The following is a 72,089-nucleotide window of genomic DNA, read 5'->3' on the forward strand; positions in this document are numbered from 1 at the left end:
GGCCATCAATGTAATAGGGGATTACACTGACCACTAAATGTAATAGAAGCATTTACAGTAACCCCCAATGTAAGGAGGGGGACCTTCACACTGGCCACTAGTGTGAATGAGACTAAAACTTCAAGGGACAAGGGAATATAACCTGGGATAGTTGGCAAGTATGAGGTAGCTGCTTTGGGCCCCACAACAATGACAGGGCCCAGGGCAGCTTCCCATTTTGCCCCTGCCTAAAAAAACGACCCTGAGCATAATACCCAACGGCAGAAGCATGATGGGACTTGTAGTTTCACAACAGCTGGAGGGCCACAGATTGAGCACTCATATCCTACAGAGTAAAAAAAAAAAAGAAACCTTTCCAGCCACCGTTTAATACTACGTCCTCCATGTTACCTGCGCTGCGCTTTTATGTACTGCCACTTATTGCTGCGATCTCCGGAAGCCGACGGCCCGGTCGTTGCTACCGGCAACGGTTTCTCAGTCCCAACAAAAATAATCTGCACAGACCATATAATTTATTCCCTTCTGTCCTTAACATGAAACAAAAGCGCACCGCCAGGCAAGAAAACCGCAGCACCCAATCAAGTGTCGGATTTTTAGCACTTCAGTGTTGTCAGTGGCGATTGGTCACTGTGGCTTTTTTTTTTTTTACGCTTCAAAAGTATACATAATTTTTTTTCTTTTTTTTTTTTATTATTAATTTTATTCTGATACACAGATTGCACTACAGTGACCTCTGCTCTCCATTGCGGTGCAATTAGTGTATCAACAAAAATAAAAATTTAATGAGGCCAACGTCATCGAAATCTGAGAAAAAAAAAAAAAAACGCAGAGTGTAATAAAAAAACAAAAAAAATAACATTTACAGAAAATACATCTGATAAAACATCAAAAAAGACCTGATTAAGTTAACCCCTTCACTGCAGGGCTGGGGGAGGGTAGGGAATGGAGGAGGGGGGGGCTGTCACCACTGCAGAACAGATCCACCATTCTTTTTTTCTTATTATACATCGGACAACAACATTTTGTAAAAGCGTCACCAACTGCGCACAGGTATCCGCATCGGACGCGCCCGTTTCCGAGTGTTCTACGTGAATCCATATTAGAAAAGAAAAAAAAATTAATAAAACTCCAATGTTTATCCCCCCCCCTTTCCCGAGATATAAAAAAAAAAACACCCAGGGCAGATCTTAGAAGTCAGGCGCAGGCGTTTTGGCGTTCACCAGTCTTAAGAGGATAACGCTGCCCCTGTGAGGGGTTCCCGCCGCCGCAGCGTTGTGTGCTCTTGCAGGAAGGAAAAATCGCAATTTCCGACACTTGGAGAAGGGTGCCGCCGTCGCCAAGATGCCTTCCAATCCAACGAGGAGGTCAACGTCCAACATGACATTCAATTTCGACAGCAAGGTGTTGGGGGCGGGGGGAGGAGAAAAAAAAATAAGTGTATTTTGGAGGTTCAAAAGCAGACGGCGTCTTTTCTTACAGAGGATCCAGGGGAGGAAGTAGATCCGAAATCGCCCCCCCCCCCCCCTCCATATGTTGTCCTCCCCCCTAAGTGGAATGACACAATGATGAAAAAAAAAAATATTGAGCTGGTTTTCCTGTGCTTGTTGGTCCAGCACCTTCTCGAAACGCATCAGAGGGTTGCAGATTTTTACCCGACAACTTTCTGGCACAGGTGACAACCAGTGCTGCTGCTTAAGGGGGTGGGGGGGGGAAGGTATATATAGTTTTTTTTCAAAAAGGCCTTCTCCTAACTGAAGTCCAAAGGTCACGATTTCATCACTTCCCCATCACCTCCACCACGTCGTCATCGTCTCTCCCGTCGTCCTCGTCGCTCGATCCCGCTTCAGCTTCCCCCGAGGGGAGCGAGTGGGAGGTGGACCCGCCGTTGGGGGACTGGTAGCTGGACTGGGAGGAGAGGTAGCCTGGGAAGTTTGACGCGGCGTTGTTGCTCGACAGTCCCCGGTTGAGCACAGAAGAAGAAGGGAACGGGGCGTACATCCGGGTTTGAGGGACCAACGGTGGTGTATACTGGAGAGGGAAATTAGAGGGCAACATGTAAGGGGGCATATTGGACGAAGGGGCAGAAGAGGAACCCGAACTGGGCGTCATGAGGGATTCCGGGGCAAGAGGGAGGCCTAGTTGTGGGTCTGAGAGTAAAGACGGCAGCTGAAAGGGGGAGGACCCGCTGCCGGCCCCCATGTACAAAGAGTTTGCGGCTCTCGCCAAGCCGTGGTTCATCGAAGAAGGTGGCAAACCGAAATTTCCCAAGCCGGGGTAACCATACTGTGAATAGGGGTGTCTCTTGGAGGAAGAAGAGGAGGAGGAGGACCAAAGGCCTAGCTGGTCAGGTGGCTCTTTGCGTTTTCTGGGCAGCGTTCTGGGAGCTTGGTTCATACTTTGAGGTTGGATAATGGAGTTGGGAAGCTGGGGTGCGCTGTTGGAGCCTCGGGAACCCCCCGAATCTCTGTACTGCTGCAACTCGCCCAGAATCTGTGGACTGTCTGGAGAGGTCGGTCGCTGCGGCTCGTCCTTCTCTTGGGTGGGGGGGCTTGAAGCGTGGCGGCCATTGCTCATGTACGAACCTGGCTGAGGCTGGGAACCTAGGAGCAAATAGAACACAACTGTTAATTAACAAAACGCTTCCACCTAAAAAGGTAGACAGTTGAGAACCACTTGGAGACCAGGCCTTCTCTGGCATTTTTGGTTTAACAATCAATATTTTTTGCTAGAAAATTTCTTACAACCACAAAATATTATATATATTTTTTTAAAGCAGAGGCCCTAGAGAATAAATTGGCGGGTGTTGCAATTTTATTTTTTACATCCCCTGTAATAGCAATAGGCAATGGCGTGGACAAGGTTATCTAAAGCCTAGGGCAACATGCCAAAAACGCATGCTTACCCCCCTAAGGATAAATTTCCCCTCCTCCCAGTACAAATCCGTCCACCTGCTGAAATGCCCCCTCCCAGAACAAATCTTTGCACCCCCAAAAAAATAAAAAAAATAAAAAATCACCCTTCCTAGCGCAAATCCTCTACCCCTCAAATTTATCCTCCAACTACACATCCTTCCCCACACCTCGAATCCAAATCCCCCCTCCCCAGCACTAATTCCACCCTCCCCTCCCCGAATTACCCTCTTAGCACAAATACCCCCCAATCATCCCTATTCCCTCATCTATTAGACCCCCAGATCCCTCCTCTGCCCCGGCAATGTCCTCTCCCACTGCTTGCAAAAGCAATCCAGCGGCTACTTAGCCGCTAGGATTGCCTTTACAAGAGAGCCGATTGCTGAACGCTGGCTCTAAAAAACAATACCGGGATGATGATTATCATCATCATCCCGGTATAACCACTTGAAGTCAAGCGAGGTAACGGTATGTCGCTGGTCAAGTGGTTACTAAAGCGCAAGGTATTGTGGTACCTTTAAATATCGGAAACGAAAGTCATAGAAAGAGATATGCAGCCAGATAAGACTACACAGACCTTTTATAGTCTTTCCTTTACTTCCTGTTACAGGAGTTGTGTCAGGTGTCTAAATATAACTGGTAGTGCTAGAAAAGTAGTGCTAGAGTAAAGTAGAGTAGTGCTAAAGTAGAGTAGCGCTAGAGTAGAAGTAGAGTAGCGTAGCGCTAGAGTAGAGTAGCGCTAGAGTAGAGTAGTGCTAGAGTAGAGTAGAGCAGCGCTAGAGTAGAAGTAGAGTAGTGCTAGAGTAAAGTAGTGCTAGAGTAGAGTAGAGTAGAGCTAGAGTAGCGCTAGAGTAGAGTAGCGCTAGAGTAGAGTAGCGCTAGAGTAGAGTAGCGCTAGAGTAGAAGTAGAGTAGAGTAGTGCTCGAGTAGAGTAGTGCTCGAGTAGAGTAGTGCTCGAGTAGAGTAGTGCTCGAGTAGAGTAGTGCTAGAGTAGAGTAGTGCTAGAGTAGTGCTAGAGTAGTGCTAGAGTAGAGTAGAGTAGAGTAGTGCTAGGAGTAGAGTAGAGTAGTGCTAGAGTAGAGTAGTGCTAGAGTAGAGTAGTGCTAGAGTAGAGTAGAGTAGTGCTAGGAGTAGAGTAGAGTAGTGCTAGGAGTAGAGTAGAGTAGTGCTAGAGTAGAGTAGTGCTAGAGTAGAGTAGTGCTAGAGTAGAGTAGTGCTAGAGTAGAGTAGAGTAGAGCTAGAGTAGAGTAGCGCTAGAGTAGAAGTAGAGTAGTGCTAGAGTAGAGTAGAGCTAGAGTAAAGTAGTGCTACAGTAGAGTAGAGTAGAGTAGTGCTAGAGTAGAGTAGTGCTAGAGTAGAGTAGTGCTAGAGTAGAGTAGTGCTAGAGTAGAGTAGGAGGTAGAGTAGAGCTAGAGTAGAGTAGAGCTAGAGTAGAGTAGCGCTAGAGTAGAGTAGCGCTAGAGTAGAGTAGAGCTAGAGTAAAGTAGTTCAATAGGCACCAAAGTTTGGCCTAGTCCCATCAGCATTCAGTAATACACCTAGACAGACATACTCCCCTTCCTCATAATAGAGCACAAAAGTACATTCTGCTATGAAAAGCAAACACAAAATGAACATGCTGCATGTAGCTGGATTTTTAACCCAGGCCACAATCCCTGCGCCCTCCATTAGATTCAATTAAACCCACAAACTCCAGTGTCTTTCTAATGCATCCTCCTGGTCAGTCACACACACAGCGATCGGTAATCTAGAAGTAGCAGCTTACTTAGAGGTGGAGGACGCCGAGATTCTGAGCTCTTCTTAGTGCTGGACCGAATGGCAAATATCCTCCCATCACTGGTGCGAATGTACGTTCCTGTGCATAGAAATAAAATAAAAAAAATGATGAGTACAGTAAATTAAGAATATGGGGAATTTGTGGCAAGTGCACTAGGCTTGTGGACACAGCAGGAGCCAATCACAGCGGGCCCCGCCAATTGTTTTCAGAGGAGAGGCAGAACGGTGGCCTGCCTATGTAAACAAGGCAGATCGCCGGGGAAATTGGAGATCTTGGGCCAGATTCAGAGACACGAGCGGATCTTTGTGCGGGCGTAACGTATATTATTTACGCTACGCCGCCGCAACTTAGAGAGGCAAGTGCAGTATTCACAAAGCACTTGCGTCCTAAGATACGGCGGCGCAGCGTAAATTGGCCGGCGTAAGCCCGCCTAATTCAAATGTGGAAGAGGTGGGCGTGTTTTATGGTAATTACTCGTGACCCCACGTAAATGACGCTTATTACGAACGGCGCATGCGCCGTCTGTGGACGTCTCCCAGTGCGCATGCTCAAAATTACGCCGCAAATACTCATTGGTTTCGACGTGAACGTAACTTACGCCCAAGCCCCATTCACGGACGACTTACGCAAACGACATAAAACGTGAAAAAAAAAAATCGACGCTGTTCCGAAGTCCATACCCAACATTGGTTACGCCTCATAGAGCAGGGGTAACTTTACGCCGGAAAACAGCCTTACGTAAACAACGTAAAAAAAAATGCGCCGGGAGCACGTACATTTCTGAATCGGCGTATCTAGGTCATTTGCATATTGGACGCGGAAAATCTAAGGAAGCGCCCAGCGTAAAATTGCACACAATTATACGCCGGCGTATGCAAGTTACGTCGGCGGAGGAAGCCTATTTTTTTTCAACGTCTCTGACTTTGAGAAACGGCCTAAAGATACGACGGCGCAGATTTGAAATTACGGCGGCGTATCTGGAGATACGCCGCCCCCCCAGGATCACTTACCCTTTGTGCCGCGGATGACATGAATGCTCTCTCCGGCGCTGATCCGGGCCTGCACATCTGTAGAGGTCGTCATTCCGGGAATAACAATATCTAAACGAGACAGAAAAGTAAAAACAATCCTAAGCGGATAAACCAAAAGATTTATGATGCACACATACAGATACTGATTCTCTGAATGCCGAAGTGATCTGGCAGGATGGCGGGTGCAGAGACTTGCTTTTTGCACCAAAAATAGAATATGGGGAATTTCTAACACAATGTACATAATGTTGAGGTGAAAGGGACGGTTCTGCTCACCTGTGGTGGTGACCACCTTCTGTACAAGGACACCCGCCCTTTGTAGATAGTTGACTGGGAAGTTAAAGGGATGGATAGAACCAGAAGCGGATCCGGCGGGCATGTGCCTTGGCATCATAGGGATTGGGGTGGACTGCAGGGGTCGGACGCTGGCCACGGGCCTGTCATCGCCCTTCATCAGAGCGCGCCTGGATGGTAGAGATACATTTATCATCCTACCATTACCATAAGTTCGACCGCCACCCATCACCAAAACTCACCACTGAAATCTACCCTCCCACTCAAACCACCGCCCACCTCCGCTGCCCATCCTCACTATTATTAATCGCCACTGTTGCCAACCCTGCCAATTACTCACCATTTCTGCCCCTCCCCTCCCACCACTCATCACCATTGCTATCCTTTTCTGCCACTGCCTCCCACTCTCCCTGCCACTTCCACCACTGCCTCCAACTCTCCCTGAGACTGCCGCCCACTCCCACCACTGCCTCCCACTCTCCCTGCCACTTCCACCACTGCTGCCCATTCTACCTGCCAACTCCCACCACTGCCTCCCACTCTCCCTGCCACTACTGCAGCCCACTCTCCCTGCCACCCATTCTCCCTGCCACTCCTTCCACTGCCGCCTATTCTCTTTGCCACTGCCGCCCACTCTCCCTGCCATCACTGCCACCCATTCTCCCTGCCACTCCCACCACTCCCGCCTACTCTCTTTGCCACTGCCGCCCACTCTCCCTATCCCGTCCTCTCTTCCTGTTAATCCCACCAATTCTCACAGTTACTTGTCACTATTACCCATCTCCTCCCTGCCTGTCATCACTGCTGCCACCCACTAAAGCCGCCTACACTCATTCCCAGTCACTCAAAGCTGCCGCCCACCCTCCCTCCCTACCAATCACTCACCGCCGCTGTCGCCCACCCACCCTCCCAGTCACTCGCCACTGAAACACCCACCCTCCCAGTCACTCGCCACTGCCGAGTGCCCACCCACCCTCCCAGTCACTCACCACTGCGGCCCACCCTCCCAGTCACTCACCGCTGCCACCCACTCATCAACTGCCGCCCACCCACCCTTCCAGTCACTCACCACTGCTGCCCAGCCACCTTTCTAGTCACTCACCACTTCCACACACCCTCCCTCCCAGTCACTCACCACTGACGAGCATCCACCCGCCCTTCCAGTCATTTACCGCTACCGCCCACCCACCTACCCTTCCAGTCACTCACAACTGCCGCCTACCCTCCCCTCCCAGTCCACCCTCCTAGTCACTCACCACCGCTGCCGTTTCCACTCCCTCCCTTCCCTACTACTCACCAATTCCTCTGGCTGAACGCCGGCATATTGCCCAAGCTGTGGTCTGGGGCAGGGTAATATTGTGTGTAGGACGGTCGCGAGTACGGCACAGTGGCCCTCTTCTCTTCCTCGTAACTGCGCTTTGCTGCTTTCTTTTCTGCCAGTGTCAGTTTCTGTTCTTTGCGGTCCAGGAGAAGGGACTCGTGCTGGAACGGATGCTGCAAACAGGAAGTTCAACATTTCTGTAATATGATAATATATTTTTTTCCCCCCCCAACACAATGGTGAAATGCAGACAAACCATAGATCTACCTAGCACCAGAAAAATGTACTATGAGCTATTAGGCTCCAGGTAAAGAAAAGGCAAAAAATAGGGGTATGAACCCTAATCGGACTTTCCTCGGCACAGCAAACAATAAAGATGTATAAAAAATATATAAAATGTTTAATAGAAAAAGAAAACCACATATATAAAACATAGGATACAAGGACAATACAAGAATTAAAAGTCATACATATGAGTACATATAAATGATGAGAACCCAAATGTATCAACGCGTTTCGCCTTGAGGGCTTCTTCAGGATGCAAATTTAGGAAAAAACAGTAATTGTAGAGGCAAGAAAGGGATCTCACTCTTACAAATTTGTTTCTTGGTTAGCATGTGGCCAAACCAGACATCCAATAGAGAAGAAAACGAGCCACGCAAAGAAGGTGCAAAAATGCTGGGCGAAGCAAAAACAGGGCGACCAACTGTAATTTCCAAATAGCCGGTGTATATGACTACGAAAGTCACAAATGGAGAAAATGGATATTAGAAGAATGTCTTCCTTTTCAGCCGACAAGCCCAAATATAGGACGTCAAAGTGATAATTCAAAATATCAATAGGCTGGGATCCATGGCTCACGAGGGATATACAATACAGATCCCCCCCCCCCCCCCCCCCCCAAGTAGTGACCATTATTAGACTGGACAGGTTCAAGGTAATCCCCAAGGGAGAGCACAAAGAGAGGGCTCTACGGGTTTGTTCACACTAGCGGGCTGGGGGGGGGGGGGGGGGTACCGATAAAACCCAGCAGTTCAGATGTGCTTTTACGACCCCCCTCAACATCTACCCCCCCCTTTAGCTGCAGTGGCCTAGGGCGCACACATGCTGCACCTCCAATGCCTTGCTTCACGGCTGTGGCAAAAACGATACCCCCTGTCGCTTTTGGTAGGCACCCGCAGAATGCAACCTGGGATCAAGGGGGCGCTCTGACACCGGATTGGTTGATAAACTCTTATTGCTTTCACCTGACCATAAATAATATAAAAAGTAAATCATCCCTAAATATATTATTGTATGAAAAACATGGAATAGGCCTTTGTATAGGTACCAAACATATAAAAGATTCTTAATATAAAACCATTAATTAGTTACCAATTAATTTTTTTAATTGCGATTAAGGGGTTTGATATGACACCCGATTGGTTGATACTTATCCTGTTATGGGGGTGGTGATTAATTTCTATACCCACTATAATTTTTATTATTGGTTGATTTACAGCCTGTTACCTGCTAATATTATTTGTCTTTTGTGGAAATTGTGGGTATTAATTCATGTTTGTATTCCAGAATATACCTTTTTACCTCCTGATGAAGACTCTGTATGAGTTGAAACGCACTGAGGTGTTGGTACAGACTGATACTGAAGATCTCTATATGTGATGGAATGTAAACATGCTATACAAAAACCCTTGATGCAATTGATTGCAATCTTTTAAACTGCCTCACGATTTAAATTTTTATATCAAAAATCTTAAATATGTTTGTTTGGTACTTTTCAATTCAATATTTGCATACGATAAACCAATTGGTTGCCATATGTCGCTGGCCCCGGCATGACCTCTTTGCTTTCCCCCAAAAAAAAAAAAAAAAGGCGGCTGCCGGTGACGAACCTTGGTGATCAGATGGGGGTACTTATCACAGGCCTTCTGTAAGACTGTTTCCGAAAACCTGTCAGCGTCCAATTGTTGTTTGGTGAGATCCGGCTCCTCCTCCACAAAATGCAGAAGGTTTTCAACCTCACGGCGGGTGAAATTCATCTCGGGGTTCAGATCATCAACCACGCGGTCTAGAGACAAAGAATATGGAGTCAGAGACATTTCCAGCATGGTCCTCCCCCGTGTACAGCCAGGTACAGCCTTCCCCCTCCCACCTGACACCCCCCCCCCCCCCAACACCATGTACAGCCTTCCACTCCCACCTGAAATCCCCTGCCCACCCCAACACCATGTACAGCCTTCCCCTTTCACCTGAAACTCCCTGCCCACCCCCCCCCCCACACCATCATGTGCAGCCTTCCCCTCTCACCTGACAACCCCACCCCCCACCTCAACACAATAAACAGCCTTCTCCCCTCTCACCTGACATCCCCCCTCCCCAACACAATGAACAGCCTTTCCCCCCTCACCTGACATCCCCCCTCCCCAACACAATGAACAGCCTTCCCCCCTCACCTGACATCCCCCCCTCCCCAACACAATGAACAGCCTTCCCCTCTCACCTGACATCCCCCCTCCCCAACACAGTGAACAGCCTTCCCCTCTCACCTGACATCCCCCCTCCCCAACACAATGAACAGCCTTCCCCTCTCACCTGACATCCCCCCTCCCCAACACAATGAACAGCCTTCCCCTCTCACCTGACATCCCCCCTCCTCAACACAATGAACAGCCTTCCCCTCTCACCTGACATCCCCCCTCCCCAATACAATGAACAGCCTTCCCCTCTCACCTAACATCCCCCCTCCCCAACACAATGAACAGCCTTCCCCTCTCACCTGACATCCCCCCTCCTCAACACCATAAACAGCCTTCCCCTCTCACCTGACATCCCCCCTCCCCAACACAGTGAACAGCCTTCCCCCCTCACCTGACATCCCCCCTCCCCAACACAATGAACAGCCTTCCCCTCTCACCTGACATCCCCCCTCCTCAACACAATGAACAGCCTTCCCCTCTCACCTGACATCCCCCCTCCCCAACACAATGAACAGCCTTCCCCTCTCACCTGACATCCCCCCTCCCCAACACAATGAACAGCCTTCCACTCTCACCTGACATCCCCTGCCCCCCCACAACGCCACGTTCAGCCTTCCCCCTCCCACTTACACCCCCTCCCCCAACATGTACAGCCTTCCCCTGTCACCCCCCCTCGCAACACCATGTACAGCCTACCCCTCTCACCTGAAAACCCGTGCCCCCCCAACACAATGTACAGCCTCCCCCTCTCACCTGACATCCCCCTCCCCAACACCATGTTCAGCCTTCCACGCTCACATGACATTCCCCACCCCCCACCACCATCATAAACAGCCTTCCCCTGCTCACCTGACATCCCCTGCTTGGTGATCTGGCGATCGTAGATCTTCCGCTCCAGGGTGTAGTCGGACACCAGACGGTATATGTGACACGGCTTTCTCTGCCCATATCGGTATACGCGGCATACGGCCTGAGCGTCGTGACACGGGTTCCAGGAAGCATCGAACACCACCACTCTGTTCGCCCCGATCAGATTGACACCGAGGCAACCCGCACTGGAAGACAAGTAATGATGTCAGCAATTGAGGATACAGTGAGGGCCGGGAGGCCGCAATTCACGGCACGGGCGCACGTTTAGGAGATACTTCCACTACCTATAGGTAAGCCTTATTCTAGGGCATACCTAGAGGTAGAAGTCCAACTAGTGGACACTGAATTTATTGTTTGGGGGACATTTCTGAAATACCATGATAGGAACAAAGTGCAAATATGAAAAATCGGAGACGCTTCTGAAGAAGTCACTCACCGGGTGGAGAGCAAAAACAGCCACACATTCTCGTTACTGGGGTCATTAAACTGGTTTATTAATCTTTCCCTTTCTGACGCTGAAGTGCTCCCATCCAGACCTAAAAGAAATACAAGAAACATGATTGGGTAATGCATAAAATACACATCTAGAGGGCACTCTGCTGATAGACCACGGCTATCTACCCAATGAGAACACACATTACCGCAGCAAAAAGTTAGACTGGACAGAGGAGGCTTTTACTTCTTCCCATCTGCACCATCCAACAAGCTTCTGGTTATGTTAGTTTGTATAATGTATTTGTAAGATGTTTGATGGTATGATTATGCCATTAATGTAAAAAATAAAAATAGTACCGTATATATTCGAGTATAAGCCGAGTTTTTCAGCACTTTTTTTGTGCTGAAAATGCCCCCCTCGGCTTATACCCGAGTCACCTTTTTGCGACTGATCTCCCGGAATTTGGGGACCCGGTACTGGCCGGCCGTAGGTCCCCTGGACCCCAAACTTGGCACACGAGTAGCCTCTCTTCCTCTACAAGTGTGCAAAGTTTGTTGTCCGGGGGACCTACGGCCAGGGGGCACCGATTTTTCAAAGCTGGAACCCCTTCCATAGACTCCCATGTAAAACAGTCATTTCTCCGGTGACTTTGGGGACCCGGTTCTGGCCAGTCGTAGGTCTCCTGGACCTAGAGCTTGGCACACATGTAGCTCCATTTCTCCTCTACAAGTGTGCAAAGTTTGTTGTCTGGAGGACCTACGGCTGGGAAGCACCGATGGGAAGACTCCCATGCAAAACGGTCATTTCTCCGGTGACTTTGGGGACCCGGTACCAGCCAGTCGTAGGTCCCCTGCTCCCTGGAAACTTGGCACACATATAGCCCCACTCTTCCTCTACAAGTGTGCAAAGTTTGTTGTCAGGGGGACCTACGGCCGGGAAGTACCGATTTTTCAAAGCTGGACACCCCTTCCACAGACTCCCATGTAAAACGGTAATTTCTCCGGTGACTTTGGGGACCCGGTCCCGGCCGGTCGTAGGTCTCCTGGACCCGGAGCTTGACACACATGTAGCCCCATTTCTCCTCTACAAGTGTGCAAAGTTTGTTGTCTGGGGGACCTACGGCTGGGAAGCACCGATTTTTTAAATCCGGGCACCCCTTCCATAGACTCCCATGTTAAATGTCAGTCTAGGCATGGACACAGTGAGGCATGGACACAGTGCGGCATGGACACAGTGCGGCATGGACACAGTGCGGCATGGACACAGTGCGGCATGGACACAGTGCGGCAACTGTGTGATGTTATCAGGTCACTATGGAGGGAAATCTCTGAGGAACGTTTACAACACCTTGTTGTATCTATTCCACCAAGAATGAAGGCAAAAGAGGGGTCCAACCCGCTACTAGCAAGGTGTACCTAATAAAGTGGCCGGCGAGTGTACAGACCAGGTAAGGTGTAAAAGGCGCACACAAAAACAGTGACAAGCCCATAGTAGCGGTCCAGTCATATATAGGTCAGGTAAGGTATAAAGACCCCCCAATAAGAGACCCAGCACACGCCCCCCATATGTGAGAGAGAAGATCACTTACGGTAATAGTTGAGATTTCGGACCCAGGTCTGACTCTCCTGACCCTCCGTTCCAGGCCGTGCCGGCATTGGTCGATTCACTAAAAACTCCTCCATGATGGAGAGTGTAGACAGGCTCTGACTGCGGAAGGAGAAGATTCTGTTACTCTAGACTGCCCAGGATATTTATACACACCCCCCACCACCCTCTGGGACAGGTCAGGTCACTCACCTGAAGACAAGGATCTTATCCCCCAGTTTCATGCTCTCCTCGATCAGGTGAAAAAGCAGCACCATCTTCGGGGAGTTCTGCAGCTGGCCCGGCAGGTAGTCAAACATAATTTCTTTGGCCTGCAGGAGAGGAAATGTGTGAACGGAAGGGCTGAATACTGGAAGCCTAGAGAAGACTAAATCTTCAGGTTCTAAATTTGCAAATGGTAATGGAAATGTAGTTTGTAGGTGTTTATTATGGATAGAACTAAAAAAAAGATAAAAAGTTGACAGAACTCAATAGCTCAAGCTGCAATAGACACACAAAATGTGAATGAGTAACAGTAGTGACTTATGCTTTCTAGTCAGAAAAACAATCATATCAGTTTAACCACGTGCCTACCGGGCACTTTCACCCCCTTACTGCCCAGGCCAATTTTCAGCACTGTCGCACTTTGAATGACAATTACGTGGTCTAAGGTCTATATGACAGAGGTCTAAGGTCTAAGACAGAGGCCTGTGTGCTTCTTTGTACTCACCCACTCATAGGTAACTACTTGATTGGCTCTCTCTTGGGTTGGGTTCAGAGGAAGGCCCTGCATTAGCCTGCTATTGGCTGCTTCTCCCATAACCGCGGCCAGGGTTCCAGGCTCTGTCTTGACCTTCGATTGGCATCGGGTATTGGTAGCTAGATCGTCTACATCCAAATCCTGCTCGTTGGCTAGATTTTCCTTCTGGAGAGCCTCGTACAGAACGTCTGGATGGTTCCAGATCTGAAATGGAAGTAGAAAAAATAAAAGTGTTACTAAAGCATAATGTGCTAGTATGCTAATATTCGCTATTGTTTTCTGATTCTCCTCTCGGCCAATCAGGAAGCAGGACCTGAGATCTGATTGGCAAGGAGGAGAATCAGGAAGACGATAGCGAATATTAATTTGCTATTGTCACACAACTGGGTGGGCTCAGGACGCAGTGCTCTGCGCCCCAAGCCCACCCTTTTTTTAAGCCAATTAGATTCTCAGGTTTTAATCATGTGCTTAAAATAAATAAAAAAAGACCCCATTGGAATCCATGCGTCCGGTGCCCTGCATGTAGATTAGGGGCCGGGCGAATGGATTAGGGGCCGGCGCACCTTACAGATTGGAAGCAAGAAGAATTCTGGTAGAATTCCTTAGCTATTTTAGTGTAACATAGGATGACCTGTATGACAGTGGGAGGGCCGGCTCACCTTACAGCACACACAGAACGCCTTCAGCGGATTCAGCCCCAGCCAGCCGCTATTCCCGGCGTCCCGGAATCGGTTCATGAACTCAGTGTACAGGTCCCGCTGGATGGGGGACAGACGCACCAGGATGACGTGTTCCTCTTTGGATGGTAGCTGGGTCCTCAGAACTGTATGTCCTCGTCTACACACCAAGGGCAAAAAAAAAAAGGGACAAATTGAACAAATGTGTGTTTTTCAGAGGCAGAAAACAAATTCAGATATATACAGAAGCTATTCTGTTGAGTTAATAAACCATTTAAGCTGAGTAGCCCCACACAAGCTGAGAACTTAAAGAACACCTGTCATGAGATAAACATGGAGGCTGCCACTGCCGACTATTCCCGATAGTGCCCACCTGGGAGATCTGGGTGCCCATTGATCACCTGGTAGATCTGGGTGCCCTCCTGGGAGATCCGGGTGCCTCTGCCCACCTGGGAGATCCGGGTGCCTCTGCCCACCTGGGAGATCCGGGTGCCTCTGCCCACCTGGGAGATCCGGGTGCCACCCCACTCACCTGGGAGATCTGGGAGTTCCCTGCCCACCAGCGAGTTCTGTGAGCCCATTGATCACCTGGGAGTTTCTAAGTGCCCACCTGGGAGATCTTGGGACACCCGCCCCCCACCGGAAAGATCTGGGTGCCACCACCCAGGGCAGTTAGGCTGATGAAGAAGCGTGTATGCCTCGAAAATGCTTTTCCCCCGATTGCGCACGTGCAAGAAATTACGTCACGGGGAGGAGGCTCCTAGGTCTACAGCTGAATTTCCGGGTATAATAATAATAATAATAATATTGCACATGGGATCTCACATAGGCATCGGTGTCCAGCTCCACTCCTCAAGCCTGTGGCCAGGACTAGAGTGGTCCCAACTAAGGGCATTAGCTTCCTGTCCACATCGTAGCAATGCTCCCCCCCCCCCCCCCCCGCTCGTTTTTATCTTAGTGAGTGCATTTCTGTATTGTATATTCATAATAAATACTGTTTACAGTTTACATTGTGTAGGATAATGTGATCAAGCCCTTACCTGATTTTTTGTGGTATATATTCTGTGTGAATTTACAATAAAGTCAGTTCCAGTTTGCACCTAAGCTAGTGTCTAGATGGGTGCATTCTCAGCTATGATACAAGGTTCCAGAGTGAATGATGCTGTATCTTGACGGAAGCACCCAGGGTTGGTGCCAGGTGGTCTGTCACAGTACCACTTTAAAGAACGCCTGTCATCAGATAAGCATGGAGGCTGCCACTGCTGACTACTCCTGATAGTGCCCACTTGTGAGATTTGGGCGCCAAGGCCCACCATGGAGATCTGGGTGCCCCCTGTACTTACTACACCATGAGTGCTAGAGCTGTGCCCCCTTTTCATGTTAGGTCTCTCCGGCCACCCGGGGCATGTCCTGGGTACCCCGGGAGATATGGGCATCGTCCCCTTGCCCAACTGGGAGTTCTGGGTGTATTCCCTTGCCCAACCGGGAGATCTGGGTGTATCCCCTTGCCCAACCGGGAGATCTGGGTGTTCCCACCCATCTGGGTCTCAGAGTGGTACCCACCTTGTAATGGTAGGACAGGTATCCTCATTCCACAACCTAAACCGAAAAAAATCAATATGGACCTTACCTTTGCACAAAGCCCTCCAGCAGGCTGTGAAGAACGTGGCTGCGGTATCTCATCAGTCGCTTGTCCTGGGGGGTGCTGTCCATACACTGTCCGTTCAGGATTGGCCGTTCGAACATGTTACTGAATTCTTGCCGCGTACCCAGAAAATCAGGCCGCACAAAGTCTACCATGCACCAGTACTCGATAAGATTGTTCTGCAGCGGATAACCCGTTAGCACCACCCGCCGCCGTGAGCGAATGTTCTTCAAGGTCTGAGAGGTGCTGGCATGACAGTTCTTTATCCGGTGACCTTCATCACAGATGACGACATCCGGGCCTGGCCTGGACAAAGCCTTTTCTATTCCTACAGCAGAGCAGAAATTATGGGATTAGGGATATAGAAAGTGAATCTTCCATTTATTACAGTTTACCAACTCTACCCAACTTTACTTATAGGGAACATTTAGAACTGGTAATTGCCCCCAAGTCTCTACCCTTTGTTTTGACTTCCTAATGAAAACCAACAGTGCACCACCTGTGCCTAGGCCCTCCTGTTCTGTGTCCTCATAGCTAAATATTTATAGTGCGAGACCATCTAAGGCACTGCTCTCTCTGACCGCTAGTTTCACCAGATAGCACCTGAAAAAGCGCAGCTGCCGAAGCGCTATTAACCATTTCATCGGCCGCTAGCGGAGGTTAAAAGCGCCCCGCTAGTGGCCGAATAGCGCCCCTGTAACAACGGTAAAGTGCGGTTAAATCTAGCCAACGCTCTGGTGTGAAAGGGGTCTAAGAGTACCGTTTATACTTGAGTATAAGCCAAGTTTTTCAGCACATTGTTTTGTGCTGAAAATGCCCCCCATCGGCTTATACTCAAGTCAGCTTTTTGCGCCCGATCTCCCGGATTTTGGGGACCCGTTACCAGCGGGCCCTATGTCCCCTGGACCCTCTACAAGTGTGCAAAGTTTATTGTCCGGGAGACCGACGGCCGGGGAGCAGCGATATTTTAAAGCCAGGCACCCCTTCCATAGACTCCCATGTTAAACGGTAATTTCTCCGGTGAATTTGGGAATCTGGGACCGGCCGGTCGTAGGTCCCCTGGACCCGGAACTTGGCACACATTTGTTGTCTGGGGGACCTACGGCTGGAGAGCACCAATTTTTCAAAGCTGGGCACCCCTTCCATAGTCTCCCATGTTAAACATCAGTCTAGTCATGGACACAGTGAGGCATGCAGATGGACACCCTAGGCTTATATGCAAGTCAATACGTTTTCCCATTTTTTGGTGGTAAAATTAGGTGCCTCGGCTTATCTTCGTGTCGGCTTATACTCAAGTATATACGGTATATTGATTGGTTTGCATAAAAGTTTTAAAGCCCACAGACTATGGGATATTTCCATCTATTTATTTACTCGCAATTGCAGCGATCGGCGGCTTATAGCAGGACTGTGATATTGCGGCGGTCAATCGGACACTGGCACTTTTTGGGGAACCAGTTACACCAATACAGTGATCAGTGCTAAAAATATAAACCACTGTATATGTGATCTGGTGCCAAGGTGCCACCCTGGCCCTTAAAGGGGGGGTTCCACCCACAATCTTTTTTTTTTTTTTAAGTCAGCAGCTACAAACACTGTAGCTGCTGACTTTTAATAAGGACACTTACCTGTCCTAGGCGCCCACGATGTCAGCTGCCCGAGGCCGATCCCTCCATCCTAGCAGCTCCCGGCGCTGCCATCCTCAGTAAGGGAAACAGGCAGTGAAGCCTTGCGGCTTCACTGCCCGTTTCCTACTGCGCATACGCGAGCTGCGCGGCTCTTTGTGAATGGGCCGGCTGCTCTCTGGGATACACACAGTTCCCAGAAGGCAGCACGCCCCATTCACCAGAAGATACCGCGACTAGGACGAAGGAAGAAGACCCATTGCGGACGATGAAGGGGCAGATTATGGACTTCCGCATAGCAACCGCTATTTCTGGCAAGTCTAAAACATTTTTTTTCAATTTTTTAGGGGGGGGTTTGAAAAAAAAAAAAAAAAAAAAAAAAAAAAAAATTCAGGGGGGAACTCCACTTTTTACAAAAGCAAAGATTTCAAAGGGTGCGATCAGAAGCCATACTTCAGTAAAACAAATAACTGCAGCAGACTCACCCTGCAGCATCTCTTGCTGACGATCTTCCTCATCCAAGTCAATGATCACGGGGCCCGCGGCCTTCTTGCTTTTCTTCTTCCTTCCCACGGTGAAAGATTTCTTCAGGGACAGCAAACGGTACATCTCATAACCCATCAGCAGGACGCCGCCATCCGTTGACCAGGAATTTACCACCTTGGCTCGGGCAGCTGTGGTTCTAAAGAAAAAGAAAAAGAAAAAAAGAAGACACACCCCCTACATTATCATCACAGGATACAGAGCGGTAATCAGACTCCAGCACTGGTCTGGTTGGTGGGTACAGTGAGGGCACCTACTTGTGCTCATCGTTTAGGGTGTGAACCTTGAAGGAACGAGGCTGGAGCAGCTCCACATCATGGTCAGGCGGCAGCACCTCCGGTGCCGGGAGCCACATGTTGAATTCGGCAAGCCAGTTCTGTAGAGTGTTGACCTGTGAAGAAGGATATATGTTCCGTTAGGAAGAGCAGCTGCAGCAGCGATTCAGGGAGCAGAGAGAATGAACTCTCAGGAGAATACCCCTTCATAGAAAATACCCCAACACCAGCAAACGAGGTATGGCATGTCCACTTAGAAGGAATTTATTATTGCTTAGTGCTGTCACTCCAACATTTTTCAGGCACGGTTAGCTGAAGGAATACACCCCCAGGCGGACCCCCAACCTCACGGCCGCCACCCAGAATGCGGGGAAGGAGGGAGAGAGGAAAGCAGGGCGGACCCTCGATCGACCTCCCTGGGAATGCACCAGCCGAACCACCATGCCAAGGCAAGGGGAAACTACTTACCCATCCTGCGACCACCGGCTGGAGGCATTCCAGACAGACCCAACGTCCGCAGTAGTTACGGCATGGCTGTTGGCCCGGCACACTGTGACTCGGCCATAGAGACCGGTCATATGTGTGCCCTGGAGCGTATAGCTCACCGGCCACCCCTGGAGCAACGGGGCATGTCGTGGACGGCCCAGCGCGTAGCTAAAGGCCGGCACACACTCGATGGCCGAACATGGGGGTGACTACAAGGATCGAAGATCCAGCCCGTCACCCAGTCTGCAGTTGATTGAAGATCCCAGGATCCAAAAGTGCAGGAAAAAAATCAAATACAAGCGAAAAAAAAAAAAAAAATCGCAAGAAAATCTCCAGAGCACATGGGCCCAGAGGAGCCATATCTTCTCCTTATGCTAGGCAGAAAAAAACTGGGGCTGCATGATGCAGAGAGAGGGATGTACCCGGGGGACCCGCCCCCTGGGAGGTGCTATACTGAGAGAAGTGTTTTAACACTTGAAGTGCTGTTTTTTCTGCCTAGTCATCTCCTGAAAGGAAGGATAATAACCCTAAGGTCAATTGCTGCTGTGTCCGTCCATGAACGGAAGAGAAAAATAAACTATGGTTGTGGTTATAGAGAAGATGGAAGAAATCGAATCAAATCTAAAAAATGTAACCCACTTCAATACCGGCACTTTCACCCCCTTCCTGCCCAGGCCAATTTTCAGCTGAATAACAATTGCACATTCATGCAACGCTGCACACAAATTAAATTTTTATTATTTTAAATTTTTTTAATTATAATTTATTATTGTTTGAGACATATAGAGCTTTATAAATAAAAAACAAATACAAGAGCTTTCTTTTGGTGTTTTATAAACACCAATGGGGTTTTTATTTTTTGCTAAAACAACAATTTTAAAATTGTTTCTGTTGTAAAATTTTCAAGGAAGGCGGCAACGATGGGGCTGCACTGATCATCAGGAGAACCGACGATCAGTGTAAATGCCCCTGTCACCACAGGAAAGCTGTTTCATCACTTTCCTTTCCTCAGTCACTGACAGCGCTGAGGAAAGGAAATGCAGATAACCGGCATTTGTTTACACGTGATCAGACACAGGTGATCATGTGGTAAAGAGCCTACGTCCTCAGGATCTTTACTGCGATAGGCTGTGCACGAGGGACACAGTGCAACTTTGGACATCGCGAGCACGCATGTGCTGCAAGAACGGGGGAGGGACATCATATGACGACCTCCCAGAACAGGAGACTATATGGCGGGCGAGAGTGCCCAATATAGTTCCCCTCTTATACCCAGAGTTCAGCCTTTCCATGGGAGCCCAGCAGAGCTCCCTTAGCTTTAAGGGTGCAAAAGCGGCATGGCAGAAGTCGGGGAGCTAAGCTAATCTAGACAGGAAAAGCCCGGCCCTACTGGGAGGGGTAACTAGGGGACGGTTTTAGCGAATGTGCCTTTAGTTTTGGAGATTTCTGCTCTAAGGGACCTCCATCTGTCCTTGTCCAGCCTCAGCTTATATTATATATGAATGGCAATAAACACCAATCATTCAGTGCAGTAAAAATCTGAACCGCGCCTTGAAGCTCCAACCAGGAAAATGAGGGACAAAATGACAGTCAGAATAGAATGCCAAGGAGGAAGGGGGGGGGGGGTGTAGGAGACCTGTAGGATCACCAAGTATTTTTACAGCAACAGAATAGATAAAAGCATTACAGGCTAGAGTTACAAAGAACTACATGCATACACAAACACATGTATAGGATCTTTTTGGGGTATACACCAATAAGCTGTTACTTACCGGAACAATGGCTAGCACCGTCTTGGCCGATGTATGCTGGAAGAGAACATCCAGGAAGGAGATGACCTGCAGCGTCTTTCCCAAACCCATACTGTGTGCGAGGATACAGCCAAAGCCGCTGCTGGAGGAGAAGCGATCGAGAGACTCCACCAGGTTATCATAGAGAAAGCGGATCCCTCCAATCTGATGGCGGAGAAAGTACACAGAGTGTGGATCAGCATACAGGAGAAGAGAAATGTGTTCTCTGTACAGCACTGCGGTATATGTCAGAGCTATATAAATGTATAATTATTATTAATAATAATAATAATAATAATAATAATAATGTGAGACTGTTGGGTGGACATTAGAGTGCAAGCTCTTCTGGTACAGAGACTGATGTGACTGGCCCAGTGTTCTCTGTACAGCACTGCAGTATATGATAGAGCTATATAAAATGTATAATAATAATATTATTATTATTATTATTATTATTATTATTAATAATAGTGTGGGACTGTGGGGGGGGGGGGATATTAGAGTGCAAGCTCTTCTCATGCGGAGACTGGTTTGACTGGCTCAGTGTTCTCTGTACAACACTGCTGTATATGTCAGTGTTATATGAATGGATAATATTGTGTACATCACTATGGTATATGTCAGAGATCAGTATAATAGTGTGTGACTGTGGGGGGACATTAGATTGCAAGCTCTTCTCATGCAGATACTGATGGTACAGAGACTGATGTGACTGGCTCAGTGATCTCCGTATAGCACTGCGGTATGTGTCAGAGCTTTATAAATGTAGTACAATAATAATAATAATAATAGTGTGCGACTGTGGGGGGACAATAGCGTGTAAGCTCTTCTGGTGCAGAGACTGATGTGACTATCTCAGTGTCCTCTGTACAGCGCTGCGGCATATGTCAGAGTTAAATAAATGTATAATAATAATATTACTATTGTCATTAATAGTGTGCAACTGTGGGGGGGGACATTAGAGTGTAAGCTCCTCTGGTACAGAGACTGGTGTGACCATCTCACTGTCCTCTGTACAGAGCTGCGGTATATGTCAGAGCTATATAAATGTATAATAATTATAATAATAATAGTGTGCAACTGTGGGGGGGGACATTAGAGTGTAAGCTCTTCTGGTACAGAGACTGGTGTGACTATCTCAGTGTCCTCTGTACAGCGCTGCAGAATATGTCAGAGCTATATAAATGTATAATAATAATAGCGTGCAACGGTGGGGGGGACATTAGAGTGTAAGCTCCTCTGGTACAGAACCATCTCAGTGTCCTCTGTATAGTGCTGCGGTATATGTCAGAGTTAAACAAATGTATAATAATATAGTGTACATCACTGCAGTATATGTCAGAGCTATACAAATGTATAATAGTGTGTGACTGTGGGGGGACATTAGAGTGTAAGCTCTTCTCACGCAGAGAATGGTGTGACTGGCTTATTGTTCTCTGTACAGCACTGCGGTATATGTCAGAGCTATATAAATGTATAATAGTAGTGTGTGACTGTGGGGGGACATTAGAGTGTAAGCTCTTCTAGTTTAGAGACTGGTGTGACTGGCTCAGTGATCTCTGTACAGTGCTGTGGAATATGTCAGAGCTATAACAGAACATATACACATACATAAAAAAATAAAATAAAAATAACAATGTGCTCACCTGATGAGGTTTGACGGCTCGGGCAAGCTGCGGGGCCAGGAATATGTCCTTCTCCATGGGCGGGTGGTTGATGTTGACAAGCACTTGCCCGAAAGCATCAGGCTGGTTCAAGTTATCGTTGACATGAGAGCCGCTATTCTCATGGTCCAGTTCATGGCCGGTGTCACTGAGGCCATCCCCGCTGTCTGCAACCGACAGGGACTCGTCCTCTCCAGAGCTCAGCTCAATCACTTCTGTAAAGGGAGGAAAGGGAGAGGAGATGAAGGAATGAGGGTGGTGAGCCAGAAAATGAGAGGGATAGGATAAAGCAGGGATATTCAATTAGGGGACCTCCAGCTGTTACAAAACTACAAGTCCCATCATGCCTCTGCCTCTGGGTGTCATGCTTGTGGCTGTCAGAGTCTTGCTATGCCTCATGGGACTTGTAGTTCTGCAACAGCTGGAGGTACGCTAATTGCATATACCTGGTATAGAGCATGGGTGCTCAACCTGTGGTACTCCAACTGTTGCAAAACTACAAGTCCCATTAGGCATGGCAAGGCTGTTAGTTATAAGCACGGCTCCCAAAGGCAGAGGCATGATGGGACTTGTAGTACCGCAACAGCTAGAGAGCCACAGGTTGAGAACCCATGGGATAGAGGATATGGGATGGCCAGAAAATAAAATGGTCACTGATATATTCCAGCAGTATCCCCACCACTCTATTCCCAACACTCCAACTAACAGAACTACTCAGACATCCAGCAGCGTCTCACCATCTGTCACGCTGTCAATTTTCCTCTGTGAATCTTCATCGCTTTCGCCGCTACTGCTGTCCAAACAGATGATCTCCTGGTTCCCCACAATTTGGGAGACTTCTGCAGGCCGCAGCTCGATCTCTTCTGTTGGAGACGAGGAAAATGTTTAAAAAACAAACAAAAAAAAAAAAAGACTTTTTATTCTACATGTGAGCGTGTCATTACAGGGCAACACTGAGGCTAGGTTCACACCTATGCGAATTGAGTGCGGTTTAAACCGCATCTAATTCGCAGGACATTTCAAAATACATTGTTTTCAATGAGGCTGGTTCACATATGTGCGATGCATTCGCACTGCGTATTGCCTCCAAACCGCATGCGGTTTTTATGTCTTGCGGTGCGGCTCAGGTGCGAATTCAGTCCCATTATCTTCTATGGGTACGCATCTAATTCGCACATGTGTTCAGTTCTCTGCAGGAGTTTCTCTCATTCAGCTCAATACACTTCTCCCCCACTCTCCTCTCACCCGGAAGTTCTCCCAGGTCTCCAAATTCGCACCTGATCTGCAGCTAAACCGCAGTTGATCTGCAGAACACCCTCTAGAGAAATCTGCAACGACAACGCAGCTCAAAAAAGCAACGCACTAGTGTGATTCCGGCCTAAAAGTTTGGATTGTGACAGAAAAGCATGGCAAAGTAGTAGATACCGAAAAAAAGTAAATAAAAAAAAACATATAAAAGACTTTCAGAATCTCAAATTCCCCTTTTAGGGTCTGAAATGTTTATAAGAATCTGCTCCAAATTTTCAGCGTTCGGGGTAATCGTGGTTACCCTGCGAGGTTGAGAACTTAGTAAAACCTTCATAGTGCATGATCTGTTTTACCAGTGAATTACAGTTTGATTCTTAAAAGAGAAGCATTAGAAAAATTTAACAATCATACTTACCTAGGTGGATGCAGCATCGGTCCAATGCTGCATCTGTCCCCCATCGGCTCTAACACTGAGAACTGAGCGATCAAACACCACAAAATCGCTCAGTTGTCAGAGCTCCCTGAGCAGAGAGCTGGTGACTGTCAGTCACTAGCTCTATTCTCTGCCCCCCCGACGCTAACTGGAGATCTGGGCTGTGGAGGCGGCTGGCTCAGGCTCCCAGCAGCTTGCAGATTTCGGCAGTCCAGGCATGTGGGTGGATCCCGACTCCATTGTCGCGACCTTGCCCCGAGCCTGGACCGGCTCTGTGACGTCAGCCGACAGCAGGCTTCTGATAAAAACAGGTCCCAGGAGTGCAGAATTAAATGCTGCACTTCTGTGATCTATAGGAGGGAGTACAGCCAAACAAGCTTCCCACCGTACTTCTCCTTTATATCAGTGGTCATTAACCGCTTAAGGACCGCCTCCTGCACATATACGTCGGCAGAATGGCACGGCTGGGCACAAGCATGTACAGGTACGTCCTCTTTAAGTGCCCAGCCGTGGGTCGCAGGCGCGCTCCTGATAGGTTTTATTCCCCACACCTTTCACCATTTTTGTTCCTCGTCTCTGGACTTGTGCTATCCCATCATTTACAAAACTTTTTGTAAGTGAGGTCTTCAGAACTGTACACAGTATTCAAAATGAGGTCTCACTAAAGATCTATATAGAGGAATCAGGACCTCCTATTGGTGACCCCTCTAGTGATATAAAGATTTACGGTATATTGAGGCATCAGGACCTCCTTCCTCCTGCTGGTGATCCCTCTAGTGATATAAAGATCTATATAGAGGAATCAGGACCTCCTTCCTCCTGCTGGTGACCCCTCTAGTGATATAACGATCTATATAGAGGAATCAGGACCTCCTTCCTCCTGATGAAGACCCCTCTAGTGATATAAAGACCTATATAGAGGAATCAGGACCTCCTTCCTCCTGCTGGTGACCCCTCTAGTGATATAAAGATCTATATAGAGGAATCAGGACCTCCTTCCTCCTGGTAAAGACCCCTCTAGTGATATAAAGATCTATATAGAGGAATCAGGACCTCCTTCCTCCTGCTGGTGACCCCTCTAGTGATATAAAGATCTATATAGAGGAATCAGGACCTCCTTCCTCCTGATGGTGACCCCTCTAGTGATATAAAGATCTATATAGAGGAATCAGGACCTCCTTCCTCCTGCTGGTGACCCCTCTAGTGATATAAAGATCTATATAGAGGAATCAGGATCTCCTTCCTCCTGATAGTGACCCCTTGACGTTCTTTATAAATCACGTCTCTGAATAGAGAGTTTGTTTAAATTCTTTCAAGGGTATCCAGATAGGGGTGTTATGGGGTGTATACAGTGTGTGTAGATATATATATATATATATATATATATATATATCTACACACTGCAAGGGTTACTGATGATCCCAAGAGAACGTACCATTAAGGAAATCTAGAGAGTCTGCCGGTATAGTAGGAATCATAGACAGTGGATAGTCTTTCCGTTGCTGCTCCAGACGTTTCCGTCTTTCCAACTCCTCCTGCTGTGCGGTTTTGGTCTGAGCCTCCAACTGATCTTCACGGAGAACTTTTCTGCAATGCAAAGAAGTAATGAATTAAAAGAAGCAAGAAGCTAGTACTGAAAAGTAGTACTGGACCCTATAAAAAACATTACATCTCTATTTCAATACATTTATGCTCTACCATAAATTCAACTATTTTGCTTCTGCATCCCTTATACAGGTTTAGTTTACAGAAATACCCCTCCCCCCATGTGCTGTGTTTCTGTAGCCCAGAACTTAGGCCCCTTTCACACTGGGGCAGGAGGTGCAGTGGCGGTAAAGCGCCGATATTTTTTAAGCTGTGCTTTACCGTCAGAATTGCGGCGGTATTCGGCCGCTAGTGGTTTTACCCCCCACTAGCGGCAGAAAAAAAAAAAAAGTGTTAATACCGCCCGCAATGCGCCCCTGTAGAGGCGCATTGCCGGCGATATAGCCGCGGTTTCCCATTGCTTTCAATGGGAAGGAGCGGTAAACACACCGCTACTTCACCGCTCCCAAGATGCTGCTAGCAGGACTTTTGGAGCGGTCCTGTAGCGCACCGCTCCAGTGTGAATGCCCTCAGCAGCCGCTGTTTCAGGTCGGTTTGCAGGCGCTATTTTTAGCGCAATAGCGCCTGCAAACCGCCCCAGTGTGAAAGGGGTCTTTACTGTAAGGGAGCGCGCATACAATCTCAATTTGAAGCCCTGATGCCGGAACGACGTGTTTTGGTGTGTTGCTGAACCTTTAGGGTTAATACACTTCCCTACCGCACGCTGTCATATGACGTCCTTGACTTTGTGCGGGGATATCTGAATGATGGGTGCAGCTACAGGCATCCTTCAGATATCCTTGGCAGCCGGCGATTCTCTGCACGATAAGAATGATCATAGTGGCAGTTCCCCTGCTTGATTGTTCTTATAGGCAACGGGAGGAGACAACCCCGCCCCCCCCCTCCCGCGGCCATCCAGTGCTTCTCCGGGCTCTCCCGCGCCATCAGGGGGGGGGGGGGCCCGGAGAAAGAATCGTCCGGCCCCGGATGACGACGATAGAGATTTCCGGTGAACAGATGGTCATCAGTAAGGATGAGCTCCAGCGTGTTTGCATAGTACATGTGCAGAGCCCACCAGGAAGTCTGCACGGCGCTGCGCTAATCACAGCCAGGGAGACATTTCCCGATCTCTGCAGCCAAGCATCGGGAAATGTCTCCCTGGCTGTGATTAGCTCAGCGTCGTGCAGACTTCCTGGCGGGCTCTGCACGTGTACTATGCGAACACGCTAGAGCTCATCCTTAGTCATCAGTCATCTCTATGACCGGCGGAGGCCCGGGCGCGACGTGATGACCCATGTGACCCGACGAAGGGGGGGTCCTGCGTGACTCCGAAACGTTGCACTCTCCTCGTGTTGTTGGTGTCTCCGTTTGGACGCCATTTATGTTGTTCCATGGTGTGCTGGCAAATCTCTTCATTGTGACTTGAAGCGGTATCCAGCTGGCTGTCGCTGAAGCACCCAAAATTTGAGAGCTCATCCAGGAATGTGTGTGACTGGAATATGATGCACGCCACAACCTATCAATAATTATTCTGATAAAAAAAAAAAAGAGAACAGAAAGCACCAGCAAACAGCTGGATTGATTTATTATTCAGTGTTGGGACCAGAACTATAAGATGTGTTGGGACGGATGACGCAGGGATACGTGAAAAGGTAAGATGAAATCTTTCTATAGATTTCCAGAATGGATCCATTCATTCATTCTTTGATTTTTTTTTTTTTTGGCCGCTGTCAGCATCCTCTGCGTTATAGGAATCTGCATCCTCCAGATACAAAACTTTACAAGTGATGCCGGTACTGGGGTTGTCATGGTAACTAATGATTAACGAGCAGTCACGATGGCGTTAGAGTAGGAAGGTCTTACTGAATGCTACAGTACATACTACAATGGGGGGGGAGGTGTGTAAGGCAATCAGCTTCTATGTTTCATTTTCAAACTTAAAGGCCAAGTCCACCTTTAAAATAAAAATGATAAATGCAGGAAAAAAAAAAAAACATGCATTTATTAGGGCTGCGGAAATTAACGATTAATTGCTCGATTAATCGTTAATTTCTTTGATCGATTAAAATAATTTTGATCGATCATGATCCGCGGAGTGAGCTCCGTGGTCTTGCCCATAGGAAAGGCCGCGGCTTCGGCCTAGCTCCGAAACCGCGGCCATCTTGGTCCACCCGGCAGCAGCCGAGTAGCGGCGCGCTGACGTCATCATCACCCGCCAGCCTGCTTGTATCATCTACTCAGCAGACGGGTCTGCCTGCCTAATATATAGTCCGGTAAGAGTGGTTACAGTAACAGTATGATGGCACATGTATATATCCCGGCAGGTATGGGGGCACATGTATATATCCCGGCAGTATGGGGGCACATATATATATCCCGGCAGTATGGGGGCACATGTATATATCCCGGCAGTATGGGAGCACATGTATATATCCCGGCAGTATGGGGGCACATGTATATATCCCGGCAGTATGGGGGCACATGTATATATCCCGGCAGTATGGGGGCACATGTATATATCCCGGCAGTATGGGGGCACATGTATATATCCCGGCAGTATGGGGGCACATGTATATATCCCGGCAGTATGGGGGCACATGTATATATCCCGGCAGTATGATGGCACATGTATATATCCCGGCAGTATGATGGCACATGTATATATCCCGGCAGTATGGGGGCACATGTATATATCCCGGCAGTATGGGGGCACATGTATATATCCCGGCAGTATGGGGGCACATGTATATATCCCGGCAGTATGGGGGCACATGTATATATCCCGGCAGTATGGGGGCACATGTATATATCCCGGCAGTATGGGGGCACATGTATATATCCCGGCAGTATGGGGGCACATGTATATATCCCGGCAGTATGGGGGCACATGTATATATCCCGGCAGTATGGGGGCACATGTATATATCCCGGCAGTATGGGGGCACATGTATATATCCCGGCAGTATGGGGGCACATGTATATATCCCGGCAGTATGGGGGCACATGTATATATCCCGGCAGTATGGGGGCACATGTATATATCCCGGCAGTATGGGGGCACATGTATATATCCCGGCAGTATGGGGGCACATGTATATATCCCGGCAGTATGGGGGCACATGTATATATCCCGGCAGTATGGGGGCACATGTATATATCCCGGCAGTATGGGGGCACATGTATATATCCCGGCAGTATGATGGCACATGTATATATCCCGGCAGTATGGGGGCACATGTATATATCCCGGCAGTATGATGGCACATGTATATATCCCGGCAGTATGATGGCACATGTATATATCCCGGCAGTAAGGGGGCACATGTATATATCCCGGCAGTATGGGGGCACATGTATATATCCCGGCAGTATGGGGGCACATGTATATATCCCGGCAGTATGGGGGCACATGTATATATCCCGGCAGTATGGGGGCACATGTATATATCCCGGCAGTATGGGGGCACATGTATATATCCCGGCAGTATGGGGGCACATGTATATATCCCGGCAGTATGGGGGCACATGTATATATCCCGGCAGTATGGGGGCACATGTATATATCCCGGCAGTATGGGGGCACATGTATATATCCCGGCAGTATGGGGGCACATGTATATATCCCGGCAGTATGGGGGCACATGTATATATCCCGGCAGTATGGGGGCACATGTATATATCCCGGCAGTATGGGGGCACATGTATATATCCCGGCAGTATGGGGGCACATGTATATATCCCGGCAGTATGAGGGCACATGTATATATCCCGGCAGTATGGGGGCACATGTATATATCCTGGCAGTATGGGGGCACATTTATATATCCCGGCAGTATGATGGCACATGTATATATCCTGGCAGTATGGGGGCACATGTATATATCCCGGCAGTATGATGGCACATGTATATATCCCGGCAGTATGGGGGCACATGTATATATCCGGGCAGTATGATGGCACATGTATATATCCTGGCAGTATGGGGGCACATGTATATATCCCGGCAGTATGGGGGCACATGTATATATCCTGGCAGTATGGGGGCACATGTATATATCCTGGCAGTATGGGGGCACATGTATATATCCCGGCAGTATGGGGGCACATGTATATATCCCGGCAGTATGATGGCACATGTATATATCCCGGCAGTATGGGGGCACATTTATATATCCCGGCAGTATGATGGCACATGTATATATCCTGGCAGTATGGGGGCACATTTATATATCCCGGCAGTATGGGGGCACATTTATATATCCCGGCAGTATGGGGGCACATTTATATATCCCGGCAGTATGGTGGCAAGGAGATCAGCTAAAAGTAGTTGTATCTGTATGTGCGTTAATTAATCGAAATTAGTCGATTAATCGATAAAAAAAAAAACGATTAATCGAACACAAAAATTTTAATCAGTAACAGCCCTAGCATTTATTATTATTTTTTTTTTTTTTGCATAGGAGCCTGCAAAGCATTGCACTCACAACCAGCGGTTTTCTTGCCAACACGTTACCCGTCACACCCTAAATGTGGCTGCAACACCTGTAACATTGTTGCAAAAGGTGGAATTTACCCGGATTGGTTGCCATGCACAACGGCTCTAGTTTTGTCAAATCCCCCCCCCCCCCCCCCCAACATCTTCCCCTCCATCTCACCGGATGTTGCGTCTCAAGCTTGTCGAATTTAAAATCCTCATCTGCGCCGCCTTGTCGTTGGCTGCCTTCTCCTCCGGTCCGCCCTGGCCTGAGGTAGCCGACTGTTTAACCTCGTCTTCTCCTCCATGATCGGAGCCGTCGGCGCCCAACGCAGCGCTCTGAGACTTTTCTAAAAAAAAAAAAAGAAAAAAAAAAGAAGATGAAATAAGATTATGAGAACCTCCCGTATGGTGCTTACCAGAGATAGAGAGCAGTACATTATACAGAAGGAAATCCTGAGTATTCTATTCCACAGTCACACACTATTATTTTATACATTTATATATCTCTGACATATACCGCAGTGCTGTACAGAGATCACTGAGCCAGTCACATCAGTCTCTGTACCAGAGGAGCTTACACTCTAATGTCACCTCCCCCACAGTCACACACTATTATTATACATATATATGGCTCCGACATATACCAAAGTGTTGTAAAGAGAATACTGAGCCAGTCACTAGTGTTTGTTTTGCTTCCTTTGGATGAAAGGAGTATACCTTATTTTATACATTTATATAGCTCATACATATACCGCAGCGCTGTACAGAGAATATTGAGCCAGTCACATCAGTCTCTGGAGCAGAGGAGCTTACACTCTAATGTCCCCTCCCCCACAGTCACACACAATTATTAAACATTTATATATCTCTGACGTATACCGCAGCGCTGTACAGAGAACACTGAGCCAATCACATCATTCTCTGTACCAGAGGAGCTTACACTCTAATGTCCCCTCCCACTTTCACATGCGATTATTATACATTTATATAGCTCTGACATATACCACAGTGCTGTACAGAGAACGCTGAGCCAGTCACATCAGTCTCTGTACCAGAGGAGCTTACACTCCAATGCCCCCCCCCCCCCCCCACTATTATTATTATACATACCGTATTTATCGGCGTATACCGCGCACTTTTTTTCCATTTAAAATAAGGGGAAAATCGTGGGTGCGCGATATACGCCGATACCCGCGCTCAGTTTGAATGCCTCCGCCGACGTATACCGAGTGCAGTACACTCGGCTACATTCGGCCAGACTCGGCTTCGCTCGTGCTCACGCATAAACCTCAGAGTGTGAGCACGAGCGAAGCCGAGCCTGGCCGAATGTAGCCGAGTGTACTGCACTCGGTATACGTCGGCGGAGGCGTTCAAACTGAGCGTGGGAAGCGGCGATCAACGGGGAGACAGCGCGGGAGAAGCCGGGAGGACACCACCGAAGCCGCAGACGGACGCCGGACCCGACGAGGCCGCCGATGGACGCCGCACAAGACACCAAAACTGTAAGTACTAAAAAAAAAAAAATTCCAGGAATTGCGGGTCCACATTAGGGGTGCGCGCTATACGCCGGAGCGCGCAATACCCCGATAAATACGGTATATATGGCTCTGACATATACCGCAGTGCTGTACAGATAATACTGAGCCAGTCACTAGTGTTTTGCATCCTTTGGATTGTCCACATTTCTTTATTGCACTCAAGTTGACAGAAGGAGGAGTGTACCTTATAGAAGGGGATGGGGGTGGGGGTGGGGGATTTAGGGGTCATTAATGAAGACATCTGGCAGAGAGTCTCCGAAGCAATAATCTCATTGTCCTCGTCACCATCACAGGAGAGAATACAATTATTCACAGTACATTGCCCTCAGCTGGACTGGACCCTCTGCCACTTGTCTTTCAACAGCTCTTCTCATAATAATAGAAATAATAACTATTATAGAATACAATGTCATGCACCCCCCCCCCATCTTTATCTAATTGAGGAAATCCCTCCAAAGTGATGAAATCTCTGGTTGTCACCAAAACTAGCGCCCCGCCCCCCCATTGGAAGATTTCCCCTCTATTCCTTTTCTGGCGACAACCCAAAATTTGGTATTTTCTTCTTTTACTTTCACTTAAAGTGAAGTTCCACCCCGATTTTTTATTTTTTTAACCAAAAAAAAAAATTTTTTGCCTTCAGTTATACTTTAACAAAATGTTTTAACCACTTCCCGCCCAAGGACGTCATATGACGTCCTGGACTTTCAGTGGGGATATCTGAATGATTCCTGCAGCTACAGGCATCATTCAGATATCCATCTCTTCAGCCGGCGAATCCCTGCACCATAAGAATGATCATATCAGCAGTTCCGCCGCTTAATCGTTCTTATAGGCGGCGGGAGGGGACGTCCCCCCCCCTCCCGCCGCCATCCGGTGCTTCTCCAGGCTCTCCTTTGCCATCGGAGACCCGGAGAAACGATCCGCCGGCGTCCGATGGAAACCATAGAGTAGACTGGTGACCAGATGGTCACCAGTCATCTCTATGATCGTCGGAAGGCCCGGGCGCGATGTTATGACGTCACGCCCGGGTCCCGGAATGTAAACACAGCCGCAATCGCGGCTGAAAGCATTAGATCTGTGAATTTTTTTTCACGATCTAATGCTTTCCAGCCTGGAGGAGAGATGTGGGATCTTATTGACCCCTCCCCCCACATCTCTCCATAAAGAGGACCTGTCACGAACCATTCATATTACAAGGGATGTTTACATTCCTTGTAATAGGAATAAAAGTGATCAAAAAAAAAACAATGTCAAAAAAAGTTTAAAAATAAAATGAGTAAAATAAAGAATATACATTTTTTTTTAAAACGCCCCTATCCCCAGTAGCTTGCGTTAAGAAGCGAACACACACGTAAGTCCCCCCCCACACATGTAAACGCCGTTCAAACCATACATGTGAGGTATCACCTCGTGCGTTAGAGCGCCAGCAACAATTCTAGCACCAGACCTCCTCTGTAACTCTAAATTTGTAACTTGTAAAAACAAAAATAAGCAACGCCTATGGAGATTTTTAAGTACTGACGTTTGGCGCCATTCCATGAGTGTGCGCAATTTTAAAGCGTGACATGTTAGGTATCTATTTACTCGGCGTAACTTCATCTTTCACATTATACGAAAAAATTGGGCTAACTTTACTGTTTTGTTATTTTTATTATTTAATTCATGAAACCGTTTTTTTCCTTAAAAAAAGGCGTTTGAAAAATGATTGCGCAAATACCGTGCGAGATAAAAAGGTTGCAATGACCGGCATTTTATTCCCTAGGGTGTCTGCTAAAAACACACTACATTATATATATATATATTATATATATATATATATATATATATATATATATATATATATATATATATATATATATATATATATATATGTTTGGGGGTTCTGAGTAATTTTCTAACAAAAAAATTATGACTTTTGCATGTAGGAGAGAAGTGCCAGAATAGGCCCGGTATGGAAGTGGTTAATAGATAGGAAACACGTTTATTGATCTTCCAGTGGGACCTCAGATGATGAGTGTGAACTATACCAGTGTTTCTCAACTCCAGTCCTCGAGGTGCCCCAACAGGTCATGTTTTCAGGATTTCCCTCAGATGAAACGGCTGTGGTAATAATTACTAAGGCATTGAAACTGGTCAAATCACCTGTGCAAAATAAGGGAAAGCCTGAAAACATGTTGGGGTGCCTTGGGGACTGGAGATGAGAAACACTGGTCTATACTATGCACATTGGACCATGTAGTGTGTATATATGTGTATAGTATGTATGTAAATATGCATGTAGTATGTATATATGCATGTAATATGTAATAGAAAACTATTATGCGTAGAAGTGATGTCCATTGTTCAAAAATCCAGAATTGATACTTTGTAACTCAGGGATCTCAGATGCGACGACCTCATAACTTCAAAAAAGCTTTGTATGTTCTATTTAGTAAACTGTAAAACCCAATACAAAGGTATTTGGGGTAAAAAATAAATGAAATAAGGTTCCTGTGAATTCTCCATTACTCTTGGAGGTGAGGGGGGGGGGGGGGGGGGCTGGGAGAGAAGGAAGTCATTTAGTAAAATATTTGGGAAGAGAAATGTCCATTCTCTCATCTTATGTAAGCAGGTTTAGCAGCCTCTGTGTTACATAAAAAGTCACAATGACGTTATATAAGCAACTAGGACTGTAATCCGTGTAGAGAGCTGAGCGATGTCCCCGTGTGATTGGGCAGCTTTATAGTGTACAGATCACAGAAATGTTCCTACAGGAGCCACTCCACACAAAACCCATGTACGTCTGGGATATTTTTCTATCTCTCAAGAACTCTGTTAGTGGAATATCTGTGCCGAGTTCCCGGGTCTGTACACCCGCTGTGCCCATTATGAGGGGTTCCCACCATCCCTGTGCTGAGTTCCCGGGTCTGTACACCCGCTGTGCCCATTATGAGGGGTTCCCACCATCCCTGTGCTGAGTTCCCGGGTCTCTACACCCGCTGTGCCCATTATGAGGGGTTCCCACCATCCCTGTGCTGAGTTCCCGGGTCTGTACACCCGCTGTGCCCATTATGAGGGGTTCCCACCATCCCTGTGCTGAGTTCCCGGGTCTGTACACCCGCTGTGCCCATTATGAGGGGTTCCCACCATCCCTGTGCTGAGTTCCCGGGTCTCTACACCCGCTGTGCCCATTATGAGGGGTTCCCACCATCCCTGTGCTGAGTTCCCGGGTCTGTACACCCGCTGTGCCCATTATGAGGGGTTCCCACCATCCCTGTGCTGAGTTCCCGGGTCTGTACACCCGCTGTGCCCATTATGAGGGGTTCCCACCATCCCTGTGCCGAGTTCCCGGGTCTGTACACCCGCTGTGCCCATTATGAGGGGTTCCCACCATCCCTGTGCTGAGTTCCCGGGTCTGTACACCCGCTGTGCCCATTATAAGGGGTTCCCACCATCCCTGTGCCGAGTTCCCGGGTCTGTACACCCGCTGTGCCCATTATGAGGGGTTCCCACCATCCCTGTGCTGAGTTCCCGGGTCTGTACACCGGCTGTGCCCATTATGAGGGGTTATCACCATCCCTGTGCTGAGTTCCCGGGTCTCTACACCCGCTGTGCCCATTATGAGGGGTTCCCACCATCCCTGTGCTGAGTTCCCGGGTCTGTACACCCGCTGTGCCCATTATGAGGGGTTCCCACCATCCCTGTGCTGAGTTCCCGGGTCTGTACACCCGCTGTGCCCATTATGAGGGGTTCCCACCATCCCTGTGCTGAGTTCCCGGGTCTCTACACCCGCTGTGCCCATTATGAGGGGTTCCCACCATCCCTGTGCTGAGTTCCCGGGTCTGTACACCCGCTGTGCCCATTATGAGGGGTTCCCACCATCCCTGTGCTGAGTTCCCGGGTCTGTACACCCGCTGTGCCCATTATGAGGGGTTCCCACCATCCCTGTGCTGAGTTCCCGGGTCTCTACACCCGCTGTGCCCATTATGAGGGGTTCCCACCATCCCTGTGCTGAGTTCCCGGGTCTGTACACCCGCTGTGCCCATTATGAGGGGTTCCCACCATCCCTGTGCTGAGTTCCCGGGTCTGTACACCCGCTGTGCCCATTATGAGGGGTTCCCACCATCCCTGTGCCGAGTTCCCGGGTCTGTACACCCGCTGTGCCCATTATGAGGGGTTCCCACCATCCCTGTGCTGAGTTCCCGGGTCTGTACACCCGCTGTGCCCATTATAAGGGGTTCCCACCATCCCTGTGCCGAGTTCCCGGGTCTGTACACCCGCTGTGCCCATTATGAGGGGTTCCCACCATCCCTGTGCTGAGTTCCCGGGTCTGTACACCGGCTGTGCCCATTATGAGGGGTTATCACCATCCCTGTGCTGAGTTCCCGGGTCTCTACACCCGCTGTGCCCATTATGAGGGGTTCCCACCATCCCTGTGCTGAGTTCCCGGGTCTGTACACCCGCTGTGCCCATTATGAGGGGTTCCCACCATCCCTGTGCTGAGTTCCCGGGTCTGTACACCCGCTGTGCCCATTATGAGGGGTTCCCACCATCCCTGTGCTGAGTTCCCGGGTCTCTACACCCGCTGTGCCCATTATGAGGGGTTCCCACCATCCCTGTGCTGAGTTCCCGGGTCTGTACACCCGCTGTGCCCATTATGAGGGGTTCCCACCATCCCTGTGCCGAGTTCCCGGGTCTGTACACCCGCTGTGCCCATTATGAGGGGTTCCCACCATCCCTGTGCTGAGTTCCCGGGTCTGTACACCCGCTGTGCCCATTATAAGGGGTTCCCACCATCCCTGTGCCGAGTTCCCGGGTCTGTACACCCGCTGTGCCCATTATGAGGGGTTCCCACCATCCCTGTGCTGAGTTCCCGGGTCTGTACACCGGCTGTGCCCATTATGAGGGGTTATCACCATCCCTGTGCTGAGTTCCCGGGTCTCTACACCCGCTGTGCCCATTATGAGGGGTTCCCACCATCCCTGTGCCGAGTTGCCGGGTCTGTACACCCGCTGTGCCCATTATGAGGGGTTCCCACCATCCCTGTGCCGAGTTCCCGGGTCTGTACACCCGCTGTGCCCATTATGAGGGGTTCCCACCATCCCTGTGCCGAGTTGCCGGGTCTGTACACCCGCTGTGCCCATTATGAGGGGTTCCCACCATCCCTGTGCTGAGTTCCCTGGTCTCTACACCCGCTGTGCCCATTATGAGGGGTTCCCACCATCCCTGTGCTGAGTTCCCGGGTCTGTACACCCGCTGTGCCCATTATGAGGGGTTCCCACCATCCCTGTGCTGAGTTCCTGGGTCTGTACACCCGCTGTGCCCATTATGAGGGATTCCCGGGTCTGTACACCCGCTGTGCCCATTATGAGGGGTTCCCACCATCCCTGTGCTGAGTTCCCGGGTCTGTACACCCGCTGTGCCCCATTATGAGGGGTTCCCACCATCCCTGTGCTGAGTTCCCGGGTCTGTACACCTGCTGTGCCCCATTATGAGGGGTTCCCACCATCCCTGTGCCGAGTTCTCGGGTCTGTACACCTGCTGTGCCCATTATGAGGGGTTCTCACCATCCCTGTGCTGAGTTCCCAGGTCTGTATACCCGCTGTGCCCATTATGAGGGGTTCCCACCATCCCTGTGAGGATTAAATGAATATTTGTAATGATGAAATAAAGTTTATAAAAGCCCACCAAGTAAGAGCCGGACAAAAGTCAGCGTTTGCAAATACCTGCAGGTCGCGTAGACTCATCGAGAAGGCGCATGTTGGCCCCGGGGCCCCCAGGATCAGGGACTCTTGCCTTGCCTGTGTGCTGTGGAATCCAGGTAGGGGACAGAAGCCGGGGGCTGAGCGCCGCCGCTACACTTCTTATATAAGAGCCGAGGAGGGAGAGCAACAAAGGACAACACCATCCATTCATCGGCCTGTCCTCTGACTCCACCTGGAGGAGCCCCAGGGAAACACGCCCTCCAATATTAGATAACACATCACTCCCGTCACCGGCAGACACAACACAGCAGTGACACACAATGAAGACACATCTGCCCCACAGCACAGCACTGAACCCCCCCCCCCCCCCCCTGAAACCAGACATGGCAAATGATCAAACCGCACATCAGATCTTTCTGGCCCGGGATAAAATGGATTTCTCATTTTTAATTTTGAAAAACAGAAAGGAATTGTTAGTCCGGCTTCCCGCCTAACATCACAGACACTGCATGCGTCTCTCATCTACAGGGCTGTGAAAAAGTATTGGCCCCCTTCCTGATTTCCTCTTTTTTTTTTTTGCATATTTCTCACACTTAAAAAGTGGAGTTCCACCCAAAAATTGAACTTTCGCTTTTCGCAATCCTCCCCCCCTCCAGTGTCACATTTGGCACCTTTCAGGGGGGAAGAGGGGGGTGCAGAGTGCATGAGCATCATGGGAAATGTAGTTCCAAAACATCTGGGGTGCCAAGGTTCGCCATCACTGTCCTAGGGTGTCCATCTGCATGCCTCACTTCGCCTCCCTGTGTCCAATGCCTCACTGTGCCCATGCCTCACTGTGCCCATGCCTCACTGTGCCCATGCCTCACTGTGCCCATGCCTCACTGTGCCCATGCCTCACTGTGCCCATGCCTCACTGTGCCCATGCCTCACTGTGCCCATGCCTCACTGTGCCCATGCCTCACTGTGCCCATGCCTAGACTGACGTTTAACATGGGAGTCTATGGAAGGGGTGCCCGGATTTGAAAAATCGGTGCTCCCCGGCCGTAGGTCCCCCAGACAACAAACTTTGCACACTTGTAGATGAGAAATGGGGCTACACGTGTACCAAGTGCCGGGTCCAGGGGACCTACGGCCGGCCGGTACCGGGTCCCCAAATTCCTGGGACATGACAAATCTGGGAACACACCTCCACAGTGCAGCTTGTTTTGCACAGCGTGGCCCCGAACGCAGTTTTCTGGGGTCTCTCGGCTCCTCCCCCACATCAGATAACCCCTTCTGGGAAGCGCTCTCCCAAGGGGATTACCTTGCGGGCGCGTTCCTGAGTCCAGCATTTGCGGTCCATAGCCGCTGAATGCATGACTCTGCCCCGCTCCGCCCCTCCGGCACCGTGTCATTGGATTTGATTGACAGAATCCGGAGCCAATGGCTGCGCTGCTATCAATCTATCCAATCAACAGCCGAGAACCAGAGGCAAAGATGCAGCGCGTCCTCGTCGCGGGACATTTCAGGGCTCAGGTAAGTAAAATGGGGGGGGGGGGGCGGTAATTGTCAGATGTACAAACACTGTAGCTGCTGACTTTTAATAAGGACACTTACCTGTCCAGGGAGCCCGCGATGTCCGCCCCCCGAGGCCGATCCGTCCATCGGATCGGGTGCCGGGGCCGCCATTCCATCTAAGGGAAACCAGCAGTGGAGCCTTGCGGTTTAACTGCCGATTTCCTACTGCGCATGCGAGTCACGCGGTGCTTTGTGAATGGCCAGCTTGTCTTCTGGGACACACACAGAAGACAACGGGGGGCTCGTCGCGGAAGAGGATGTGCTGCAGCAGGTTCTATACATGGTACAGATGCGCCACTTTACAGGCAGACTAAGGGGACCCCCCAGGCACTATATTCAATGGAATTTTTTTTTATTGTATCACTTTAACCACTTAAGGACCGGCTCCTGCAAATCAGCAGAATGGCACGGCTGGGCAGATGTACGTACAGGTACGTCCTGTACATCTACGCAGCCATGACCGCGGGACCCGATTGCCGCTGGGGTCCCCGGAGCTGAAGAACGGTGAGAGCCGCGTGTAAACATGGCTTCCCCGTGCTTCACTGTGGCGGCTGCATCGATCGTGTCATCCCCTTTAGAGGGAGACACAATCGATGACGTCAGACCTACAGCCACACCCCCCTACAGTTGTAAACACACACTAGGTGAAACATAACTCCTACAGCGCCCCTTGTGGTTAACTCCCAAACTGCAACTGTCATTTCCACAATAAACAATGCATTTTTTGCTGCGAAAATGACAATGGTCCCAAAAATGTGTCAAAAAAATGTTATATGTTTTTGGGAGATATTTATTATTATAGCAAAAAGTTTTGCATTTTTTTCAAAATTGTCGCTCTATTTTTGTTTATAGCACAAAAAATAAAAACCGCAGAAGGGATAAAATACCACCAAAAGAAAGCTCTGTTTGTGGGGAAAAAAGGATGCCAATTTTGTTTGGGAGCCACGTCGCACGACCGCGCAATTGTCAGTTAAAGTGACGCAGTGCCGAATCGCAAAACCTGGCCTGGGCCTTTAGCTGCCTAAAGGTCCGGGTCTTAAGTGGTTAAGCATCATTAAAATCACTTTTTTCACAAATATATATATATATATATATATATTATATAGCACTGGATTCCTGTATGTTCGATGTCTATAAAAAGACAACAGCAGGGAAATGTGCTTGTATTGCAGAAATATAATTAATTTCTATTTATTATGCCCTGATATAGACTTTACAGAGAAATCAGTCAGTTAATTCATCAGGGACTAATGAAACCAAAACCATGACTCAATAACCACCGACTACCGCATATCATACGAAGTCCTCACACTCCACCATCATGAGAAACATTAAAATACTGAGCTTGGCATAGAAACTGAAATACCACAATCCTCCTACAAACCAACCTCTGCAACCCCCCATATATAAAATGGGTACTGATCCTCCTCCTCCTGAAAAACTGCTGGAGGACTCTGCTCCTTCCTCCAGAACTCTCCTCTCCTGATATACTCTGCTGGAAGACTCTGCTCCTTCCTCCAGAACTCTCCTCTCCTGATATACTCTGCTGGAAGACTCTGCTCCTTCCTCCAGAACTCTCCTCTCCTGATATACTCTGCACTGCAGGAGTACTCCTCTAAACCAGCAACACCATGAAAAAGCCACTTCCCTGCATTGAAAACATAAAATCCTCATTCACATGTGAAGACGCCTCACCCAGAGACTGAGCACTGACTGAGGTGCACACAGAAGTCTCTGCACCCCTCCCCCACCTAATGCCCCAGGCTCCTAAACTTCCATCTTCAAAGCCCCTTTTCTACCTGAATGATGGGAACAGGCTGGAGAGCCATTTTATTATTCCCCAGTCTTGATCTTTTCTTTATAAATTATGGCTGCTTAACTGGGCTACAAAAAAATGGCGGCATGTGGACACATCATCTCTGCTTCAGCAGCGGAGTAGCCAATCCCAGCATTGATTCTCCCCTTTAGCAGAGATCACATGTTCTGCATGCCAATACCTTCAAGCATTTGATCAACACAAAAGGGAGCCAAGTGCAGCATTTTCCCCAGGAAAGGGAAGGTATTTTAGCCTTGTTCTTACCCCATGTCTCACCTCATCCTCAGAGGTCTGTCTGCCCAGCTCCACCCTGCCAGGAACAACTACCCCCTACACTAAGAAAGGGCGCAAAGAGCGACTTCTCCTTCCCCCAAGCGAGACCCGACATCACACCCTATGTTAGAAATCAAACCCCCCATCACTCCATCTCAAAAATCACCCTTCCTTTAATATCCATTACCAATGCTAATATACCCCATAGCAAACGCAGGAGGCGGAGCAAGGAGAACTCCGGCCTCATCCAGCTGTTTGTGGTTCAGCTTTTGTCCAGTATACACATACAAGAAACTATGACAGGGGTGTCAAACTCAATTTCATGGGGGGGCTGCATCAGTATTTTGGTCGACCCCAAAGGGCAAGTTGTATCTGTGAGGCTATATAAATTCATCCAGGGCTTTTTTTCCCTCAGAGAACAGATGCAGGGATCCTAAAGAGTCAATAACTATCACGCTTGCATTAGGTGCAGAGTTCAGGGTTACCCTATGCGCAGAGCTCAGGGGGTGCCCTACGCACAGCGTGCAACGCTCAGGGGGTGCCCTACGCCCAGCGTGCAGAGTTTATGGGTGCCCTACGCCCAGTGTTCATGGGTGCCCTACGCCCAGCGTGCAGTGTTCATGGGTGCCCTACGCCCAGCGTGCAGTGTTCATGGGTGCCCTACGCCCAGCGTGCAGAGTTCATGGGTGCCCTACGCCCAGCGTGCAGAGCTCATGGGTGCCCTACGCCCAGCGTGCAGCGTTCATGGGTGCCCTACGCCCAGCGTGCAGCGTTCATGGGTGCCCTACGCCCAGCGTGCAGAGTTCATGGGTGCCCTACGCCCAGCGTGCAGAGTTCATGGGTGCCCTACGCCCAGCGTGCAGAGTCCTGGGGTACACTACAACCAAAATGCAGAGTTCAGGGGTGCCCTACGCCAAGCGTGCAGGGGTGCCCTACGCCCGGCGTGCAGAGTTCAGGGGTGCCCCACGCCCGGCGTGCAGAGTTCAGGGGTGCCCCACGCCCGGCATGCAGAGTTCAGCGGTTCACCTACCCAGCCCAGCTCTAGTACCTCCAGACTGTGTAGGCGACTCCGCCTCGCTCTCCCTCACTTCTATAGAGATCATTGGTCGGAATATGCCCACCCAGGCACAGATGGGGATCACAGTGCAGGTTACCTTGTGATGCCCCATCCCACACTGCATCTCCCTTGTCCCCACCACGAGTGCAGGCCAGGCAGGGATCTGTGAGCAGTCCTTGTAAACACAGGAGAGCTGGCAGAGTTCTGGCTGAAGAAAAAGCCCTGGGTGCGAGGGTCACATGAAATGACCTGGTGGGCCGGATTCTGCCCGAGGCCTTGCGTTTCACACATGTGAACTATGACACGCTCAGAAGGAGGAGGAACCAATCAAAACCCAAATTCATGCACATGTACCTGGTGGTTATATACCAATCCCTCTCACTTGCCTTTCTTAGGTGTCTCGTCCTCATCGTCACCGTCATTCTCCTCGTCTGTCCCATCTTCCTCATCGGCTTCATCGGCGGCACCATCATCATCTTCGTCATCATCTTGCTCCCCTTCCTCATCATCCTCTTCTTCCTCCTCCTCCTCTTCGTCCTCTTCCTCTTCCTGTGGGTCCAGCTCTGGCTCGCTTGCCGAGACGGAGGCGTCAGACATGGCAGATCGGTCCAGGGAGCGGCACGTTACCTGCTCATCCTGCCCAGACAGACAGATGGAGGAGAGCTGCAGACAGAAACTTACAATGAGCCTCACAAAGAAAATAACAGAGCCTGGAAAAATCCGACCAAAAAGATAAATGGATTTTATGAGATCAACACAAAGTGTCACATAATTGTCAAGTCATTTTTTTTACAAATAAATATGTGAAACACGTGTGTGTGGGGGGGGGGTACATTTGTATGGCGCCCCCTTTACTCCGATACCCCCTCACTAAAACCTAGTGGAACCAATTGCCTTCAGAAGTCCCCTAATCAGTAAATAAGAGTCCACCTGTGTGTCATTTCATCTCCGTATAAATACAGCTGTTCTGTGAAGCCCTCAGAGGTTTGTTAGAGAACCTTAGTGAACAAAAAGCATCATAAAGGCCGAGGAACACACCAGACAGGTCAGGGATAAAGTTGTGGAGAAGTATAAAGCAGGGTTAGGTTATAAAAAAAAAATCTCCCAAGCTTTGAAGATCTCACGGAGCTTCTGTTCAATCCGTCATCGGAAAATGGAAAGAGTATGGCACAACTGCAAACCTACCAAGACATGGCTGTCCACCTAAACTGACCGGGCCGGGCAAGGAGAGCATTCATCAGAGAAGCAGCCAAGAGGCCCATGGTAACTCTGGAGGAGCTGCAGAGATCCACAGCTCAGGGGGGAGAATCTGTCCACAGGACAACTATTAGTGGTCTCTCCACAAATCTGCCCTTTATGGAAGAGTGACAAGAAGAAAGACATTGGAGAAAGAAAGACATAAGAAGTCCTGTTTGCAGTTTGTGAGAAGCCATGTGGGGGAGGGGACACAGCAAACATGTGGAAGAAGGTGCTCTGGTCACATGACACCAAAATTCAACTTTTTAGCCTAAAAACAAAACGCTATGTGTGGGGAAAATTAACACTGCACATCACCCTGAACACACCATCCCCACCGTGAAACATAGCAGTGGCAGCATCATGTGGTGGGGATGCTTTTCTTCAGCAGGGACAGGGAAGCTGCTCAGAGGTGATGGGAAGATGATTGGAGACAAATACAGGACAATCTTAGAAGAAAACCTGCAAAAGACACTTGAGACCGGGGGGGGGGGGGGGGCAGGGCAACGACCCTAAAGTACAGCCAGAGCTACAATGGAATGGTTTAGATCAAAGCCTATTCATGTGTTAGAATGGCCCAGTCACAGTCCAGACCTAAATCCCATTGAGAATCTGTGGACAAGACTTGAAAATTGCTGATCACAGACGCTCTCCATCCAATCTGACAGAGCTTGAGATATTTTACAAAGAAGAAGAATGGAGGAGAAATGTCCCTCTCTAGATGTGCAAAGCTGGTAGAGACACCCCCAAAAAGACTTGTAGAGAAAGGGGGTTCTACAAAGTATGGACTCCGGGGGGCGCCATACAAATGCCCCTCCCCCCACACTTTTCACAGATTTATTTGTATAATTTTCCTTCCACTTCACAATTATGTGACACTTTGTGTCTCTCACATAAAATACATTTATGTTTTTTGGTTGTAACATGAGAAAGTGTGGGGGAATTTCAAGGGGTATGAATACTTTTTTAAGGCACTGTAATTATATATAGATAATGAGATATATATACACACACACACACACACACACATAGTATGTAATATATATAGTAAACACTCCTGACTTTTGGGGTGTAATTATGTGAAAATAAAGCCTCGGGAGGGTTTCTAATACACGGAGATACAAAGGAAAGTCTCAGCGCAGTGCGGAGAATAGAAGATACAATGTAACAGCGACATTCCTTCATCGTATCCCCGCCGCCGGATCCATCCAGACTGATAACTGCTCCCAGCTGTCACCGCTACATTGTATCTTCTTCTGGGCTGCAGACTTCCATATGAATCTGTATATTTCTCTCCATACCGACCCCCCCCCCCCCTTATTTACTGATCCCTCCTCCTCTGTACAGACCGGTGCTCTTATTTACTGACCCCTCCTCCTCTATACAGACAGGTCCCCTTATTTACTGATCCCCCCTCCTCTATACAGACAGGTCCCCTTATTTACTGATCCCACCTCCTCTATACAGACAGGTCCCCTTATTTACTGACCCCCCCTCCTCTATACAGACAGGTGCCCTTATTTACTGATCCCTCCTCCTCTATACAGACAGGTCCCCTTATTTACTGATCCCTCCTCCTCTATACAGACAGGTGCTCTTATTTACTGATCCCTCCTCCTCCATACAGACAGGTCCCTTATTTACTGATCCCTCCTCCTCTATGCAGACAGGTCCCCTTATTTACTGAGCCCTCCTCCTCTATACAAACAGGTCCCCTTATTTACTGATCCCCCCTCCTCTATACAAACAGGTCCCCTTATTTACTGATCCCCCCTCCTCTATACAGACAGGTCCCCTTATTTACTGACCCCTCCTCCTCTATACAGACAGGTGCCCTTATTCACTGATCCCTCCTCCTCTATACAGACAGGTGCCCTTATTTACTGACCCCTCCTCCTCTATACAGACAGGTCCCCTTATTTACTGATCCCTCCTCCTCTATACAGACAGGTGCTCTTATTTACTGACCCCTCCTCCTCTATACAGACAGGTGCCCTTTTTCACTGATCCCTCCTCCTCTATACAGACAGGTGCCCTTATTTACTGACCCCTCCTCCTCTATACAGACAGGTCCCCTTATTTACTGATTCATCCTCCTCTATACAGACAGGTGCCCTTATTTACTGACCCTTACTCCTCTATACAGAACGGTCCCCTTATTTACTGACCCTTCCTCCTCTATACAAAAAGGTCCCCTTATTTACTGACCCCTCCTCCTCTATACAGACAGGTGCTCTTATTTACGGACCCCTCCTCTTTACAGACAGGTGCCCTTATTTACTGACCCCTCCTCCTGTATACAGACCAGTCCTCTTACACACTGATCACTTCTCCAGTATATAGACCGGTCCTCTTACACATTCCTCCCCCACTATACATTCAAGTCCTCATATGCACGGATCCCTCCTCCTGTATAGAAACTGGTCCTCTTACACACCAATCCCTCCTCCTATATAAAGACTGGTCCTCTTACACACCGATCCCTCCTCCTATATAAAGACTGGTCCTCTTACACCCGATCCCTCCTCTTCTATAGAGACTGGTCCTCTTACACACCGATCCCTCTTCTTCTATAGACTGTTCCTCTTACACACTGATCCCTCTTCTTCTATAGACTGGTCCTCTTACACACCGATCCTTCTTCTTCTATAGACTGGTCCTCTTATAAACACCAATCTCTCCTTATCTACAGACTGATCCTCTTACACACCGATCCCTCCTCTTCTATACAGACTGGTCCTCTTACACACCGATCCATCCTCTTATATACAGACTGGTCCTCTTACACACCGACCCCTCCTCTTATCTACAGACTGGTCCTCTCTTCTGCACTGATTCCTCCTCTTATATACAGACTGGTCCTCTTACACACCGATCCCTCCTTATCTACAGACTGGTCCTCTTACACACCGATTCCTCCTCCTATATACACACTGGTCCTCTTACACACCGATCCCTCCTCTTCTATAGACTGGTCCTCTTACACACCGATCCCTCCTCTTATCTACAGACTGGTCCTCTTACACCCGATCCCTCCTCTTATCTACAGACTGGTCCTCTTACACACCGATCCCTCCTCTTATCTACAGACTGGTCCTCTTACACACCGATCCCTCCTCTTATCTACAGACTGGTCCTCTTACACACCGACCCCTCCTCTTATCTACAGACTGGTCCTCTCTTCTGCACTGATTCCTCCTCTTATATACAGACTGGTCCTCTTACACACCGATTCCTCCTCCTATATACACACTGGTCCTCTTACACACCGATCCCTCCTCTTCTATAGACTGGTCCTCTTACACACTGATCCCTCCTTATCTACAGACTGGTCCTCTTACACCCGATCCCTCCTCTTATCTACAGACTGGTCCTCTTACACCCGATCCCTCCTCTTATCTACAGACTGGTCCTCTTACATATCGATCCCTCCTCTTATCTACAGACTGGTCCTCTTACACACCGATCCCTCCTCTTATCTACAGACTGGTCCTCTTACACACCGATCCCTCCTTATCTACAGACTGGTCCTCTTACACCCGATCCCTCCTCTTATCTACAGACTGGTCCTCTTACACCCGATCCCTCCTCTTATCTACAGACTGGTCCTCTTACACACCGATCCCTCCTCTTATCTACAGACTGGTCCTCTTACACACTGATCCCTCCTTTTCTATAGAGACTGGTCCTCTTACACACTGATTCCTCCTCTTATATACAGACCGCCCCCCCTATACACACACAGATACAATGGTGCTCTATAGACAGGTCCTCTTTGCTCCCCTCCTCCACACACACATTGCCCCTCACACACTCAGGTCCTCTTCCCTGATGGCCGCTCAGGAACGGCTCCTCCCCCTCTACACACACGGGTCCCTTTGGCCCCCTTCCAGCACACACATACCTGGCTCGGTACAGTCTGGTGTCTTCTCGGCTCTCCCCGGGCTCCACTTCCGGTCTCTCCTCCTCCCTGCAGGCCTGTCCGTCAACTCCGCCCCGCCGGGAACACAACCCCGGCACACAGCGTTCCGCCCCAACACTAAGGTTCCGCCTGCGGGAAAGTCACAAAGAGAGTCCCCCCTCCCCCTTCCCCCTCCTGAGACCACCTGACAGCCCCCGACACAGACATCACCCCACCCCCCATATCTGACATCACCCCACCCTCATATCTGACGCCCCAAATATTCATCACCCCACCCTCATATCAATCACCCCAAAATATCCATCACCCCCATATCTGACACCCCAAACATCCATCACCCCCCCCCCAATATCTGACACCCCCAAATCCATCACCCCACCCCCATATCTGACATCACCCCACCCTCATATCTGACACCCCAAATATTCATCACCCCACCCCCATATCAATCACCCCAAAATATCCATAACCCTTATAACTCACCCCCATATCTGACACCCCAAACATTCATCACCCCCCATATCTGACACCCCAAATATTCATCACCCCACCCCCATATCAATCACCCCAAAATATCCATCACCCCCATAACTCACCCCCATATCTGACACCCCAAACATTCATCACCCCATCCTCATATCTGACACCCCAAATATTCATCACCCCATCCTCATATCTGACTCCCCAAATATTCATCAGCCCACCCCCATATCAATCACCCCAAAATATCCATCACCCCACATAACTCACCCCCATATCTGACATCACCCCACCCCCATATCTGACATCACCCCACCCCCATATCTGACAGCCCAAATATTCATCACCCCACCCCCATATCAATCACCCCAAAATATCCATCACCCCCATATCTGACACCCCAAATATCCATTGCCCCCCAATATCTGACACACCCATATCCATCTCCCCACCCCATATCTGAAACCCCAAATTTTAATCACCCCACCCCCATATCTCACACCCCAAATATTCATCACCCCACCCTTATATCAATCACCCCAAAATATCCATCACCCCATATCTGACACCCCAAACAGTCATCACCCCCCCCCCCCAATATCTGACACCCCAAATATCCATTACCCCCCCAATATCTGACACCCCCATATCCATATCCCCACCCCATATCTGAAACCCCAAATATTGATCACCCCACCCCCATATCTGACACCCCAAACATCCATCACCCCCCCCCAATATCTGACCCCCCCCATATCCATCACCCCACCCCCATATCTGACATCACCCCACCCTCATATATCTGACACCCCAAATATTCATTACCCCACCCCCATATCAATCACCCCAAAATATCCATCACCCCCATAACTCACCCCCATATCTGACACCCCAAACATCCATCACCCCCCCATATCTGACACCCCAAATATTCATTACCCCCCCAATATCTGACACCCCAAATATTAATCACCCAACCCATATCTGACACCCCAAATATCCATCATCCCACTCCCTTCTCTGACACCCCAAATATACATCAACCTCCACCCCATACCTGACACCCCAAATATCCATCCCCGCACCACCATATCTGACACCCCAAATATCCATCACCCTCCACCCCATACCTAACAACCCAAATATCTATCACCCCACCCCCATACCTAACACCCCAAATATCCATCACCCCACCCCAATACCTGACACCCCAAATATCCGACAACCCATCCCATACCTGACACCCTAAATATATATCACCCCACCCCCTTCCCTGACACGCCAAATGTCCATCACCCCACCCCCATACCTGACAGCAATGCCAGACCCCTAGATAATTGTCCCCTTACTGTTTACACCCCCCCACCCCCACCTTTAACTACCTGTATCACCCCCTTCCAAAACCTGAAACTCTATGGCATATCCCACCCCCATTCCACACCCCCCCCCCCCCCCTGATATCCCCTTCTAAAACCTGACACCTTATGATATATATCACTCTGATTCTAGACACCCCCCCCCTTTCCTGTATATGTATGATTTCCCCATCATATATCCCCCACACACCCCAACTACTCATATCACCCCCTTAACCTGACCCCAGAAAACCTGACACCTTATGTTATATATCTCCCTAATTCCAGACCCCCACCCCCCTTTCTTATATCAATCTTTTCATTATATGTATGATTTCCGTCCAATGCCAGACACCCCCAGATATTTTCCCCCTTACTATATGTCACCCCCCAATACCTGCCTACCTACTATGGATATCACCCCAAATACCCGACAGATACAAAACTGTACATATTGTAATGTTTATCCTACCCAGACTCCTCAGCAGTGACATCATCATTCCAAACCCAAAGGAAGTCCAGTGATTGGTGTTCCCATAACAGCAGAGACTATGAGCCAGGCCTTCTCATCCAACATCAGTACCTGACCTCACAAATGCTCTTCGGGAAGAATGGTCAAACATTCCCATAGACACCCTCCTAAACCTTGTGGACGGCCTTCCCAGAAGAGGTGAAGCCGTTATAGCTGCAAAGGGCGGGGCCAACTCAATATTGAACCCTACGGACTAAGACTGGGATGCCATTAAAGTTCATTTGCGTGTAAAGGCCGGCGTCCCAATACTTTTGGTAATATAGAGTACAGTACACATTCTTAACAAGCAGTAAATAAACTTTACAACAAGCCCTCACTGACCCCTGCAGATACAGGCACTGCGGAGCAATTCATCCTCAAAGGTGACAATGGAAGCAGAGAAGTTGTCAGGTCTCAACACTCTGCTCTCTTCTCATCCTGTGTGCTCCTGCTCTCTTTTGGTAATATATAGCTAGATTCAGAAAGATTTACGCCGGCGTATCAGTAGATACGCCGACGTAACTCTGAATCTGCGCCGTCGTAAGTTTAAGTGTATTCTCAAACTGAGATACACTTAAACCTAGCTAAGATACGACAGCCTGCGCCGTCGTATCTTAGGGTGCAATATTTAGGCTGGCCACTAGGTGGCGCTTCCGTTGAGTTCGGCGTAGGATATGTAAATGCCTAGATACGCTGATTCACGAACGTACGTGCGCCCGTCGCAGTAAAGATACCCTGTTTCCGTAAGACATACGCCGCGTAAAGTTAAAGCTGCCCCCTAGGTGGCGTACCCAATGTTAAAGCGGAGGTTCACCCTAAAAAACAACTTTCTACCATGCCATTCAGCATACTAGCGTGAGCTACAGTATGCCTTTATTTTATTTTTTTGCGCTGTACTCACAGTTTAATCCCGTAGTTAAGTTTCAGACTCCCCGCGGGGAGTGGGCGTTCCTATGCAGAGGGGAACATGATTGACGGCCGGCTATGGCGCGTCACGCTTCCCGAAAATAGCCGGAGTAGGTCTCGGCTCTTCACGGCGCTATACGGCGCCTGCGCACAGACTAGGAGCTGACTGCGCAGGTGCCGTGAAGAGCCAAGTCCTATTTCGGCTATTTTCGGGAAGCGTGACGCGCCATAGCCGGCCGTCACTCATGTTCCCCTCTGCATAGGAACGCCCAGTTTCAGACTCCCCGCGGGGAGTCTGAAACGTAACTACGGGATTAAACTGTGAGTACGGCGCAAAAAAATAAAATAAAGGCATACTGTAGGTCACGCTAGTATGCTGAATGGCATGGTAGAAAAAAAAAAAAAAATTTAGGGTGAACCCCCGCTTTAAGTATGGCCGTCGTTCCCGCGTCGAAATTTGAAAATTTTACGTCGTTTGCGTAAGTCGTCCATGAATGGGGCTGGACGAAATTTATGTTCATGTCAAAACCAATACGTCCTTGCGGCGTACTTTGGAGCAATGCACACTGGGATATGTACACGGACGGCTCATGCGCCGTTCGTAAAAAACGTCAATCAGGTCGGGTCACCCCCCATTAACATAAAACACGCCCCCTCATCCTCATTTGAATTAGGCACGCTTACGCCGGCCCCATTTACGCTACGCCGCCGTAAATTAGGAGGCAAGTACTTTGTGAATACAGTACTTGCCTCTCTGACTTAAGGCAGCGTAGCGTAAATACGATACGCTACGCCGCCTTAAAGATGCGGCGCCCTACTTGAATCTGGCTAATAGTGTACAGCTCAGTGTACATTCTCCGCACACCTTGATGCTGCGATGAATGAACTACGGTGTAGACATGCGCACTTTTTTTAAGTGATTGTAAAGGTTGTTTTATAAAAATAAAAAACGTGTCATACTTACCTGCTCTGTGTAAGGGTTTTGCACAGAGTGGGCCCGATCCTCCTCTTCTGGGGTCCCCGGCGGCACTCCTGGCTCCTCCTCTTCATCAGGTGCCCCCACGGAGAGTCGCTTTCCTCTTTATCTCAATGCACATGCCCGGTACTTCTCGGCGATGGGATGAACGAACTCCCATCTGAATTGCATAACTCAGTGTACATTCTGTGATGGGATGAATATACTCCTGTGTGCATGCGCAGCTCAGTGCACAGTGTTTATAGCTCCCAACTGTCCCTGATTTCGAGGGACTGTCCCTGATTTCGAGGGACTGTCCCTGATTTCGAGGGACTGTCCCTGATTTAGAGCAATGTCCCTCTTTCCTCCTCATTGTCCCAAATTTGTCATTTGTCCCTCACTTTGGTCCTATCTATAAAGTTATATATAAAATGCACTTTTTATCTTTCAAAAAGTGTTTTCCGGTAATCTGCCAATATGGTTCCGGCTATCAAGATGGTTCCTGTAAGGACTGCGCAGGCGCAATCCTTGCCGACGGAAATCTCCGTGGAATTTGAGGAAAGTGGACAGTCGGCCTCACGTCTTCGCTCGGACGGCTCGCTCGGCCTCCTGGCTCTTTTTTTAACATCCTCCAATCTACGGGGATGTTAAGGAATGAGCCTGGATGCCGGGCGAGGTTCGGAGATGTCAGTCGGCAAGGATTGCGCCTGCGCAGTCCTTACAGGAACCATTTGGATAGGGGAACAATACCGACAAGTCACCGGCTCTAAATCTTCCATCCAATTTCTAAAATTGCTGCATTTGTAAGTATGAATGCTCTCCTTGCCCGGCCCGGTCAGTTTAGGTGGACGGTCGTGTCTTGGTAGGTTTGCAGTTGTGCCGTACTCTTTCCATTTTCCGATGATGGATTGAACAGAAGCTCCGTGAGATCTTCAAAGCTTGGGAGATTTTTTTTTATAACCTAACCCTGCTTTATACTTCTCCACAACTTTATCCCTGACCTGTCTGGTGTGTTCCTTGGCCTTCATGATGCTGTTTGTTCACTAAGATTCTCCAACAAACCTCTGAGGGCTTCACAGAACAGCTGTATTTATACTGAGATTACATGACACACAGGTGGACTCTATGTATTAGGTGACTTCTGTAGGCAATTGGTTCCTCCAGATTTTAGTTATCAGAGTAAAGGGGGCTGAATAAATATGCCCCTCCCCCCCACACTTTTCACAGATTTATTTGTAAAACATTTTGAAAAGCATTTATCATTTTTCTTCCACTTCACAATTACCGTATTTGCCGGCGTATAAGACGACCCCCTTAAAAGCCGCGCCTCCTTCTTCTGCTGTTCCGTGATAGGCGGAACACTGAACACAGTGTCTCCTGGGAAGCTGAGTGTTCCGCCTATCACGGAACAGCAGAAGAAGGAGGCGCGGCTTTTGAAAAATGGACGGCCGCGGTCTGCATGTTAGGTTACCGGCGTATAAGACGACCGACCCCTGACTTTTAAGAAGAATTTCAGGGGTTAAAAAATCGTCTTATACGCCGGAAAATACGGTATGTGCCACTTTGTGTCGGTCTATCACATAAAATCCCAATAAAATACATTTACTTTTTTGGTGGGAAATTTCAAGGGGTATGAATACTATTTTTTTAAGGCGCTGTCTGTAAATGTTCCCTGGCTGGGATAAGCATGGATTAAATTTAGGTTGTTGGTCATCGTAATCTGGGGATAAAATCTCTTTGGGTTTTGTGTGACCCCCTGGGAGATTCCCCCTCACTTCCTGTCGTAGGAGTCAAACGGAGAGGACGTCATGCCCACAATGTGGGCACGGGGCAACAACACATCTTTTAGTGGAATAAACATCTTGGATCTCTATAAGGTTTAAATTGGTTTCTTTAGCGTCGTGTCCCGGGTTCCACACATACTGTTCTACCTCCCAAAGGAATTGCCTTTCTCACCATCCAGGTGGTCACACAAATGTGGCCATCTAGTGTATGTGGTGAAGGTGACTGTACAATCTGGAAGTGGATGGTCAGCTCTAGGGCCATGTTATAATAGGAGTTCTGTTGCTCATAGAAAATCACCATAAAAAGTCAAAAATGTTCTTGATAAAGATGTCCTCCAGAGCCTCTAACCTTCATCTTCTCCCTATCCAGACCCCCGGGCCCCCTATACTCTCTTACTTCAGTATCCCGACCCCATTCTGTCTCCCTCCAGAGCATCCCACCTTCTCCCCCTCTGGAAGCCGGACCTGTCCTCTCTCCTTCCAGAGACCAATTTCACCATCCTCTCCTCCTCCAGAGCCCAGGACCCAATCCTCTCCTCCTCCAGAGCCCAGGACCCAATCCTCTCCTCCTCCAGAGCCCAGGACCCAATCCTCTCCTCCTCCAGAGCCCAGGACCCAATCCTCTCCTCCTCCAGAGCCCAGGACCCAATCCTCTCCTCCTCCAGAGCCCAGGACCCAATCCTCTCCTCCTCCAGAGCCCAGGACCCAATCCTCTCCTCCTCCAGAGCCCAGGACCCAATCCTCTCCTCCTCCAGAACGCAGGACCCAATCCTCTCCTCCTCCAGAGCCCAGGACCCAATCCTCTCCTCCTCCAGAACCCAATCCTCTCCTCCTCCAGAGCCCAGGACCCAATCCTCTCCTCCTCCAGAGCCCAGGACCAAATCCTCTCCTCCTCCAGAGCCCAGGACCCAATCCTCTCCTCCTCCAGAGCCCAGGACCCAATCCTCTCCTCCTCCAGAGCCCAGGACCCAATCCTCTCCTCCTCCAGAGCCCAGGACCCAATCCTCTCCTCCTCCAGAACGCAGGACCCAATCCTCTCCTCCTCCAGAGCCCAGGACCCAATCCTCTCCTCCTCCAGAACCCAATCCTCTCCTCCTCCAGAGCCCAGGACCCAATCCTCTCCTCCTCCAGAACGCAGGACCCAATCCTCTCCTCCTCCAGAGCCCAGGACCCAATCCTCTCCTCCTCCAGAACCCAATCCTCTCCTCCTCCAGAGCCCAGGACCCAATCCTCTCCTCCTCCAGAGACCCATTTCCCCATCCTCTCCTCATCCAGAGCCCAGGACCCAATCCTCTCCTCCTCCAGAGCCCAGGACCCAATCCTCTCCTCCTCCAGAGCCCAGGACCCAAACCTCTCCTCCTCCAGAGCCCAGGACCCAATCCTCTCCTCCTCCAGAGCCCAGGACCCAATCCTCTCCTCCTCCAGAGCCCAGGACCCAATCCTCTCCTCCTCCAGAACTCAGGACCCAATCCTCTCCTCCTCCAGAGCCCAGGACCCAATCCTCTCCTCCTCCAGAGCCCAGGACCCAATCCTCTCCTCCTCCAGAGCCCAGGACCCAATCCTCTCCTCCTCCAGAGCCCAGGACCCAATCCTCTCCTCCTCCAGGACCCAATCCTCTCCTCCTCCAGAGCCCAGGACCCAATCCTCTCCTCCTCCAGAGCCCAGGACCCAATCCTCTCCTCCTCCAGAACCCAATCCTCTCCTCCTCCAGAACCCCAATCCTCTCCTCCTCCAGAGCCCAGGTCCCAATCCTCTCCTCCTCCAGAGCCCAGAACCCAATCCTCTCCTCCTCCAGAGCCCAGGACCCAAGCCTCCCCTCCTCCAGAGCCCAGGACCCAATCCTCTCCTCCTCCAGAGCCCAGGACCCAATCCTCTCCTCCTCCAGAGCCCAGGACCCAATCCTCTCCTCCTCCAGAGCCCAGGACCCAATCCTCTCCTCCTCCAGAGCCCAGGACCCAATCCTCTCCTCCTCCAGAACCCAGGACCCAATCCTCTCTCCTTCCAGAGCCCAGGACCCAATCCTCTCCTCCTCCAGAGCCCAGGACCCAATCCTCTCCTCCTCCAGAGCTCAGGACCCAATCCTCTCCTCCTCCAGAGCCCAGGACCCAATCCTCTCCTCCTCCAGAGCCCAGGACCCAATCCTCTCCTCCTCCAGAGCCCAGGGCCCAATCCTCTCCTCCTCCAGAACGCAGGACCCATTCCTCTCCTCCTCCAGAGCCCAGGACCCAATCCTCTCCTCCTCCAGAACCCAATCCTCTCCTCCTCCAGAGCCCAGGACCCAATCCTCTCCTCCTCCAGAGACCCATTTCCCCATCCTCTCCTCATCCAGAGCCCAGGACCCAATCCTCTCCTCATCCAGAGCCCAGGACCCAATCCTCTCCTCCTCCAGAGCCCAGGACCCAAACCTCTCCTCCTCCAGAGCCCAGGACCCAATCCTCTCCTCCTCCAGAGCCCAGGACCCAATCCTCTCCTCCTCCAGAGCCCAGGACCCAATCCTCTCCTACTCCAGAGCCCAGGACACAATCCTCTCCTCCTCCAGGACCCAATCCTCTCCTCCTCCAGAGCCCAGGACCCAATCCTCTCCTCCTCCAGAGCCCAGGACCCAATCCTCTCCTCCTCCAGAACCCAGGACCCAATCCTCTCCTCCTCCAGAACCCAGGACCCAATCCTCTCCTCCTCCAGAACCCAATCCTCTCCTCCTCCAGAGCCCAGGACCCAATCCTCTCCTCCTCCAGAGCCCAGGACCCAATCCTCTCCTCCTCCAGAGCCCAGGACCCAAGCCTCTCCTCCTCCAGAGCCCAGGACCCAATCCTCTCCTCCTCCAGAGCCCAGGACCCAATTCTCTCCTCCTCCAGAGCCCAGGACCCAATCCTCTCCTCCTCCAGAGCCCAAAACCCAATCCTCTCCTCCTCCAGAGCCCAGGACCCAATCCTCTCCTCCTCCAGAGCCCAGGACCCAATCCTCTCCTCCTCCAGAGCCCAGGACCCAATCCTCTCCTCCTCCAGAGCCCAGGACCCAATCCTCTCCTCCTCCAGAGCCCAGGACCCAATCCTCTTCTCCTCCAGAGCCCAGGAACCCCATCCTCTCCTCTTCCAGAACCCCATCCTCTCCTCTTCCAGAACCCCATCCTCTTCCCCTCCAAAGCATCAGAACCCCATCCTCTCCCTCCAGAATCCCAGACCTCCATCCTCTCCCTCTCCAAAGCCCCGGACCACATTCCATTCTCCTCCACAGCCCAGGACCTCCATCCTCTCCCTCCAGAATCCCAGACCTCCATCTTCTCCCCTCCAGAACCCAGGACCCCCATCCTCTCCCTCCAGAATCCCATACCTCCATCCTCTCCTTTCAGAATCCCAGACCTCTATCTTCTCCCCTCCAGGACCCCCATCCTCTCCTCTTCCAGAACCCCATCCTCTTCCCCTCCAAAGCATCAGAACCCCATCCTCTCCCTCCAGAATCCCAGACCTCCATCTTCTCCCCTGCAGGATCCCCATCCTCTCCCTCCAGAATCCCAGACTTCCATCCTCTCCCTCCAGAATCCCAGACCTCCACCCTCTCTCCCTCCAAAGCCCCGGACCACATTCCCTTCTCCTCCAGAGCCCAGGACCTCCATCCTCTCCCTCCAGAATCCCAGACCTCCATCCTCTCCCTCCAGAATCCCAGACCTTGGCGTTTCTCAACGCAAAAGTTTGATGTGTAATGCTTTATTGAAAATGCTTGTACACTAATATTTTGAAAAATTCAATAAACATAATTTAAAAAAAAAAAGAATCCCAGACCTCCATCTTCTCCCCTCCAGGACCCCCATCCTCTCCCTCCAGAATCCCGGACCCCCATCCTCTCCCTCCAGAATCCCAGACATCCACCCTCTCTCCCTCCAAAGCCCCGGACCACTTTTCCTTCTCCTCCAGAGCCCAGGACCCCCATCCTCTCCCTCCAGAATCCCAGACCTCCATCCTCTCCCTCACCAAAGCCCCGGACCACATTCCATTCTCCTCCAGAGCCCAGGACCTCCATCCTCTCCCTCCAGAATCCCAGACCTCCATCTTCTCCCCTGCAGGATCCCCATCCTCTCCCTCCAGAATCCCAGACTTCCATCCTCTCCCTCCAGAATCCCAGACCTCCACCCTCTCTCCCTCCAAAGCCCCGGACCACATTCCCTTCTCCTCCAGAGCCCAGGACCTCCATCCTCTCCCTCCAGAATCCCAGACCTCCATCCTCTCCCTCCAGAATCCCAGACCTTGGCGTTTCTCAACGCAAAAGTTTGATGTGTAATGCTTTATTGAAAATGCTTGTACACTAATATTTTGAAAAATTCAATAAACATAATTTAAAAAAAAAAAGAATCCCAGACCTCCATCTTCTCCCCTCCAGGACCCCCATCCTCTCCCTCCAGAATCCCGGACCCCCATCCTCTCCCTCCAGAATCCCAGACATCCACCCTCTCTCCCTCCAAAGCCCCGGACCACTTTTCCTTCTCCTCCAGAGCCCAGGACCCCCATCCTCTCCCTCCAGAATCCCAGACCTCCATCCTCTCCCTCACCAAAGCCCCGGACCACATTCCATTCTCCTCCAGAGCCCAGGACCTCCATCCTCTCCCTCCAGAATCCCAGACCTCCATCTTCTCCCCTCCAGAACCCAGGACCCCCATCCTCTCCCTCCAGAATCCCAGACCTCCATCCTCTCCCTCCAGAATCCCAGACCTCCATCCTCTCCCTCCAGAATCCCAGACCTCCACCCTCTCCCCCTCCAAAGCCCCGGACCACATTCCCTTCTCCTCCAGAGCTCAGGACTCTCATCCACTCCCCCTTCAGAGCCTTGGTGAGACCCTGAACTATTCTTTAGTGACATTTCTTTCATCATTGGTGTGTCAGTGACACCTCCACGCGTTGCACAGAAGGGCGCCATAGTTGCAGGCAGACGCTTGCTCTGCTTTTTTTATAGCAAGTTGCCAATAGCAACAGGTTCATTAGTATGATGCGGCAACTCTGGTCTATCAGTTGTCCACAACCAATAAACAACAGCGATCACGATACAACGCGGACACGATTGGCGCACATATTTATTTATTACAAGTTCTTATATAGTGCCATCAATGTACACAGCACTTTACATATATATATATTGTGCATTCACGTCACATGTGGTCATCAATTTCCATGACTTTTGGTTACATGACCTACAATTGCACCAACACCCCCCTGCAGGGCACTCCTCAGCCCCCCCTGACTGACATTCCGTCACCACAGACCGACACCGCCAGCCATGAGCCTGGACACCATTGTCAGGAGGACAACAAAGCCACAGGGTGTGCCAAGATGGCGGCGGGGCACTTCCTGCGGTTACACAACAGAGGGGGGCCGAGAGCAGCGGGGGCACGACCACCACAACTTCCGGCCTGGCAGAGGGAAGCCTCTCCGCGCACGCGTATACAGCAGACAAAGGAGCGCGCAGTGCGCAGGCGCGGAGGGAAGCGGGCGTTGCCAGGGAGACGGGGGGAAGCGGCGCATGCTCGGTGTGTACCGCGTGCCGTCTCCATAGTGACGGCTGGAAGAGCTGCTGAGCAAGGAGCAGAGATGGAGGAGAGCCCGGTGCTGCTGTATGGAGAGGCTGAGGGCATGGTGCAGAGCCTGCAGAGCTTTCCCCTGAGGGACACCGGATCTGGGGGGTAAGGATGGGGGTCTGAGCTCTGGGGGGTGCAGAAGGGGGTCTGCGGGGGAATAGATGGGGGTCTGGACTCTGGTGGACGCAGAAGGGGGTCTGGGGGGTGCAGAAGAGGGTCTGCGGGGGAATAGATGGGGGTCTGGACTCTGGGGGGGTGCAGAAGGGGGTCTGCAGGGGGTAAAGAATGGGATCTGGTTGGGAATAGATGGGGGCCTGGGCTCTGGGGGGTGCAGAAGGTGGTCTGTAGGGGGATAGATTGGGGTCTGGCCTCTGGGGGGTGCAGAAAGAATGGGGTCTGAGGTTCTGAAAGGAAGAGGATGGGGATTTGAGGTTCTGGAAAGGAGACAATAGGGATCTGAGATTCTGGAAAGGATCGGATGGGAGACTGAAGTTCTGGAGACAAGAGGCTGGAAGTGTGAGGTTCTAAGGTTCTAGAGAGGTGAGGATGAGAATCTGAGGTTCTGGAATGGAGACACTAGTACTGTGAGGTTCTAAAGTGAGAGAGGATGGGGGTCTGAGGTTCAAGAGAGAATAGAGATCTGAGGTTCTGGTAGAGAGAGGACGGGGATCTGGAGCTCTAGAGGGGAGGGGGGGATCTGGAGCTCTAGAGGGGAGGGGGGGATCTGGAGCTCCAGAGGGGAGAGGATGGGGGTCTGGAGCTCCAGAGGGGAGAGGATGGGGGTCTGGAGCTCCAGAGGGGAGGGGGGGGTCTGGAGCTCCAGAGGGGAGAGGATGGGGGTCTGGAGCTCCAGAGGGGAGGGAGGGGGGTGGGGTCTGGAGCTCCAGAGGGGAGAGGATGGGGGTCTGGAGCTCCAGAGGGGAGGGGGGGGTCTGGAGCTCCAGAGGGGAGAGGATGGGGTTCTGGAGCTCCAGAGGGGAAAGAATGGGGGTCTGGAGCTCCAGAGGGGAGGGGGGGGGGGTCTAGAGCTCCAGAGGGGAAAGAATGGGGGTCTGGGGCTCCAGAGGGGAGGGGTGGGAGGGGGTCTGGGGCTCCAGAGGGGAGAGGATGGGGGTCTAGAGCTCCAGAGGGGAGAGGATGGGGGTCTGGAGCTCCAGAGGGGAGGGAGGGGGAGGGTCTGGAGCTCCAGAGGGGAGAGGATGGGGGTCTGGGGCTCCAGAGGGGAGGGGTGGGAGGGGGTCTGGGGCTCCAGAGGGGAGAGGATGGGGGTCTGAGGCTCTGGTGGAGAGAAGTTGAGAGTCTGAAGCTCTGGCTGGGAGAGGATGGGGGTCTGCGTTTATCTAAACCTTTTTCAGCATAGAGAATGCATGTAGTAATGGAGCAGAAGTCTCGTCTTCCACGTAGAAGTCACTGAGGATTAATTGGACGTCTCTTTCCTTCAGGTGGTTTAAGCAGCATGAATACATTGAAAAGCTGAACATGCAGGCCATCTTGAATGCCTCCACTGGACAGGAAGAGATCATCAAAGATCTTCTGGTCACCCATGGCAAGGTAATCTATATCATATAGGCTGAGTGACCACCAATGTCTGGCTCCTCTATGATTGGAGGACGGGCGGGTGAATGAAAGGTCCATTTCCTTCCTTCATAGAGCTCTTTTCATTCTGGGAACTCAGGGATATTTGTTACATAGTTGCATTGTTCCATCTTGGACCAACCATGTATAATACCTATGGGATTCCAGTCATTGTAGCTGACGCTGCTACTACAACGCTACTACAGTGATCCCTGCTCGCTACTTTTCTGGAAAATGAAAGTGCAGAGAAATTGTAAATCTTTGTTCTTGTCAAATAAAAAAACATATCGATGAAAAAATAATAAAAAAATTGCACATTGTCACTTGTCCCGTCTCTCTCGCAGATCCCCACATTGATCCGCCAACTGATCGGCACAGAGATCTGGAAACTCAAAGTCTTCCCCGTGTTATGCCGCCTGCAGGATTTCCAGCCCAGCAGCACCTTCCCCCTCTATATGGTGGTAAGTAGCATCTCAGCCCTTCCTCACAGTATCCAGACACTGGAGATCTGGGAGCTGACAATTATCTACGGCCCTGGTGTCCAACCTGCACCCCTTTGGCACTTTTTGTGTGGCCCTTGGGGGCCCCCCACAGACAGCTGTGTTTTCTTGTTTCCCTGTCATAGTAGTGATTCCTGGCAGCCTCATGGAATAGATCTCCAGTCTGTGACTATCTCCAGATCCCAATAGCGCCTTCGGCATGTCTGCAGTCTCTGACCATCTCCTGTAGTATGTCTGCAGTCTCTGACCGTCTCCTGTATTATGTCTGCAGTCTCTGACCGTCTCCTGTATTATGTCTGCAGTCTCTGACCATCTCCTGTATTATGTCTGCAGTCTCTGACCATCTCCTGTATTATGTCTGCAGTCTCTGACCATCTCCTGTAGTGTGTCTGCAGTCTCTGACCTTCTCCTGTAGTATGTCTGCAGTCTCTGACCATCTCCTGTAGGCTTACTGTAGTCTCTGACCATCTCCTGTAGTATGTCTGCAGTCTCTGACCATCTCCTGTAGGCTTTCTGTAGTCTCTGACCATCTCCTGTAGTATATCTGCAGTCTTTGACCGTCTCCTGTAGGCTTTCTGTAGTCTCTGACCATCTCCTGTAGTATGTCTGCAGTCTCTGACCATCTCCTGTAGGCTTTCTGTAGTCTCTGACCATCTCCTGTAGTATGTCTGCAGTCTCTGACCATCTCCTGTAGGCTTTCTGTAGTCTCTGACCATCTCCTGTAGTATATCTGCAGTCTTTGACCGTCTCCTGTAGGCTTTCTGTAGTCTCTGACCATCTCCTGTAGTATGTCTGCAGTCTCTGACCATCTCATGTAGTATGTCTGCAGTCTCTGACCGTCTCCTGTAGCATGTCTGCAGTCTCTGACCATCTCCTGTATTATGTCTGCAGTCTCTGACCATCTCCTGTATTATGTCTGCAGTCTCTGGCCATCTCTTGTAGTGTGTCTGCAGTCTCTGACCATCTCCTGTAGGCTGTCTGCAGTCTCTGACCATCTCCTGTAGTATGTCTGCAGTCTCTGACCATCTCCTGTAGTATGTCTGCAGTCTCTGACCATCTCCTGTACTATGTCTGCAGTCTCTGACCATCTCCTGTAGACTGTCTGTAGTCTCTGACCATCTCCTGTAGTGTGTCTGCAGTCTCTGATCATATCTTGTACCATGCCCACAGTCTTTGACTATATAGTATTACCTTGGATTACGAGCATAATTCGTTCCAGAAGAATGTTTGTAATCCAAAGCACTTGTATATCAAAGCGAGTTTCCCCATAGAAATCAATGGAAACTCTGATAATTTGTTCTAGTGTATGCAATACCGCATGTGGCCAGAGGTGGTGGGGGATGCCGGAGACACTCAGGAACAGAGTGTCTCAAAGCGTCTCCGAGTGTCACTGGCGCCCCCCCCCCCACCACCTCTGGCCATATGTGGTACTGCATGAGGGCCGCACTTAATTCCCACCATTAAGAAAAGTGGACCACCAATGACCTACGCCATGTCCTTTCTCTACAGATACATCATGAGGCCACCATCATTAACCTGCTGGAAACAATCTTCTATCACAAGGTAAGGATGATCGATATTCGCACACCCAGACCCAATGAAAACGCTGAATGCCAAACACATTAAAGCGGAACGAAACGCGTCGATTTAACTCTTTCCCAAGGAATGTCACAGTTGCTTGTGCTCTCAACCAATCTGTCACGCCATCAAATGGCTATTGTCATAACTGATCACATGTGCAGCACCATGGTAACCATAGAGCACTTCAACCCCTCAATACATGATAATATTTGGAACGCCCACTACTAATTTCCAACATTAAAGATATGGCACCAAATCTATAGTTGTCTCAAACTGGTCCATAAAGCGTTGACGTAAATATTGCATCACATTTCTTTGTTAAAAAAAAAAACAGATAAAAATTGCATCACACAATTTCCAACGTGTTTCGCCCAAGAAGGGCTTCTTCAGGAGGTTATTTTGTTCTGTAGAATGGAAACCATGCAATAGGAATTATATAGACGTGTGTTCTGTGTCACACATGTCCACATGTCTATATCAATTATATTGCATTGTTTCCATTCTACAGAACAAAATAACCCACTGTCATCCTGAGGAAGCCCTTCTTGGGTGAAACGTTTTGGAAATTATGCGATGGAATATTTCCGTCAACGCTTTATGGATTGTTTTTTTCTGGCACTTTTTGTTTACAAGTAGAAATCCTTTATTTTTTGGTCGAACCCCCCCCCCCCAAACACAATATATATATATATTTTAAATAATGTGTGTGTGTGTGTGTTTATTTTTTTATTTTAAGCAGGGGTGCCCAACCGCTGTGGCCCGCGACGCCCTCTGATGTGGCCCCGCCATGTCTTGCTCTGAGATGGCGGGTTGGAAAGCCCAGATCCAGACCCGCCATCTCCGAGCATCAGCGCGAAGAACGGAGCCACCGCTAGAGGAAGCACAACCAATGCTTCCTGTATAGCGCCGGCTCCTTCACAGGCGGACTGATACCAAATGTACTCCGCCTGTGACAGGAAGCTCTGCTCTCTACTGCAGCCGCATGCTTCTGTCACACTAATGCACGGGAACCCGCAATCTGGGACAGCAGCAGGCAGGGCCAGTCCCGGCCAGCAGTGCCAGTCCCCGCCAGCAGTACCAGTCCCCGCCAGCAGTACCCGCCAGTAGTACCAGTAACCACCAGCAGTCCCCACCAGCAGTACCAGTCCCCGCCAGCAGTACCAGTAACCACCAGCAGTACCAGTAACCACCAGCAGTACCCACCAGCAGTATCAGTACCCGCCAGCAGTGCCAGTCCCCGCCAGCAGTACCAGTAACCACCAGCAGTACCAGTAACCACCAGCAGTACCCACCAGCAGTATCAGTACCCGCCAGCAGTACCAGTAACCACCAGCAGTACCAGTCCCCGCCAGCAGTACCAGTAACCACCAGCAGTACCCGCCAGCAGTATCAGTACCCGCCAGCAGTACCAGTAACCACCACCAGTCCCCGCCAGCAGTACCAGTAACCACCAGCAGTCCCCACCAGCAGTACCAGTAAGCACCAGCAGTATCAGTACCAGTAACCACCAGCAGTACCCACCAGCAGTACCAGTCCCCGCCAGCAGTACCAGTAACCACCAGCAGTACCCACCAGCAGTACCAGTCCCCGCCAGCAGTACCAGTAACCTCCAGCACTACCCGCCAGCAGTATCAGTACCCGCCAGCAGTACCAGTAACCACCACCAGTCCCCGCCAGCAGTACCAGTAACCACCAGCAGTACCCACCAGCAGTACCAGTCCCCGCCAGCAGTACCAGTAACCACCAGCAGTACCCGCCAGCAGTACCAGTCCCCGCCAGCAGTACCAGTAACCACCAGCAGTACCCGATAGCAGTATCAGTACCCGCCAGCAGTACCAGTAACCACCACCAGTCCCCGCCAGCAGTACCAGTAACCACCAGCAGTACCAGTAAGCACCAGCAGTATCAGTACCCGCCAGCAGTACCAGTAACCACCAGCAGTCCCCGGCAGCAGTTTCAGTCCCCGCCAGCAGTACCAGTAACCACCAGCAGTACCAGTCCCCGCCAGCAGTACCAGCCAGTGGTATCTGACAGCAGTACTAGCAGGCAGTACCAGCCAGCAGTGCCAGCACCTGTCTGCAGTACTCAACAGCAGTATCAGCCCTGGAGGACAGCCAGCAGTAGCCACCAACCATAACCACCTGGGGGACAGCAGCAACCAGCTGCAGGAATCCTGAGAAAGAAGTGAAGATTGAGGTCAGTTGAGATGCAGGTAAACCTCTGTGCATCAGTGTGAAAGCGGCCTTAGGCCCATTTAACACGATCGGTCCGATCGGGTCTGCCTGTCTGATTTTCAAGCGGACCCAATTGGACCCTCCATTCACCTCTATAGAGCGGCATATGTAAACGGATTTGTGTCGGTTTACACCCGCCTATCTGCAATCCGATCTGATCTGATCCCCTTCTGTCTCGGTGGATCGGAGGGCCCTTAGGGTAGAGTGGGCTGCGTCTGTGTCTGCTCTACATATGCAGAGCGGACGCAGACCTTCCATCCGCCCGCTACGCTCATTGTGGCCCGCCACCCGTTACCAAGTCGCTAAAGTGGCCCTCGCTCCTCAAAAGTTTAGGCACCCCATGCCTTAGAGAATGGCAATCGTTGCAACTTTTTTATGTCACGGTATTTGCACAGCAAACTCAATAAAAAAAATGGAAATCCAGGGGGGGGTAAAATCCCTGATGTGTTATAACATTTCTATGGAAAAAATAATAAAAATGATTTTTTTGTGCTGCTTTTTTGAGAGACCCCCCCCCCCCCCCCCCCCCCCCCAGGCTGGTTTCAAGAATGTTTCCTCAGTTGTGTTTTTTTGTTTTCCTGGAGAAATGAGAAGATGTGAGCTGATTCCCTGAATGTGTCCGTATTGTGTGACAGGAAGTGTGCGAATCTGCAGAGGATCTGGCCCTGGATCTGATCGATTACTGCCACCGCAAACTCACTATGCTGGCATCAAAGGGTTCCTCGGGGGAGTTACCGAGCCAGGACAGGATGATAGCGGATGTGGCCAGTGACGTCTCTTCACTAGAGGTAAGCGAAGCGCTCGTTTACCGCATTACTCGCAATCCCAGGTTTCACAGTACAGGGTTTTGCACAGAGTGGCCCCGATCCTCCTCTTCTAGGATCCTCCTCTGCATCGCTTGCCCACACGGAGAGAGCCACTTTCCATGGGGGCACCCATGCGGGGGACGCGCTTCCGAGTTCTGCCGCTGCATCCATTGACACAGAGAGCAGGACTCGGCCCCCGCCCCAACACAACCGTGTCACTGGCTTTAAATGACAGCAGCGGAAGCCGATGGCTCCTGCTGCTATCAATCTATCAAATGAGGACCTGAGACAGCGGCCGGAGCTTCTGAGCTTGTTCTCGTCGCTGGAAAGACCGGGTTCAGGTAAGAAAGGGGGGGGCGGGCTGCAGCACAGCAGGTTTTTCACCTTAATGCATAGAATGCAAACCATGAGACTTTACAACTCCCTTAACCACTTAAGGACCGCCTCCTGCAGATATACGTTGGCAGAATGGCACGGCTGGGCACAAGCACATCCTCTTTAAGTGCCCAACCATGGGTCGCGGGCACGCTCCGGCCACCCGGTCCGAAGCTCCGCGGCCGCGGGACCCAATCGCCGCTGGAGTCCCGCGATCGGTCCCCGGAGCTGAAGGACGGGGAGAGCTGTATGTAAACATACCTTCCCCGTTCTTCACTGTGGCGCCGTCATTGATCGTGTGTTCCCTCATATAGAGAAGCACGATCAATGACGTCACATGTCCAGCCCCGCCCCCCTACAGTTAGAAACACATATGAGGTCACACTTGGCCCCTTCATCGCCCCCTAGTGGTTAACTCCCAAACTGCAATTGTCATTTTCACAGTAATCAGTGCATTTTTATAGAATTTTTTTGCTGTGAAAATGACAATGGTCCCAAAAATGTGTCAAAATTGTCCGAAGTGTCCGCCATAATGTCGCAGTCACGAAAAAAATTGCTGATCGCCGCCATTAGTAGTAAAAAAAATTTTTTTTATAAAAATGCAATAAAACTATCCCCTATTTTGTAAACACTATACATTTTGCACAAACCAATCGATAAACGCTTATTGCGATTTTTTTTTTTTTTTTTTTTTTTACCAAAAATATGTAGAAGAATACGTATTGGCCTAAACTAAGGAAAAAAAAACGTTTTTTTTAATATATATTTTTTGGGGACATTTATTATAGCAAAAAGGAAAAAATACTGCATTTTTTTTTCAAAATTGTCGCTCTATTTTTGTTTATAGCGCAAAAAATAAAAAACCGCAGAGGTGATCAAATACCACCAAAAGAAAGCTCTATTTGTGGGAAAAAAAGGACGCCAATTTTGTTTGGGAGCCACGTCGCACAACCGCGCAATCGTCAGTTAAAGCGACGCAGTGCCGAATCGCAAAAACTGGCCGGGTCCTTTACCTGCATTTTGGTCTGGGTCTTGAGTGGTTAACTATTGCTTATTGTAGAGATCATCACTGTTATAACTAGGGATGCACCGATTTATCAGCCAACAAAGTTTTCAGGAAGCTTTGTACAGCAGCCCGCTGGCCCCTCCCACCAGCCATGATGTGACCGCATTGCATAAAGAAGCACAGAGAGCCAATGATGACATCACAGAGAGCCAATGATGACATCACAGAGAGCCAATGATGACATCACAGAGAGCCAATGATGACATCACAGAGAGCCAATGATGACATCACAGAGAGCCAATGATGACATCACAGAGAGCCAATGATGACATCACAGAGACCCAATGATGACATCACTGGATCTAAAATAAGACCAAATAAATGTCAGTTTTATATTCTGAGCCGTTTTCCCTGCATGAAAATATTCTTCCACCTGTTCCAGGAACTGAAGCAACAATCTGAGGCTCTGGAGTTTGACATCGCCCTGAAGTGTCTGTCTGTCCTGCGTTACGTCACCGACCACACAGACAGGTGAGGGGGGGGGGGGGATGGTACGATGTCCGGTCATAGGAATAGATGAGAAGAGAGATATGAGATTCTTTGTCTCTTCACAGTCTGACGATTAGTGTGACCACCCGGCTACTGAACACCCACAACCTGCCCTGCGTCTTGGTGGAGCTTCTGCAGCATTGTCCATGGAGTCGGCGAAATAAAGGTACGCCGATTCACGAACGTACGTGCACCCGGCTGTAGTTTTTTACGTCGTTTGCGTACGTCGTTTTCGTCGTAAGGCTGCTCCTGCTATTAGGAGGCGCAGCCAATGTTAAGTATGGACGTCGTTCCTGCGTCGCGATTTAAATTTTTTACATCGTTTGTGTAAGTCGTCTGTGAATGGCGATGGACGCCATTTAAGTTCACGTCGATACCAATGACGTCCTTGCGACATCAATTACCGCAATGCACGTCAGGAAATTTTAGGGACGGCACATGCGCAGTACGTTCGGCGCGGGAACGCGCCTAGTTTACGCCGGCACCTTTTACGCTACACCGCCGCAACTTTATAGGCAAGTGCTTTGTGAATCAAGCACTTGCCCATAAAACTTGCGGCTGCGTAACGTAAATGTCATACGTTACGCCTTGCAGTTTTGCGCGCCCCTACCTGAATCTACCTCTATAACTTTTGCGCAAACCAATCAATATTCGCTTATTGCAATTTTTTTTTATTTTTTTTTTACCAAAAATAAGTAGAAGAATACGTATCGGCCTAAACTGAGGGAAAAAAAAAGCTTTTTTATATATTATTTGGGGATATTTATTATAGCAAAAAGTAAAAAATATTGCTTTTAAAAAAAAAAAAATGTCGGTCTTTTTTTGTTTATAGCGCAAAAAATAAAAGCCGCAGAGGTGATCAAATACCACCAAAAGAAAGCTGTATTTGTGGGGAAAGTGTCGCACGAACGCGCAATTTTCAGTTAAAGCGACACAGTGCCGAATCGCAAAAAAGTGCTCTGGGCAGGAAGGGGGTAAATTCTCCTCCTAGACATCCAATAGGATCGCCTGTCCTTTCAGACAATCGGGTGACCGGCGTCAAAACCCACTTCCTGATTGGCCAGGAGGAGTATCAGTTACAACAATGAATATAGGAAATCGGCAATTGAATTTTCAAATTTGATTCGAATTCAGATAATTTGTTATTTCAGACGAAATGTCGTTTCTTTGTTTCGGATCTGGTTACTATTGTAATTTGGAACTTTGTCGGAATTTGGATTCGGATACAAAACTGCACATGTCTACAGTCCTCGTGTTTTCCTCTCCTCTCCCCCCAGCAGGTCAGCTGCAGAAGTACGAGAACGGCCGCTGGTTGTCTGTGCCGGCAGAGGACCAGCAGAAGATGACCAAACTGGACGGTCAGGTGTGGATCGCGCTCTACAATCTTCTCTTGAGGTCGGAGTGCCAGCAAAAGTACAACATCAATAACTTCACCAAAGGACAACTGCTGAAGGTAACGCACATTGCAGGGGGTCCTAGTACAGGACAGCGCCATCTAGTGGGAGGTGACAGTTATAGGTGGAGTCTGGCAGGATAGGCCGCTAGCTGGTTTCTTATCACTCTTAGGGACACCATCTTTAAAATCTCCCTGATATAGTTCCCGGCTCTATTCTCCCCCACCATGGTGTAAAAAATCCAGCAGGGATGGTGGGAAACTCCTCATAATGGGGCACAGCGGGTGTACAGACCCGAGAACTCAGCACAGGGATGGTGGGAACCCCTCATAATGGGCACAGAGGGTGTACAGACCCGGGAACTCAGCACAGGGATGGTGGGAAGCCCTCATAATGGGCACAGCGGGTGTACAGACCCGGGAACTCAGCACAGGGATGGTGGGAACCCCTCATAATGGGCACAGCGGGTGTACAGACCCGGGAACTCAGCACAGGGATGATGGGAACCCCTCATAATGGGCACAGCGGGTGTACAGACCCGGGAACTCAGCACAGGGATGGTGGGAACCCCTCATAATGGGCACAGCGGGTGTACAGACCCAGGAACTCAGCACAGGGATGGTGGGAACCCCTCATAATGGGCACAGCGGGTTTACAGACCCAGAAACTCAGCACAGGGATGGTGGGAACCCCTCATAATGGGCACAGCGGGTGTACAGACCCGGGAACACAGCACAGGGATGGTGGGAACCCCTCATAATAGGCACAGCGGGTGTACAGACCCGGGAACTCAGCGCAGGGATGGTGGGAACCCCTCATAATGGGCACAGCGGGTGTACAGACCCGGGAACTCAGCACAGGGATGGTGGGAAACCCTCATAATGGGCACAGCGGGTGTACAGACCCGGGAACTCAGCACAGGGATGGTGGGAACCCCTCATAATGGGCACAGCGGGTGTACAGACCCGGGAACTCAGCACAGGGATGGTGGGAACCCCTCATAATGGGCACAGCGGGTGTACAGACCCAGGAACTCAGCACAGGGATGGTGGGAACCCCTCATAATGGGCACAGCGGGTGTACAGACCCGGGAACTCAGCACAGAGATGGTGGGAACCCCTCATAATGGGCACAGCGGGTGTACAGACCCGGGAACTCAGCACAGGGATGGTGGGAACCTCTCATAATGGGCACAGCGGGTGTACAGACCCGGGAACTCGGCACAGGGGTGGTGGGAACCCCTCATAATGGGCACAGCGGGTGTACAGACCCGGGAACTCAGCACAGGGATGGTGGGAACTCCTCATAATGGGCACAGCGGGTGTACAGACCCGGGAACTCAGCACAGGGATGGTGGGAACCTCTCATAATGGGCACAGCGGGTGTACAGACCCGGAAACTCGGCACAGGGGTGGTGGGAACCCCTCATAATGGGCACAGCGGGTGTACAGACCCGGGAACTCAGCACAGGGATGGTGGGAACCCCTCATAATGGGCACAGCGGGTGTACAGACCCGGGAACTCAGCACAGGGATGGTGGGAACCCCTCATAATGGGCACAGCGGGTGTACAGACCCGGGAACTCAGCACAGGGATGGTGGGAACCCCTCATAATGGGCACAGCGGGTGTACAGACTCGGGAACTCAGCACAGGGATGGTGGGAACCCCTCATAATGGGTGCAGAACCAGGAATTTAGCGATCCCTCAAACATGACTTCTCAACAGATATAAGAACCTGAAATCTCAGTATGGGATAAATTATTCTTTAAGAAAGACTTCTAAATATAACCGACCTTCTGATTGGTTGCCGTCAGTTGCTGCTCCACCCACCCCCCGACTCCACTGACATACTTGTCTATACTGCAGTTGATGACATCATCATTCATTACCCATAAAAAGTGTTTATTTTGTTTTTTCAGCTTCGTTCTTTTCTTACTGAAGTCCTTGTTGACCAACTTCCAAACTTATTGGAGCTGCAGAGATTCCTGAGCCACCTGTCTGTGAGTGAGCCGGCTCCGCCCAAGAAGGAGCTGATCCTGGAGCAGGTACGGCGGGCGGCGGCGCTATCAGGGGGGCGTGATGCTGTCAACAGACAGGCGCCCTGCTAATTTATACCAGATCCCAAATGTTCTATTCTCTTCTATTCAATTATTTTATATTCTATCCATTATTTTCTAGTCCATTTTATTATATTCTTTTATTTTCTATTCCGTTTTACTCTATTCCTTTTTATTATTCTATTTTATTATTTTCTATTTTATGTTATTATTTTATTTTCTATTCTGTTTTATTCTATTCTTTTTGAATTTCAAAAGATGACTATATTATGTCTATTTTATTCTATTCAAATCTATTCTATTTTTTTTTCTATCCAATTCAAATCTATTCTGTTCTTTTTATTTTCTATTCTATTCTTTTTTTTTTCTTTTCATAAATATATTCTTTTATATTCTGTTCTATTCTCTTTTATTTTATTTACATTCCTTGTAATAGAAATAAAGTGATCCAAAAAAAAAAAAGTAAAAGGACAAAGTATATTTAAATTAAATAAGATTTTTTTTTTTTTTAAACCACTTGACCACTGTGCACTTAAACACCCAATTATCAACTTTCGGTGCTCTCACATTTTGAATGACAATAACTCAATGACAATAAGTCAAACAACACTGTATCCATATGAGATTTTCGTCCTTGACACTGGCAGTGAAGGGGTTAACCTGTAGGGGGGCGCTGAAGGGGTTAAGTGTGTCCTAGGGAGTGATTCTAATTGTTAGGGGGCGTTGCTATAAGTGACACGTCCCTGATCGCTGCTCTCGATGAAAGGGAACAGACGATCAGTGCCATGTCACTAGGAAGAACGGGGTTGCGAGCGCGCCGTCCGCGTCAAATTAAAGCGGACGTACCTGTACGCCCATTTGCCCAGCCGTGCCATTCTGTCGATGTAAATCAGGGATCCTCAAACTACGGCCCTCCAGCTGTTGTGGAACTACACATCCCATGAGGCATTGTAACACACCGACATTCACAGACATGACTAGGCATGATGGGAATTGTAGTTCCTGAACAACTGGAGGGCCGTAGTTTGAATACCCATGATGTAAATGATCGTGAGGCGATCCTTAAGCGGTTAAAGTGTATTTTTTTCCCCCCCAAAAAATCGTGTTTGAAAATCCGTTGCGCAATACCGTGTGACATTAAAAATTGCAACGATCGCCATTTTATTCTCTAGGGTCTCTTCTAATAAATATATATATGTGTATAATGTTTGGGGGGTTATAAGTAATTTTCTAGCAAAAAAATACTGATTTAAACAAAAAGTGCCAGAAAAGCCTGGGTCAGCAGGTGGTTACACAAGGTAATATCGTCTCTCCCTCCTCTTGTTCTAGGTGCCCGAGGTTTGGGATTCCATCATGAGAGAGAATTCTGGGAAATGGAAAGCCATAGCAAAGCACCAGGTGAAGAATGCGTTCTCACCCAGCGAGGAGGACCTGCGCTATCAGGCACAGAGGTCGGTGTCACATGTTT

General features: G+C 49.7%; 2 protein-coding genes across 4 annotated transcripts in view; one reads left to right on the plus strand and one right to left on the minus strand.

The window, feature by feature from the left end:
* Positions 1-634: 634 nt before the first annotated feature.
* Positions 635-47,072, minus strand: RAD54L2 (RAD54 like 2). 2 transcript variants are annotated; one of them, XM_040358749.1, is made up of 22 exons: positions 46,972-47,072; positions 42,218-42,494; positions 30,085-30,253; positions 25,281-25,432; positions 22,902-23,027; positions 22,147-22,379; positions 20,483-20,665; positions 18,207-18,340; positions 17,892-18,088; positions 15,767-16,109; positions 14,119-14,296; positions 13,430-13,663; positions 12,913-13,031; positions 12,704-12,822; positions 11,116-11,215; positions 10,659-10,864; positions 9,225-9,400; positions 7,309-7,505; positions 5,994-6,181; positions 5,697-5,786; positions 4,675-4,764; positions 635-2,600 (listed from the first exon to the last, which is right to left on the minus strand). In XM_040358749.1, the coding sequence occupies exons 2-22, from the start codon at positions 42,426-42,428 to the stop codon at positions 1,777-1,779; spliced, it is 4,269 nt and encodes a 1,422-aa protein (XP_040214683.1). In that variant the 5' UTR covers positions 42,429-42,494; positions 46,972-47,072; the 3' UTR covers positions 635-1,776. The 2 variants fall into 2 exon arrangements, with proteins under 2 accessions (XP_040214683.1, XP_040214684.1); XM_040358750.1 differs by lacking the exons at positions 42,218-42,494; positions 46,972-47,072 and adding an exon at positions 37,150-37,351.
* An 11,434-nt stretch (positions 47,073-58,506) lies between these two features.
* The window catches only part of ZMYND10 (zinc finger MYND-type containing 10), an 18,418-nt gene continuing 4,835 nt past the window's right edge, over positions 58,507-72,089 (plus strand). The window contains exons 1-10 of one of the 2 annotated variants that reach the window (XM_040358579.1): positions 58,507-58,648; positions 59,986-60,094; positions 60,463-60,579; positions 62,128-62,181; positions 65,069-65,221; positions 67,063-67,151; positions 67,235-67,335; positions 68,447-68,622; positions 70,484-70,609; positions 71,951-72,072. In XM_040358579.1, coding sequence (XP_040214513.1) covers positions 58,557-58,648; positions 59,986-60,094; positions 60,463-60,579; positions 62,128-62,181; positions 65,069-65,221; positions 67,063-67,151; positions 67,235-67,335; positions 68,447-68,622; positions 70,484-70,609; positions 71,951-72,072 — 1,139 coding nt within the window. In that variant the 5' untranslated portion in view covers positions 58,507-58,556. The remainder of the gene's footprint in view (positions 58,649-59,985; positions 60,095-60,462; positions 60,580-62,127; positions 62,182-65,068; positions 65,222-67,062; positions 67,152-67,234; positions 67,336-68,446; positions 68,623-70,483; positions 70,610-71,950; positions 72,073-72,089) is intronic. The other variant, XM_040358580.1, reaches the window with a different exon arrangement.

Source organism: Rana temporaria, chromosome 7, assembly GCF_905171775.1.
Source record: "Rana temporaria chromosome 7, aRanTem1.1, whole genome shotgun sequence".
NCBI classification, from domain to species: Eukaryota; Metazoa; Chordata; class Amphibia; order Anura; family Ranidae; genus Rana; species Rana temporaria.

What these genes read in the sequence shown, in the direction of transcription:
- RAD54L2 (XM_040358749.1), bottom strand. Translation starts at nt 42,428, where the DNA reads ATGTCTGACGCCTCCGTCTCGGCAAGCGAGCCAGAGCTGGACCCACAG. An exon ending in GAGCCGTCAAACCTCATCAG is followed by an intron (nt 20,666 to 22,146) that starts GTGAGCACATTG and finishes CTCCGCCATCAG; the next exon opens with ATTGGAGGGATCCGCTTTCT. An exon ending in CGGTGCTAGCCATTGTTCCG is followed by an intron (nt 18,341 to 20,482) that starts GTAAGTAACAGC and finishes CCTTCTTCACAG; the next exon opens with GTCAACACTCTACAGAACTG.